A 60,948-nucleotide genomic window follows, 5' to 3' on the forward strand; every position below is an offset into this window, starting at 1 on the left:
TTCCTATTGCCATCATTATCTAGAAGGGATTTGCGACTGGAGGCCTGCAGAGATCTTCCCCAGGGTCTGGGTTAGGGGTAGAGGGGTTATAAATGGGCTTGGTGGAGCAGGGGTGCAGCCAGCCCAGGCTGGGTGGGAGGAGGGCAGAGAGGCCCCCTTGTGTGTTAGAGAAACCATAAACCCATGTGCTCTTGCTATAAAGCGGCAGTGTTGCTGAAAAACTATGTGTCTTGACTGGGTAATCGTCTTTCAAGAGATTGTGTTTTCAGGGCACCTGGGTGGCTCAGTCATTAAATGTCTGCCTTCAGCTCAGGTCATGATCCCAGGGTCCTGGGATCGAGCCCCACGTCGGGCTCCCTGCTGGGCGGGAAGCCCGCTTCTCCCTCTCCCTCTCCCACTCCCCCTGCTTGTGTTCCCTCTCTCACGTCACATAAATAAAATCTTTTAAAAAAAAGAGAGATTGTGTTTTCTAGCATTATTACAATCACTCCCAAATAGAGATTACTTCAAGGTATTGCAATTCCTAGAAAAGGTGAGCTACCAAAGATTTATTTATTTTCATTAGCCATGCTGATATATTTGTGCTATGACCTGTAAAGAGGGTCAGGCCAATTATCAAAATACCAGAGATGCCAGTCATGTTGTTCATGATTTCCAAAATACTTTCTCAGATGATTAAGTTCTGTATAATTATGAGAGATACCTATAGTGTCATGTAATACACAAAATCATGTCTGTCAAGTGGGAAAATGATCAGTGTATGTATCATCAGTTTGGAAAACGTAGCAGGATTAGGGGTCTAAACTACTAGAATGATCCAAAAGTGAATGTCTTTATATTAAAGTTAGTTTTGATGAGTTTCTAAGCCTTTCTTTTCAGAATAGATTGTGAAACACCCAGAAGTTTCGCTGAGAAAATCCGGATGTCTGTGCCAGCAGGTGGTGGGGACAGCTAAGAAAATACAGTTTAGGGCACCTGGGTGGCTCAGTTGGTTGGGCGACTGCCTTCGGCTCAGGTCATGATCCTCGAGTCCCGGGATCAAGTCCCACATCAGGCTCCCTGCTCAGCAGGGAGTCTGCTTCTCCCTCTGACCCTCTTACCTCTCGTGCTATCTCTCATTCTCTCTCACTCAAATAAATAAATAAATAATTTAAAAAAAAAAAGAAAGAAAATACAGTTTAGCATAATCTGGGCATCCCTCCGTAAGGTAGTCAACTCCACCAACCCAGGACATTACACCAGTGTTTCCCAAACTTGTGTGTGTATCACAGTTACCAGGAGAAGTTCTTAAAAATACAGATTCTTTAATACCATCCCTGAAAAGTCTAATTCGGTAGGTTTAAGGTACCTCCCAGAAATCCAAACTTTTGGGGTTTTTTTGGGTTTTTTTTAAAGATTTTATTTATTTATTTGAGAGAGAGAGAATGAGAGAGAGAGAGAGCACATGAGAGGGGGGAGGGTCAGAGGGAGAAGCAGGCTCCCCGCCGAGCAGGGAGCCCGATGCGGGACTCGATCCCGGGACTCCAGGATCATGACCTGAGCCGAAGGCAGTCGCCTAACCGACTGAGCCACCCAGGCGCCCGAAATCCAAACTTTTGTAATGTTCCTCAGGACTTGAAGCCTCTGGTTTATGCCTCTGTTATTTTCCCAAGTACCTTACTGGATAATCTACAGAAAACCATGTGTGGGCCGGATTTTTCCCTAACTCTTTGGAGAAATCAATCATAATACCCTCAAAAAGTAATCATCACCAGTAAAGTCCCAATAGCATCAAAGAGAAACTCCTCAACTCCTAGTCAGAGAGGACCGAGATTCCACCTTCAGTATATGAAGCCTATAAGAATAATGCATCCCCCAGTCACCAAAGATGCCCCCATCCTAATCCTCAGGACCTGTGAATATGTTATGTTAAATGGCAAAGGAGAATCAAGGTTGCAGATGGAATTAACATTGCTAATCAGATGACTTTAAAATAGGGAGATAATTCTGGATTATACAGGTTGGCCCAATGTAATCACCAGAGTCCTTAAAAGTGGAAAAGGAAGATAGAAGAGGAAGAACCAGAGAGATGATGTCATGAGAGGGACTTGGCTCCACGTGGCTAACTTTGAAGATGGAAGGAGGCCGCACACCAAGGAATGCGGGTGCCCTAGAAGCTAGAGAAGTTGAGGAAATAGATTCTTCCCTAGAATCTCCAGAAGGAACACAGCCCTGCCAACATCTTGATCTTTGGAATTTCAGAAGTGTAAGATAGTAAATTTGTATTGTGTTAAGAAACTGAATTTGTGGCAACAACAGTAAACTAAGACAAACCCTTTAGCCTTTAGTGCTGCAGTAAATAACCAGCTTAAGGCGGGATGGGCAACCACAAAGCAGATTGCTGCCTCTCTATGCACCCAACCCAGAACCCACATTGTTCATTCATTGCAATTCTCTTTCCATTGACCTTAAATGTGACTCCAGAATCTTCCTCCCCCCAGGGCTCCAGATAGTCACTACCAGCTGATTATAGCAGACACACAAATTAAAATCTATTGCTATCCTTGGCTTAATATCTCTTGTAACTATGATCTCTAAAGCAGTTTACATTGTCAGAGAAATGGATGTAAGTCATATGCGTCTCTCTCAATTTCCAAAAAAGTCTAGGGTAGATGCTGATAATGTTCACGAATGCACTAATACACAATGTTCTTGGAGTTAATGGCAGGAAGTTGATCAATTCGTTAATTCAGTAAGGACGTACAAAGTGTTAACCATGTACCAGGCCCTAGTGTAGATATTGGGGAGCTAAAGTTGAAAATATAGATATGATCCTTCTCTAATTCAATGTTTCTCAAAGTGTGGTCCATCAGATAGAACACAGATGGTGAATCAGTCAGCTAGTAGTGCATAAAAACTATCCCCAAATTCAGTGACTTAAAAGGCATTTATGATTGCTTCATGGGTCAACTGGACAGCTCTGGTGGTCTGGACCAGGTTTGGCAGCCCTTGCTTGGTCTCACACATGTGTCTGCCGTCAGTCGGCAGGTCAGCAGAGTGCTGGCTGGTTTAGGATGGCCTCATCTACTTTGGCTGTCTTCCACACTATCTCTCATCCCTCTGCAAGCTAGCCTGGCCTTATTGATCTGAGACTCTGATGGGTTCAAGGAAATGAATGAAAGCAAGGCCTCTTCAGGCCTAAACTCAGGGCTAAAAAACTGTCGTTTTTACCACTTCTATTGGCCAAAGCAATTCACAAGACCAGCCTAAATTCAAAGGTGGACAGACTCTACCTCTTGATGGAAGGAACTAAAAAGTCATGTTTCAAAAGTCTTGGATGGAATTAAGTATAGGACATCGGGACCATTTTTGTAATCGACCTAGGTGCCTTGTCAGTTTCAGTACAGAATGTAATAAAACGATTTGTTCACCTACCTTTGACAAATCTGAGGTGTAAAATCTGTTAGAATTCTGCAGAAATTCCTTTTTCCTTTTTCTTTAAAAGATTTTATTTATTTATTTAAGTGGTGCCTGGGTGGCTCAGTCAGTTAAGCAGCTGCCTTCAGCTCAGATCATGATCTCGGGGTCCTGGGATCAAGCCCCACATCCAGCTCCCTGCTCGTCAAGGAGTCTGCTTCTCCTCCCTCTGCCTGCCGCTCCCCCTGCTTGTGCTCTCTCTCTTTCTGTCAAATAAAAATATTTTATTTATTTGAGAGATTGAGTGCGAGTGAGCGTGGGCAGGGAAGGGGCAGAAGGAGAGAGAGAGAACCTCAAGCAGATTCCACACTGACTGCAGAGCTTGATGCAGGGCTCAATCCCATGACCCTGAGATCATGACCTGAGCAGAAATCAAGAGTCAGACGTTTAACCAACGAGCCACCCAGGTGCCCCTCCTTTCCCTTACTAATAACTGTGGCCAAATGTGGTACAGATGGCCCCTGTGTTTTGCCTCAGCACCATTTCCTTGCCAGAGAATAGTTCTTCTAGGTTAATGTGTTTTCACATCATTTGTGTTAAATTCTCTTTTTATTTCATTCCTATTCTGTTCAATTATATTCTCATTTTCACACACACACACACACACACACACCAAAAAAAGGATCAACAGCTCAAAAGTGGTTCATTGAAGTGAAAAGGCAGTGATGAGACGCAGGTACCATAGTTCAGAATAAACTCATAAAGCTAAATAGCAGACAAGACTCCGGTGAGAATCTCATACATGAATCTTGAGCTCTTGGAACAAATATGTGACAATGTGATGGTGCCATTGGGGTTTACAATGATGATCAAAACTTGGGTTGTACTAGATCAGCATTCATTTGTCCTGTACACCCTGACCTCCAGTCTGCAGCGGGGATTAGCGTGAATATTTTGCCCAAAGCAGAATTGATATTGTTGCTGTTTTCGTATTTTCAAATAATACATTGGCATGTTCAAATAAATAAACTCTTTTTCTCCCCAGAACAAGTAAAAAGTAATGCTTTCCAGGATGAAATCAATTAACTTTGCCACGAAAGGCAGACACCAACTCCAGGCTATTCAGGCATTATTTAAAATTGCATTTTTTGGTAGCAAAAGCTGTTTCTAATCACACGATTACAGAGGAGGCTGTAAAACCAACAAACAGCCACAATAGTAATGATACATGTAATTTTTGGAGAGAAAACAAAGAATGAGCTATCAGCCAAATCCCCTTATCAGAAGACATTGTTGGATGTTACGTAGTATCAGCAGCAAACTATGTGAAATTATTATTCTGAGCATGCTGGAGACATGTTTCACGTTACAGTTGGACAGCCTCCCTTGTGTGCAGAGCAAGAATTGGTTCCTGGCATGCGTGGCACAAGGAAGAGTGCTTTACACATTTTTTTGCCTAGTTTATCATTGAGTTTCCACATAGTGGTTATTTTGTTAAGTTGTAACACAGACCGAAAAAGATCCACTGGGGTAAGGAAGGACAGAATACCGCAGGGTTGATAGCAGGGGAGGGTGTGGTTCTCAAGCTGTCAAAGGTAGCACCTCCACTCCCAGCCCCACTTGGCTCACATGCAGTCTTCACCACCTTAGTTAATCCAACTCCAGCTTAGTTAATCCAACTCTAGCTGCTCAAGTCAAAATTTTGGAGTCATTCTTAATTCATTTCCATTTCCCATACTCCCATCCAAATCCTATCAGTTCTATCTTCTAAATATATCTTGAATCTGGGCAAGTCTCACTATTTAAATTGCTGATACGAGACGGTTCTGAGACCCAGACCTATGGGTCCTATTCATCACCAGTTCTATGGGACCCAGACCTATTCATCCCCAGGACCTATGACAGTAACTAGGAAGCATGCACCTGTATAGCAGGTATTCAGACAGTAACTGCCTAACTACTGAAAGATGCATGAATGAATTACCAGAATCAAAATATGGAGAGTATGTTAATTGACAGAATCATCTGGTTCACAGCCACGTTTCATAAGATTAAATTCAACAGTTTCTGAGCACTTACTATGGGCCAGGCATGTAAATTTTTTTGATGTTATTGAAGTATAATTTACATACAAGAAAATGCACCCATTTTGAGTATAGTTCAATTAGTTGTTTCAGTACCATTTGCTGAAAAGACTGTCTTTGCTCCATTGTATTTCCTTTTTCCTTTATCAAAGATCAGTTGACTATATTTTCGTGGGTCTATTTCTGGGCTCTCTATTCTGTTCCACTGATCTATTTGTATATTCTTTTGCCAAGATAACACTATCTTGATTATTGTAGCTTTGTAGTAAGTCTTGAAGTAGAGTAGTGTCAGTACTGCATCTTTGTTCTTCTCCCTCAATATTGTGTTGGCTATTCTGGGTCTTTTGCCTCTCTGTATATACTTTAGAATTGGTTTGTCAATATCCACAAGTTTCTGGAATTTTGACTGAGATTGAGTTGAATTAATAGATCACATTAGGAAGAACCAACAATACTGAGTCGCCCTATCCATGAGCATGGACTATATCCCTATTTATTTAGTTAGTTCTTTTTCGCTTTTGTCCATCAGAGCTTTGTAGTTTTCCTCATATAGATGTCTTTTGAAGAGCAGGTTTTTCATTTTCATGAGGTCCAGTTTATCTATTATTTTCTTTTTTTTTATTATGTTATGTTAAACACCATACATTACATCATTAGTTTTTGATGTAGAGTTCCATGATTCATTGTTTGTGCATAACACGCAGTGCTCCATGCAGAACGTGCCCTCCTTAATACCCATCACCAGGCTAACCCATCCCCCCATCCCCCTCCGCTCTAGAACCCTCAGTTTGTTCTTCAGAGTCCACAGTCTCTCATGGTTTGTCTCCCCCTCCAATTCCCCCCCTTCATTCTTCCCCTCCTGCTATCTTCTTCTTCTTTTTTTTTTTTAACATATAATGTATTATTTGTTTCAGAGGTACAGGTCTGTGATTCCACAGTCTTACACGATTCACAGCGCTCACCATAGCACATACCCTCCCCAATGTCTATCATCCAGCCACCCCATCCCTCCCACCCCCACCACTCCAGCAACCCTCAGTTTGTTTCCTGAGATTAAGAATTCCTCATATCAGTGAGGTCATATGATACATGTCTTTCTCTGATTGGCTTATTTCGCTCAGCATAATAGCCTCCAGTTCTATCCACGTCTTTGCAAATGGCAAGATCTCATTCCTTTTGATGGCTGCATAATATTCCATTGTGTATATCTATATATCTATATCTATATCTATATCTATCTATCTATATCTATATATATATATATACCACATCTTCTTTATCCATTCATCTGTCAATGGACATCTTGGCTCTTTCCACAGTTTGGCTATTGTGGACATTGCTGCTATAAACATCAGGGTGCATGTACCCTTTCGGATTCCTACATTTTTTTCTTTGTGGTAAATACCCAGTAGGGCAGTTGCTGGATCGTATGGTAGCTCTATTTTCAACTTTTTGAGGAACCTCCATACTGTTTATCTATTTTTTTAATAGATACTTCCTGGCTAAGACATCTTTACCTACCCCATGGTAGTAATGATTTTTTTCTTATGTTTTCTATCAAAGAGTTTTAATTCTAGCTTTTGCATTTAGGTCTGGCTCTCAGCACTTAATTTTGTTGTTGTTGTTGTTGTTGTTGTTGTTGCTTTTTATTTTTTTTTAAGTAATCTCTACAACTGATGTGGGGCTCGAATGCATGACCCCAAGATCCAAGAGTTGCATGCTCTATTGACTGAGCCAGTCAGGCACCCCTCTCAGCACTTTAAATAAGCCATTTCACTGCAGGGCTCGCTTGTTTCAGAGATAAGTCTGTAGTCATTCTTATCTTTATTTTCTCTATATATGATGTGTCTTTTTCCCCCCCTCTGCCTTTAAGATTTTTTTTTTATCATTGGGTTTCAGCAATTTTACTACAATGTGCCTTTGTGCGTTTTTCACTGATTTGTACTGTTTGGGATTATAGCTTCTTAGATATGTGGGCTCATTTTTTAAAACCAATATTGGAAATTTTCAGCCATTATTTCTTCAAATATTTTACTTAACACCTGCTCCAGGAATCCAGTTATTTGTACATTCTACTGCTTATTATTTTACTGAAGATCACTGAGGCTCTTCCTCTCTCTCTACTTCAGTTGGGATAGTTTCTATTGCTATGTCTTCAGTTTACTGATCTTTTCTTTGGCAGTGTATAATTGGATATTAAATTCATGCTTTAACTCATTGTGTCCGTTCTTTCCTTTGAATCTTAAATATATTAACTATACTAGCTATTTTAAAGTTCTTATCTGCTAATTTTGTCATCTCTATCAGTTCTGGAGCTCTTTTAATTAACTGATGAGTCATATTTTTCTGCTTCTTTGCATGTTAATAATTTGAGATTAGATGTCAGGCATTTGCAATTTTTACATTATTGAGTTCATTGTTGTCTTCTATTAAAGAGAATTGTAGGAGTTTATATTTATTTATTTATTTATTTATTTGTTTATTTATTTATTTATTTTTAGTTAAGGGGGCAGGCAGTTAACTTACTTGCAGATCAGCTTGATCTTTTTCAAGTTTGTTCTTAGTTTTGTTAAACTAGGTTAGGATTAGCTTTTATTCTTGGGCTAGGTTAGCCCTTCTCCTAAGGCATGGCTTTTGGGGGCTATCTGCTGAATGCCTGGATTGTTCAATGAAATCTCTTACTCCATTGGGCTGAGTGTCTCCCAATTGTGTGGGAACTCCAGGAGTTGTTCAGCTGATAAATTCTCTCAATGGTTGGTTGTTCCCCAGTAATGGTTATTTGATCAGCCTTATGGAATTGGACTCTTTACATTCACAGCTTAGCATTCATCCTAAGACTCAGGTGGACCCCATGCCCATTTCTGAAACTCTTCCTCTTCACAGCTTCCTCCTCTCCAGTACTCTGCTCTCTAAATTCTAACTGCTTTAGCCTCCCTGAACACTGATCTCTATTTCCTCAGCTCAGTGAGTCTTCCTCACTCTGCTTGGAATCTCCCTCCTTGTGCTGGGGTCCAGGAAATGCCTCTGGAAAATATATCTGGAGTGACTAGAGGTGTCACCTCATTTATTTCCCTTTTCTTCACTTATTGCGATCTTTTACTATTTATTGCCCAATCTATGAAAATCATTGCTTTATATGTTTGTCTAGTCTTTCAATTATTTATGATAAAAGGGCAGATCTGATTCCAGTTGCTCCATTATGGCTAGAAGTTAGAAGTCCCTCAGCTTACAATTTTTGAAATGGACCTTGCTACTTGTCTTACAAGATTGGTTATGAAATACACATGTGTATTTGTCTCTGGTTTTGCCTGCCTCTCTATGAGGATCCTCAAATCATTTCCAATAGTTAGTTTCATCTCCAAAATATGTTAGGTATAGAACAAAAAGTTTTTTGTTTTGTTTTTTTTTTTTGCTTTGGGGGTTTTTTGTTTGCTTGCTCTCTTTTTCCCCCTTTCATCACAGGTCCCAGTATCCAAGCTATGATCTCTGGGTCTGCTGAATTTTGCATTTCTATTTGCTCTTTTCCTGTTCGATGACATCTGGAAAATCATGCTATTCTATTCTAAGTGCCGTATAATTAGATCCCATTCAAAGTTCTTGAGAGTTTATATCGTGAAAGGAGTTTAGAGTAGCCGGAAAATGAGCCAAATGTGTATGCAATAAGGTTATAAATCTCGGAGAAGCTAACCAGATCTTTAAAGGCTTATTTATGATGTTAGGAGTAAATATGATCTAGAATTGTGTTATCCAATATGACAGGTACTAGCCACATGCCACATGTTGAAATGATAACATTTTAAGTATTTTAAACAAATTATTAAAATATATTTCATCCATTTTTTTAAGATTTTAGTTATTCATTTGAGAGAGAGAGAGAGCACAAGAAGTGGGAGAGGCAGAGGGAGAGGAAGAAGCAGACTCCCCACTGAGCTGGGAGTCCAACATGGGGCTTGATCCCGGCCCTGGAGATCATGACCTGAGCCGAAGGCAGATGCCTAACCATCTTGATGAAGTTTTAGAATATAAGTGAGGTCCGGAGCGGACAATCAAGAAAGAATTCTTGAGATGTCCCTGGTGCAAAAAGGTGATTTTATTAAAGCACAGGGACAGGACCCAGGGGCAGAAAGAGCTGCTGCTCTAGAGTTGTGAGGGGTGGCTGATTATATACTCAGGAGTTGGGGAGGTGAGAACAAAGTGGGTGTTCAGAAGGACTGTCATATGCTAAAGACTCTCAGGATACAGGAGGCCTGGTTATTGTCAAGCCAAGGCTGTTTTCCCCTCTAATGAGGCACTAACATGAAGACAGTTGGGAGCTTCCTGGAGGGATGTTACATTCCTCCTATCACACGTCCTTGTCAGTGGGCTTTAGGTTTAGAAGAAATTCAGTCTTACTTACATTTCCTTCCGGAAGCTATTGCTAAGGCTTTTGTAAGTAAACTGAGGGAGACTCCTGTCCTGCAAGACTGTGATCTCTATCAGTTAACCATTTGTTTTTCCTTTAGGGCAGCCCGGAGAGCCTGAGCAATGTCACACATACCACAATGGGGGGACAAGGTGTAGGGTACCAGCTTCTGCTTTGTCCTCAGCGAGCCTTCTGCTCCCTCAACAATCTGAGCGACCCAGGCACCCCCCCCTTTTTTTTTTTCACTTTTTAAAATGTGGCTTACAATATATTCCTACTGGGCAGTGCTGATCTAGAAAGCACAAAGTAGGGGAAGGGGAGTGGGGTTTTAAGAAGGACAATAGCTTGGCCAGTCTGCATCTGAAACATGACTATCAAGCAGTGTGTAGAAGAGAGACAAAAGATGGGACAGTCTGAGGGCAAAGAAAACAATTAAAAGACTGCTGTGATGACCCATGAAAGAATTGATTATCATATTCAATGTTACAAAAGTTGTATTTCTCTTTGATAAAGTTGCCGTTTACTGCATTAGTAGTGTGGAAGCAAAGTACAAATAAAATACATTATCCAAAATATATGTGAGTGACTTTGTTTTGGAAAGCAGATACCCAGTCTTACACGTGTTTATATACACACACATATTAACACCTCCTGCTGTATCCATTCCTGACCATTTTTTGGATCAACTCTAGACTAACACAGCCTGGGAGAATTCGGCCTTCTGTGGATTCACACAAACAAGTAATCTGGAGCTAGTAGAAATAGAAAGAATGTGGGTCTGCTTATTTAGGTCTGCTCACTTTGGTCTGCTAATTACCAATCGTGTGACCCTTTGCTTAAACTCTCTAGAGTGTCACTACTTTCATAAGAAAAATAGCTAAAGCTTCCACAGGTTCTATGGGAGATTAAAGGAAAAAACTTTAAAAGTATGTAAAACTAAATAATTAATGTTATAAAATTGTAGGTATGCTTGCTATTCTATGCCACAAAGTAAACCACCTTCATGCATATTGGAGGAGGATTGACTATAATTTCACTCCCTTGGTTCTGCGTGAACTAAGCCTCCTCGCACTTGGCAAGACGGTTGTTCTGGATGGCGTGAGACATTCTTCTTCTGCTCAGAGCAGTTTGGCGTCCTCAGGTGAGCATGTTCTCCTTTCCATTGACGGCTCTGGCAGTAGGCTGAACTGGATAAGGAAGGATAGGACAGGTTGTCTGAAGGTTAAGTAAATGAGACCCCGTTCAGCTAACATGCTGGCTATCTGGCCACACAGATGTCTCAGGGCTTTTCCTTCCCTCAGCTGAGTTGGATATCACAAGGTTTTCAGACTCAGAGCCTAAGCATATGTCAATATTTAACTCCTCTGCAAACATTACTACTGGATTAGAACCTTCCAAGTTTGATATTTTTATTTTTAAATGTCCAAGGTTTTAAAGTCAAAGGTGAATCAATGTTAGGTAATGCTCTGCTGAATTCAGGAGACATGAGATTATTTTTCTATGAGAGTCCACTTTCAATGCCATGGGATACCTGAGGGAGGAATGCCAAATCTCTATCATCCTTTACAGGGCCCACCTCCTAGCCCACAATCCTGAGACATGAGGGTAACAAAAGCTGATGGAAAGCAGAGTTTGGGTGATACCTCCAACCCACCCATCTGCAGCACTTGAGAATTTCCTATGTATTCAGCACACTGAACTGCTCCAACTACACTTCAGTTGTGTCTGGGAGCCCAGGCAATATTGAGTGAATTTTCATTAAACCTTGGGGTATTATGTGGCTTCAGATTGCTTGTAAAACAACGGTCACCATCAAGGACTAAATTGGAAAATGCCCATTAGAACTAAAATTCTACAAAAACAGAGTGAAGAATTTAGCAATTACTTTTTATAATTCAAGAACTAGCTGGAAAGGGGATTTTTTTTTTTTATGTGCTAGAAGCTTTACTGGGCTTTGATCTAGTTGTCCTGGGGAACCCTGATTTTATTTTATTTTCTTATTTTTTTTATTATGTCATGTTAGTCACCATACAGTACTTCATTAGTTTTTGATGTAGTGTTCCATGATTCAGTGTTTGTGTATAACACCCAGTGCTCATTGCAGTACATGCCCTCCTTAATACCCATCACTGGACTAGCCCATCCCCCACTCCCCTCCCCTCTAAAACCCTCAGTTTGTTTCCTGGAGTCCATAGTCTCTCATGGTTCGTATCCCCCTCTGACCCCCCCCCCATTTTTCCCTTCTTTCTCCTAATGTCCTCCATGCTATTCCTTGTTCCACATATAAGTGAAACCATATGATAATTGACTTTCTCTGCTTGACTTATTTCACTTAGCATAATCTCCTCCAGTTCCATCCATGTCGATGCAAATGGTGGGTGTTCATCCCTTCTGATGGCTGAGTAATATTCCATTGTATATATGGACCACATCTTCTTTATCCACTCGTCTGTTGAAGGGCATCTCGGCTCCTTCCACAGTTTGGCTACGGTGGACCTTGCTGCAGAAAGGGGATTTTTAAAACCAAAAATTAGAAAAAAATCTGTCAAAGTATTAATATTATGCATGTATACCAATCAAATCTCATGGTAAAAGGTACAGTCAAGGATTCAATGCTTCGTACTGAACTGTTCTTAAAAGTAGGAGAAATCATTGTACAACAAAATAATCTCCCTTGGTTAAGTTAATGCTAGTTGTTATAACCCTGAAATATCAGTGGCTTAAAACAATAGGAACTTATTTCTTGCTCATGTAATTTCAAAATGGATGTTTGTGGTTCGTGGGTGGCTTTCCTCTAAACGGGGGAACCAAATTCCTCCCATCCTGTGGCTCGCCAGCTTCTATGCATGTCCTTCAAAGTCACTGTATTTGTCTACTTCAAGCCATGGAAGGTAAGGTACATGGAGGATCATGTGTGGGTTTTGTGAACAGGACTGGAACTAGTGCATATCTGTGCATTCGTGTCTCATTGCCCAGAAGTTGCTTAGGAGGCCCATCTTCCTGCAAAGATTGGGTAATAGAGTCTAGTGCTATTCCCTGTAGGAAGAGGCCAGCAATCTCTGCCACATACTCTAGAAGTTCCTAGATCATGTGTTAGTGATCTCAAGGAAGCAATATGGTTCATAAAATTTTACAAACCAGCTCAAGAGTTTAGCCAGATTGAATTTAAATGAAGAGCTGGTATGATAGACTGGTGATTATATACAATGCCTTCACGGTTTGGGAAATTGAATCTTCCCCAAACACCCTAAAAAATTTCAACCTATTTCAGTTCGTAAAATAATTCCCCCATGAACTCTGTCTAGTCTCACTTTCAGAATTTGGTGATTGTTTGTCCTAACTCCATAACCTGTATTGAATAAAGGTGACCCAAATTATGGATTAAATTTTATACTATCTAAAATGCCAACCTGGAAATTTGGTGTGAATTATTTGGTAATTCACCAAGAATATAGTTTACTTCATAGTAAAACCCAGAGTTTGGCGCCCTCTTTTTTTTTTTTTTTCCAGTTTATTTGCTTGCTTGTTTTTAGTAAAAACAGGTTCAGAAAATTATAATTTTCTGTGTAGACAATTGTTCTGGAGCAATTATGCAAACTAAATTGCTTTTCGTATTCATTTCCTCAGTTTTTCATTCATCACATAGACATGTGTTAAGGACCTGCTTTGTACGAGATGGGCTCCACACTGAGGAGGGGCAACAATTCTCTTCCCAGAGGATTTCACCCTTCTCAAAGTTTGTGGCCAACAACTGATTGTGATGAGTGTCAAATGAAAGAAGTTCGAAAGAGAGGTGTTCTCAGAGGGGAGAAGGAAGCCAACTTAATCAGGGCTGGAGAAGAGTCCCTAAGGAAGGGATCAAATGCTGAGACAAGAAGGATTCGGTGGGGGTTTGGTTTGACTCCCACCCGTGGAATCCCTTCCTGGTGTCTTCTGTCCTGATTTTAACATCTCCTTGCCCAACTTTTTTGAACTTCCCTCATACACAAATAATTTCATTGCTTTTTTTCTGTACCTATAAACTTTGTCAGGGAACTGAATTCTTCTTTGACCATTTTTGACCTGCAAACATGGCAATTTCATAGGATTCAACTTATATCTGTGATGGTATCAGGCTGAATGGCTCCAATCTCCTAAAATTATGGTATCCCATTACAGTGTCTTTAAAATGTATTTTAAGCAATCTATCAAATGCCTCTCTTTCAGATTATTTTTCCCGGACGATTTTTTTTTCCAAGTTGAATTTTATTTTTCTCTCTTATTCCTAATTTTATTTGAGGGTGAGGTCACCAATTCTACCTCTTTGCTCTTAGAAGTACCCCCAACTCCTTTTGTCAGTTCATTTATTCTTTTCTCCCTGTTATTGTTGAGAAATACACTAGTTCCATAGACTATCAAAATAAAATATCAACAACTTTCCTAAAAAGAATGCACCCTTTTGAAGAATGGTTTCTAATTTTATGCCTTTGAGGGTAAGGCAAGGTTATACGAAAACTGCTCAAGCTGGTAAGGTTTTAGTATTTGTTTTCTTTTTTTTTTTTTTTAAAGATTTTATTTATTTATTTGAGAGAGAGAGAATGAGAGACAGAGAGTACGAGAGGGAAGAGGGCAGAGGGAGAAGCAGACCCCCTGCTGAGCAGGGAGCCCGATGTGGGACTCGATCCCGGGACTCCAGGATCATAACCTGAGCTGAAGGCAGTCGCTTAACCAACTGAGCCACCCAGGCGCCCTAGTATTTGTTTTCAAGACTGCTGTTACCAAATCCGTGAAAACAATTTAGTTTCACACATATCCACACAGCAGCACAGAGAATTGTAAACTAAAAAAAAGCGGGGCAGACTAGAATCCTTCACTACAATGAAATTATGGTGATTCTGAGCATGATGTAGTCTCATCAGAAGAGAATAGTCTGTATGAATCCTCTTTTCTTTAAAGATTTTATTTACTTATTTGACAGCGAGAGACAGCGAGAGAGGGAACACAAGCAGGGGGAGTGGGAGAGGGAGAAGCAGGCCTCCCGCTGAGCAGGGAGCCCGATGCGGGGCTCGATCCCAGGACCCCGGGATCATGACCCGAGCCGAAGGCAGACACTTAACGACTGAGCCACGCAGGTGCCCCTGTATGAACCCTTTTCTCATCTTCCCACAAGTACTGTGGGAAACTTGACCTACTCTATCAATCTGAGTTTATTTATGATTAAAATTAGAAATGCACACTTGGAACGTCCTCTCTTTTCATGCCACTTTTCCATGGAACTTCTCAAAGAGATAAGGTTTACTTATAAAAGGACCTGGAAGGGCACTATCTGGTTGTGTGTGGAACCTGACGGAACTGCCGCGGTGAGTCAGTAACATGTTTTCCAAGCCTAATTTACTAGAATTTATCAGTTTTCCCCCAGAGAAAGGTTTAACTGAGCTTGAGTTATGACAATTTTTTAAAAACATATTTAGTCAGACTCAACAATATTTTTTCCTTTGTTTAGATGCTGCTAATCTGGGCACTATCGCTGCTTCTGGGAGCAGTAGTAGGTAAGAAAAGATATTTATGAAGTGCTGAAAGAGATTTCCTGTTCAGAAAGTTCATGATGGCTGAATTCAAGCCACTATGGCATAAGGAGTAGAGCAAAAAAGATGCATGATGGAGAGCACAGGCACTTGGAGTAAGGTTGCTAGATAAAATCTAAGATACTCAGGGCCCCTGGGTGGCTCAGTCGGTTAAGCCTCTGCCTTCGGCTCAGGTCATGATCTCAGGGTCCTGGGATCGAGCCCCGCATCGGGCTCCCTGCTCCGCGGGAAGCCTGCTTCGCCCTCTCCCACTCCCCCTGCTTGTGTTCCCTCTCTCGTGCTGTCTCTCTCTGTCAAATAAATAAATAAATAAAATCTTTAAAAAAAAAAATAAGCTACTCAGTTTAATTTGAACTTCAGATAAACAAATATTTCAGATAATCAATGAATACGTGACAAAATTATACCAAAAAGTATTCATTGTGTATCTGAAACTCACATTTGACTTTTATTTTCGTTTGCTAATCTAGCAACCCTGGCTTGGAATCAAGTGTGGAAGTTGAACCTTGTTTCCACCAGCCACAGGTGTATTACCCTGAGCAAAATTCTTAACCTCTCTGTGCTTCACTATCTTCATCTGTGAAATGGGCGTATAATACCACCCTTAATACAGGATAACTGTGAGACTTACATAAGACAAGTCATGTAAATCGTCTTGTGTGGCCCCTGGCACATAATAACTTTTGAGAATGCCACCCCCACAACAGCTGCTACTCCCACTCCTACTATTAATCTAGACTTTATCCTCCTGGACATCCCTTGCTTTGTGTTGTTCTTTCATAGGTTAACATTCAAGCATAGGGTTGTGTCAAACCATGGATTTTCTGTTTGATTATTCATGAGCAGCTTCTTCATCACGGGAATCCAGAATGCTCCTCAAACATAGGTCAGGGACCCAAATACTCAGCGAGGTAGAGATGTAAAGTTTTGGCATTTGCATGAAACTTAAGCTCTCTACCCAAAGCCCAACACCAGAAGATGGCTGCAAAGAATTGAAAACCTCACGCCTCTCTATTGAGGCCTGGGGACAAAAGGCTGCTCTTTTCTTGGGTACCAGTGGCCCAAGGAAGCCATCCGCATTGAGAAGCCAAACTGGGTCCCAGCATGGGACTGGACAGAGACACGAGGGGAGTCAGATGGTCGTACTTTTAGAAATGAGGAGCAGGAGCCTGTCTTTAGCTGGGACGCTGAAGCTGTTTTGTGAGTGCATCTATAGGAAGATGTCTGGGGATGCAGAGGAAGTAAATATCCCATAAAATGTAATTTAACTCATATTTTGGCAGAGAGACTATTAAAAAAAGAGCATTCTGATTAAACTAACATCCTTGAAATGCTTCTGGGTGATTACAGGAAAAGAAATCTGCTTCCCAAGACTTGGCTGCTTTAGTGATGACTCCCCATGGGCAGGAATTGTGCAAAGACCCCTGAAAATACTGCCCTGGGTTCCAGAAGATGTCAATACCCGCTTCCTCCTATACACTAATGAGAACCCGGATAACTATCAAGTAAGAGAACTCATTGTTTTCAGAACTAAGTCCTATCCGTTTTATGTAATAAGAATACTAAATTTTTAAGTTTTCTGAAGAGAGCAAATTAGTGGAATTTTCATCTTTGTAGATTTTGGGGCAGTGAGGTTAAGTATTATTTTATGTAACTTGTTTATAGAAGGTCCATTAACTTGATATTATTCTCTTTTTGTTTTAATTTAGATTCACTTTATTTTCTATTGAAGAATGACATAAAATATCGTATTAGTTTCAGGTGTACAACATAGTGATTGAATATATAAAACCATTATGAAATGGTCACCACAATAAGTCTAGTTACCATGTCACCATACAAAGTTGTTACAATATTATTGGCTATATTCCCTATGCTGTACATTACATCTTCCTGTCTTATTTATCTTATAACTGGAAGATTGTACCTCTTAATCCCCTTCACTTATTTCATCCATACCCCCACCTCCATCCTCTCTGGCTACCATTTCAGTTTGCTCTCTGTATCTATAAGTCTCGTTTTGTTTTGTTTATTCATTTGTTTTGTTTTTTAGATTCACATATAAGTAAAATCATATGGTATTTGTCCTATCTGACTTATTTCACTTAGCATAATACTCTCTAAGTACACCCATGTTGTCATGAATGGCAAGCTTTCATTCTTTTTTACGGCTGAGTAATATATATATATATATTATGTATGTATTTTACACATCTTCTTTATTCATTCATCTATCAATGGACATTTAGGTTGCTTCCATATCTTGGCTATTTTAAATAATACTGCAATGAACATAGGGGTGCAAATTTCTATTAGCGTTTTCATTTTTTTCAGATAAATTCGCGTTTTCATTTTTTTCAGATAAAAACCTAGAAGTGGAATTGGTGGATCATATGGTAGTTCTATTTTTAATTTTTTGAGGAATATCCATTCCATTTTTTATTGGTGACTGCACCAATTTACATTCCCACCAACAGTGCATGAGGGTTCCCCTTTCTCCATATGCTCACCAACACTTGTTAATTCTTATTTTTGATAATAGCCATTCTGACAGGTGTGAGGTGATATCTCACTATGGTTTTGATTTGCATTTCCTGATGATGAGTGATGTTGAGCATCTTTTCATGTGCCTTCTGGCATTTGTATATCATTTTGGGAAAACGTCTAACAAGATCCTCCTCCCATTATTTTATCTGACTGTTTTTTTGATATTGAGTTTTATGTGTTCTTTATGTATTTTGGATGTTAACCTTTTATTAAATATATCATTGGCAAATATCTTCTGCCATTCGGTAGATTGCCTTTCATTTTTGTCAATGGTTTCCGTTGCTGTACAAAGGCTTTTTAGTTTTATGTAGTCCCATTTGTTTATTTTTGCTTTTGTTGTTCTTGTCTGAAAAACATTGCTAAGCAAAAAATATTGTTAAGACCAATGTCAAAGAATTTACAGCCTATGTTTTCTTCTAGAAGTTCTGTAGTTTCAGGCCTTACGTTTTGTCTTTACTGTTTTATTTTTGTATATGGTGTAAGAGAGTGTTCCAGTTTCATTCTTTTACTTGTGGCTGTCCAACACCATTTATTGAAAAGCCTGTCTTTGCCCCACTGTATATTCTTGCCTCCTTTATTGTAGATTAGTTAACCATATAAGTGTGGGTTTATTTCTGGGCTTTCTATTCTGTTCCATTGATCAATGTTTCTGTATTTGTGCCAGTGCCATATTGTTTTGATTACTATAGCTTTGTAGTATAGTTCAAAATTGAGAGCATGCTACTTACAGCTTTGTTCTTTTTTTTCTTCAATCTTCAATATTGTTTTGGCTACTCAGGATCTTTGGTGGTTCCATACAAATTTTAGGATTATTGTTCTAGTTCTATGAAAAGTATCATTGATGTTTTTATAGGGATTGCATTGAATTTGTGTAGCATTGAATTGCTTTGGGTAGCATGAACATTTTAATAATATTAATTCTTCTAATCAATGAGCAAGGTAATCTTTTCATTTATTTGTGTTGCCTTCAATTTCTTTCATCAGTGTCATAGTTTTCAGAAGATAGGTCTTTCACTTCCTTGGTTAAATTTATTCCTAGGTATTTTATTCTTTTTGATGCAATTACAAATGAGATTATTTTCTTAATGTCTCTTTCTGCTAGTTCATTATTACTGTATAGAAATGCAACAGATTTCTGTGTATTGATTTTGTATCCTGCAACTTACTGAATTCATTTTTTAGTTCTAACAGTTTTTTAGTGGAGGCTTTAGGGTTTTCAATATATAGTATCCTGTCAGCTGCAAATAGCAACAGTTTTGTTTCCTCTTTTCCAATTTGGATGACTTTTATTTCGTTTTTCTTGCCTAACTGCTGTGGCTAGGATTTCCAATACTATGTTGAATAAAAGTAGAAAGAGTGGGCATCCTTGTTTTGTTCCAGATCTTAGAAAAATAAAAGCCTTCAGTTTTCACTGTTGAGTATGCTTTGAACTGTGGGTTTGTCATATACATCTTTTATTATGTTGAGGTACATCTCCTCTATGCCAATTTATTGAGGTTTTATCATAAGTGGATGTTGAATTTTGTCAAATGCTTTTTCTGCATCCATTGAGATGATCATATGATTTTTATTCTTCGTTCTGTTGATGGGGTATATCACACTGATTGATATGTGGATATTGAGCCATCCTTGGATCCCTGGAATAAATCCCACCTGACCATGATACATGATCCTTTTAATGTATTGTTGAATTCAGTTTGCTGGTATTTGTTGAAGATTTTTACATCTATGTTTATCAGGAATATTGGTCTGTAATATTTTTTGTAGTGCTTGTCTAGTTTTAGTATTAGAATAATACTAACCTCATAGAATGAGTTCAGAAGCATTCTTTCCTCTTCAGGTTTTTGGAATAGTTTGAGAAAGATAGGTGTTAAGTTTTCTTTAAATGTTTGGTAGAATTCACCTGTGAATCTCTCTGGTCCTGGACTTTTGTTTGCTGGGAGTATAATTACTGATTCAATCTCCTTACTAATAATCGATCTGTTCAGATTTTGTATTTCTTTCTGATTTAGTCTTGAAAGATCATATATTTCTAGGAATTTGTTCATTTTTTCTAGGTTGTCCAACTTGTTGGCATATCACAGTTAGTAGTAGTCTCCTATGATCCTTTGTATTCTGTGGTATCAGCTGTAACTTCTTTTTCATTTCTCATTTTACTTATTGGCCCTCCCTGTTTTTTTCTTAATGAGTCTGGCCAAAGGTTTATCAATTTTATTTACCTTTCAGAGAAATAGTTCTTAGTTTTATTGATATTTTCTATTGTTTTTTTAAGTCTCTATTGCATCTATTTCCACTCTGATCTTTATTATTTCCTTCCTTCTACTAACTTTGGGCTTTATTTATTCTTCTTTTTCTAGTTCCTTTAAGTATGAGGTTAGATTGTTTATTTGAGCTTTTTCTTATTTCTTGATGTGGGCCTGTATCACTGTAAACTTCCCTCTTAGAACTGCTTTTGCTGTGTCCCATAGTTTTTTGAACATTGCATTTACATTTTTATTTATCTCAAGATATTGATTTAACTATATCTTTGATTTCTTCCTTGACCCATTGGTTGTTTAATAGCATATAGTTTACTGTCCACATGTTTGTGTTTTTTCCACTTTTCTTCTTGTAGTTGATTTTTAGTTTCATACCAGAGTGGTCAGAAAATGTGTTTGATATGATTTCAATCTTCTTAACTCTATCAAGGCTTGTTTTGTGGCCTAACATTTGACTTATTCTGGAGAATGTCCATGTGCACTTGAAAAGAATGTGTATTCTGCTGTTTGGGGATAGAATATTCTGTAAATATATGTTAGTCCATCTGTTCTAATGTGTCATTTAAAACCACTCTTTCCTTATTGATTTTCTATTGGGAGATCTATCCATTGATGTAAACAGGGTGTTAAAGCTCCCTGCTATTATTGTATTATTGTCAATTTCTCCCTTTGCATCTATTAATATTTTTTTTTAAGATTTTATTTATTTATTTGAGACAGAGAGAATGAGAGAGAGAGAGAGCACATGAGAGAGGGGAGGGTCAGAGGGAGAAGCAGACTCCCTGCCGAGCAGGGAGCCCGATGCGGGACTTGATCCAGGGACTCCAGGATCATGACCTGAGCCAAAGGCAGTCGCTTAACCAACTGAGCCACCCAGGCGCCCTGCATCTATTAATATTTGTTTTATATAACTAGGTGTTTCTATGTTGAGTGCATAAATATTTACAAGTGTTATATCTTGTTATTGGATAGATCCTTTATCTTTATGTAAAGTCCTTCTTTGTTTCTTATTATAGCCTTTGTGTTAGAGTCTATTTTGTCTGATATGAGTATTGCTACTCCAGCTTTCTTTTTGTTTCTATTTACTTAAAATATCTTCTTCCAGGGGCACCTGGGTGGCTTATTTGTTAAGCATCTGCCTTTGGCTCGGGTCATGATCCTAGGGTCCTGGGATCAAGCCCTGCATCGGGATCCCTGCTCCATGGGAAGCCTGTTTTTCCCTCTCCCACACCCTCTGCTTGTGTTCCCTCTCTTGCTGTCTCTCTCTCTGTCAAAAAATAAATAAAAAATCTTTAAAAAATAAATAAATAAAATAAAGTATCTTTTTCCATCCCTTCATTTTTACTCTACATGTGTCTTTAGATCTGAAATGATCTAAAATGATCCAGTAGACAGCATATAGATTGGTCTTGTTTTTTTAATCCATTCAGCTACCCACTGTCTTGATTGGAACTTAATATCATTTTTATCCTACCTCTATGTTGCCATTTAATAAACATTCTGAATATAGTTATATATAATATATGTATACATATATATAAACTCTCCCAATATTATATATAATCTCCCAACATTATATATGTGTGTATGTGTGTGTATACAATTTACATACACACACACACACACACAAAACCTTCCATTGTTTGGAGACAAGACCCCCTACATCAATATTATAGCAGAAATTTATCCTGAGTAGAGCAACTGCAGAAATGTTATGATGTCTGAAACTTGATGATCACAAATAGCTTGCCTGTAATAGGAGAATCCTTATTCACAAGGATCTCAAGTCTTGATGGTGTTCTCCTACCTGCCATCTCCCTCCATGTACAAATGGTTCTATTGGACATATGAGAAACTTGACATTAAACACTTTTCTTCCCAAAATAGGAACTTATTGCAGATCCGTCAACTATCACAAGCTCCAATTTCAGAACAGATAGAAAAACCCGCTTTATTATTCATGGATTCATAGACAAGGGAGAAGAAAACTGGTTGGCCAATATATGCAAGGTGAGACATGGTAATCAATTAAGGGAAGGTTGTTTCCAGAGTGATGATTAACGATGGGGAAGGCACAGGCTGCAACCAATCAGGACAAATGCCAGCCACCATGACACCGGAGGATCACCTGACTCTCCTGGGGTTTCACAGGGAGGTCCAAGAGGTGGTAGGGTGTGCAGGGGACCTGGGACAGTCAGGGCAGCAAGATTGGCAAGCATTTGGCGGCTCTAGGTAGTGGTTATTTAATAACTAATGCAGAGATATTTCAAAATTTTAATAACAGATGTTGCCATACTGATGCAGTATTAGTTGTGTTTTCAATAACATTTAATTTTTTCAATAGGTCTTAAGTTCTATGTGAAGAACTAAGATAACTTACTTTGCCCAAATTGTTTTCCTCTGATTTTCACTTGCTACTCTTTGATCTCCTATGGTAACAATATCTAGGGAAACTGTGTAGGTTTTCATTTTCGACTTCTCTTGTTTCAACCATAGTGATCCAATTTTCTTTAATTTGCCTTTGGCTATGTGCCCCATGGTAATGAAGAATTAAAAGACAGAAAATAGAACATATTTTCCTAGCAACTGCTAGTGCTTGAGAACATTATCCTTGATTCATCTATTCACCAAGCGTTAGTGGCCCGCATAGCACACAGATGCAGTCATTCCTTCAGAGGTCAAAAAAACAAGACACAAAGGTCCTCCTAAACACTTTTAATTTCAGACCTGTCTATGACTCAAGCCAAAGGCTGGATTGAATCGACTCTAGAGACTATCCACTGATTCTGAAGACAGCCAAAATAAATAGGCTTAACTTCACAAGTTTAAAAATAATTAGCAAAACCCTAACTTATCTTCTAAAATATTCTAAGCTGATGATTATTAGGGGGAGGGTAGGAATAGATTTTTATAGAACAAGGAAGGAAAAAGACAAAGTGGTTCTTAGGTCAAAGGGAATGTAAATTTTTAGATATGTGTACACAATTTATTTCTGAAATCCCCAAACCAGATTTGTTTTTCTTGCATGATTTGGCTTTGACAACATGGTTGCTTTATGACAGAGAAACAAATGGATTAACCTAGGTTAAAGGTCCTAGACTCTAGTACTGACTCTATCCTTAGCTAACCATGACATTAGCAAATCACTTTCCCTTTTTGGAGATTTCTATCTGTAAAGTAAAAGACTTGGAGATGATTTCTAAGATTGCTTCATTCTTCTAAAAGTTTTCTTGGAAAAAAGGTGAGGATATGCATAAACATACACACACCCAAACAAACAAAATTCCTGCCAGATCTAACATTCATGAATCTATCACTGACCTGCATCAAACAAAGCTTCCAGTACATATCTGGTAGGTTATGCTTTTATGTGAAGTAACTCATCAGTAATGTACAATAAAATATGTTCTTCCAAAAACATTGATTAGTCTTTCCATCATGGAAAAGCTTACCCGTTTACCTCCAGTATATTTATTTAAGGAAGTCCTAACATAGCCTTTCATTTATTCATTTATCCAATAAATATTTATTGAACACCTACTATGTGCCAAGAACACTTTGAGGCACTGTGGATACAGCAGTGAACAAAACAAACAAGGTCCTGGGGTGCACTCTAGTATGGGACAATGTAGGACATTGATTTTAATGATGCTTTAATGAGACAATCCACTGTACCCCATTTTATACATCTCTCCCTGCAACAAACGTCTATGCATCTGTTTCAGTAGGTATCTCAAGAATCCAGTTCCCATTATGGCCAAACCCTCAATTTGGAGCCAGAGTTAAACTTTAAAAGGAATTTCATATCCATAACAGACTAGAAGTTTTGTTCATTGTTGTAGGGTTAAAAATAAGCTTGATATTGTATAGGTCATGGAGGAAATTTATCCTCGTTCTCAAATGTGCTAATGATCAATTAATAAATATCCCGAATTCTTTACCTATTTATTGTGTCTGTTCCATCAGAACCTGTTTACAGTGGAAAGTGTGAACTGCATCTGTGTGGATTGGAAAGGGGGCTCCCGAACCGGTTACACACAAGCGTCACAGAACATCCGGATTGTCGGGGCAGAAGTGGCATATTTTGTTGAGGTTCTTCAGGTAACTACCTCTAGGTTGTATAAAAGTCCATGTCCATTGCTCTCTAGATTCTCTTTTAAAATAATTGCTGTAGGTATGATAATTGCTAAAGACATTCCTCTACTGAGATTTGGCTTTCCCTGTGGTTGAAAAGAAAAATGCAAAATCAATCAATCAATCAATCAATCTAGATTTGGGCTTCATCAATATGCTCTTTAAGTCAAAACACTAGTTTTTTTAAGTGATGTTACTCAAGCAACCAGGTAGGTTGTTTCTACTGAATTCCATCAGTATTCCTTTAATTTTGCCATCTATTACAACAAGTTGGTGTGATAATGTCAGCCTCAGGACGAAAACTACCCTGTTTTTGTTTTTGTTTTTAATTTTTTTAACAGAAGCACAATGACACCAAGCTAACCTGCTTTGGTAACTAAAACCTTAAAAAAATGTTAAACAGGAATGTGCTTACATAATTGCTTTCTTTTTTTTTTTTAAGATTTTATTTCTTTATTTGACAGAGAGAGAGACACAGTGAGAAAGGGAACACAAGCAGGGGGAGTGGGAGAGGGAGAAGCAGGCTTCCCGCGGAGCAGGGAGCCCGATGCGGGGCTCGATCCCAGGACCCTGGGATCATGACCTGAGCCGACGGCAGACGCTTAACGACTGAGCCACCCAGGCGCCCCTACATAATTTCTTTCATTATTATCTGCTAACCCATACATTTGCTTCACCACCTCTGGGTAACAATTCTTCATACACAGCAAGGGTTCCTCTACATAGTAAAACAACAAAAGAGGGCCCAGCTTCCACCAGCTTAAACATTAGACCATTGCCATTTTCTATGATAACTGAAAAAAAAAGTCATGAAAATCAGTTGCTTTGAAGGGACAGCATATCTTCTTAAAACTCACGTTTTGCGAGGATCTCCTTCTATGGCCATCTTGAAGTTCACAATGTTAGAAAACATTCTGAAGAACTTTTCTTTCCAACAGTCAGCATTTGAGTACTCACTTTCTGATGTCCACATCATTGGCCACAGCCTGGGCTCACATGCAGCTGGGGAGGCAGGAAGGAGGACCAATGGGACTGTTGGACGAATCACAGGTTGGTCAAAACAGTAAACACAGAAAATTTGGACTCAGTGTAGCCTAAATGGGGTCTAAAAGGATGGAAATTTGGCATTTTCTGAATTGGGCCACATGATCAGAAATCAGTATGTTCTGAGGTTTTACGAATTTTTTGCTGATATTGATCTTTGGCCTACAGAGCTCTGTTTAACATATATATATGTTAACATGTATATAAATATTGCATGTGACTAAAATTTTAATTAAGAACATCAGGAGGTCTATTTTCCTGTTGCCAGGCATTCACAAAGGACAAGTTTCATGAATAGAATAAATAGCATAAATAACAGAATAAATAATAAATAGAATTAAACCCAAGGAACTCAAAAATGCATAATTAATTATATTCTGCTTCAGTAGCAATTGATAATTAGCCCAATCCTCACTGACCACAAGCCAAGAGTTGCAGGGGACAGGTGGTCAGGCCAGGCTAACCAATTCTGCATGCTTTGGTTAGATTAAAAAAATAGCATTTCACAAATCTTAAGACTGGATGCATTTGGCCAATGGGGTCACATGCTGTACACTCAGGCCTTAAAACAACATTGCAACTTTACACGAAAGACTTTGCTACCCTGGATCTGAGAGGTGACTATTTTAGGGAGCAACCACATTCCTCTTCCATCATCCTACTCTGTCTCTGACCTTCTGATTCTCTTTTTGATACTTTGGATAAACTGGTCACATTTGGGTTGGTGGGGGCATCTGGATGTCTAGCATTAATTTGCTGGAGAGAACATTCTTTCTCATAATCCGTGAATGTTTACAAGGGCCTGCTCAGCCAGGCACTCTGCAAAGCTTTGGTCCTGGTGACTGTGAAAACCAAAGTCCTTGCCCTCACAGGATTTTACCGTAGAATGGGGACTCTTTTATCCCGACCAGCTTTTAGGAGTCTCCCAGAATCTGTCTCTTTCCTTATAACTGCTGTTAGTGGCCAGGATTGTCCCAGGGGCTACACATCCATACATAGAGCCAAATTCCATGGTTTGAGGAAAATTCACTACAATGCAAATAGAAAATTAGACACAGAAAATGTAAAAAAATGATAAGGTCTGGAAAAACTAGCTTATCTCTTTCTAGGCATAAGTCATGGTTCCCGCCAATGCTTGCACTTGGGTAGGTAATTAATGAAAAAGGTCAATGTGAATGTACAATGATATTAACATGACATTCTATTTACTTTAGGGTTGGATCCAGCTGAACCTTGCTTTGAGGGCACGCCCGAATTAGTCCGATTGGACCCCAGTGATGCCCAGTTTGTGGATGTAATTCACACAGACACTGCCCCTATAATTCCCAACTTGGGTGAGTTCTTCAATTCCTCTTCTGCGAGTATTTTTTGAGTCCATATATTAGAGTGTTTTAGAGTGTTTTGAGTCTATACATCAACATCAACTTTCTCATATTTTAATATTCCTCAGGGTTTGGATTGAGTCAAACTGTAGGCCACCTAGATTTCTTTCCAAATGGAGGAAAACAAATGCCGGGATGTCAGAAGAACATTCTCTCTCAGATTGTTGACATAGATGGGATCTGGGAAGGTAAAACCATTATGTACATGAAGAGATTTTCTTAGGGGAAAATTTGTGTTTCATTTTTTGCTAAACTTGCTGAATATTTGGGTACAGGTCTCACATTTTCTACAACAAAGGACTTTTAACCCAAAATATAGACTTTTCACTGGGGAAAGTAGGCCTGAGGAGACTGTAGAAAGAAAATGTATTTGTAGTCAACTTTCCAAGGATCTAATTTGGGGAATGGATTACTGAGTTGTACTTATATCCATATGGACCAATCTCTTCCTTCTAAAGTTATTTTTCCATTTAATTTAGCAATGGCATTACTATTAAAATCTTAAATGGTATTTCACTTGTAACTGCATCACAAATCATAAATACACTTCAGAGATGATTTTGTTCTGTGACCACCACGAGTTCACACTAATTAGAAAAATCTATTCAACAACCATGTTCTAATTATGACATTAACTTGGAAAAATAAAACCTGTTGCTGATGTGTACTGTCTGATTTCAAAGGGACTCGTGACTTTGTGGCCTGTAATCACTTAAGAAGCTACAAATATTACGCTGATAGCATCCTCAACCCTGATGGCTTTGCTGGATTCCCTTGTGCCTCTTACAATGCTTTCACTGCAGTAAGTAGACTCCACTTTGTACCTAAAGAATTTTGTGACCATCACTTCTCATGATGGGTGTAGTTCACTGTACATGACATGCATTCAGCAAAAGTCACTACATGATTGCCACATTACTTATACTTTTAATTATACATATTTTTATTTTTTAATTGAAGCATAGTTGACATACGTATTTATCGTAATAGTGATGAGGCATTGGAGAACTTTAGAGAAATGGGCTTGTATACTAAGATGTCCCATGTCTACCTTGTTCTCTATCACTTCAGTATGTATCGCGAATGTTCAAATTTGTTTTAGAAATAATGATAACTAAAAAAAAAAAGTCTATGAAATCTAAGCTATGGCTACAGGATGCTGATAAATATGGAAAACTTGTCTTAAATACTGAACCTATAAAACTATATCATCATGTGCATGTGGATATTTCTGTGCAATCTCATAATTGCCAAGTTTTTGTCTGTTTGCTTGCTTGGTTTTGAGTTTTCATCTTGTTTGGTATTCACTAGGTATCTGGGTTAGGATCCTTAAAGGTGATCTTGAAAATGATATATCTATTGCCTATTAATTTCTATTGCTCTTCCTTTCACTATAATTTTTTTCAAATAAAAATATACAACCTATGTCATTTAATAAATAAAATTTTAAGTAACATACCAGGTGAAGTCATAATTATCAAGAGGTATAACTTAGTGCTAAAGAGAATCTGAAACCTGATTTCACCATTAAATGGTTGAATGATTTGGACAAAATATTTAACCTCATTCTAAGGCAGTTTTTTCATTTCTAGATGTAAATAATAACGGTAGACTCCATTGGTTTGGCAGGAGGATTTAATGAGATGATATGTTTTAGTTCCTTAGCTCAGAATCTAAATGTAATAAGTAGCATTCAACAACTGTTGGCTATATGTGTGGGCAGGGGGGATGCATAGTTTATTCACAGTACAGCTTGTGTACAAACAAGATCACCATCCCTTTTCTTTGGTTTAACTTTATTTTTATTGTGCTTCCAAATCCCCAATCTCTAGGTAATGGGGAAAATAAGCGAAGAAGCTTTAGGTTTCATTCAGTTAAAATTTAGTCTGATTCAGTAATATAAACAGTCCTTTTAGGTGATGCTCAGACACTTTGATAAGAACAAGTTCTCAGTTTTGCATATTTCTCAGCCTTTGGACCCCTTCATCCTCTTCTCTCCAAGCTGGTATTGGACACAGTGATCATGAGGTGGTGGTCAGTGTGTGCGTAGGGCAGAGGGGAGGACTTGAGGGTCTGCGTTATTGATGGATGTGCTGCTGGTGTCTGCAGATAATGTCTAGGCACATCTACTCTTCTGGCTTGGCCAACTTCCCCATATAGCTCTGGCCATTTCTCTCTGACTGGCTCAGTCTCTCCTTAGCTTTTGCTGGATGCAGACCCTGAGACTTGGCCCAGTCCCCCTCTGGTTCATTGATCCAAAAGTCTGCCCCTTGCCTCTAATATGGAGCAGGATTGCCCCACTCTGTTTCTCCCTCTTCCTCTCTTCTTCCCATAATTCCTCCCCAGAAGGAGGACATTTTCCTAAGTGATATATATATATATATATATATATTCTCCACACCAACCACACAGCTAAGACTTAAGGACCACTTGGGGCATTATCTGTTCACATTGGGAGAATTCTGAGATCTGACTCCTTCAGACCTTAATATGCTAAAGTGGGAGCTAAAAAATTTGAGAAAAACCTGACTCTTAATGGGTCCTATTTTGCATATCAGAGCTGATTATCACCCCTTGCTCTTTCTTTTGCAATCTTTCTAAAAAAAAAAAAAAAAAATTCTAACCACCTGTAGGCAAATGAATGTCTTGAGTAACTTAAGAGGCAAAATAGACAAGATGAAAATATATGTGTAAATATATATTTAAATTCTCTTTTTGTGTGATTTTTATATTTTTGTTCATATTGTGTTTTTTCACAGTCAAATTTATCATCGTAACTAATGAAAGGCATTTTTCACCTTTCCTGAAACATTATGAAAGTCGTCTTTTGCCATCATGACAGAATTGGCTTTAGAATATTTGAACTGCTGCAACAGGTGGAAAAAGATGACGTGCTATTAAGAGTGTCCTCATTCATCATTTGTTAATTTCCCCTAGAACAAGTGCTTCCCCTGCCCAAGCGAAGGCTGCCCACAGATGGGTCATTACGCTGACAGATTTCCTGGAAAAACAAATGCAGTGAACCAGATATTTTATCTAAACACTGGTGATGTCAGCAATTTTGCCCGTAAGTCTCTATTATATTTGCCTTAAATTCATAATGCTATGTATTTTATCATGTTCAGTGAAAATGTGTGAAATTGCTCTTCTGTACAAAAGTTGTAAATACTCCTTCCCAACATGGAAAATTTTTCAAAAGCCATCGTGCTCAATGTAACTCTGGCTAATTGGAGTAACAGAGCAGAATTTGGGGGTCTGAACTGACAATGATAGAAAAATTAATCTCTCCGGAATTCAGGAGGTTTCTTCTGCTCTAGACTCTTCCAATTCAGTCAGAAGTTTCACTAAAGCAAAATTCTGAGGTTTTGTACAAGCAGAAAAGTAATCCAGGAGAGAGATGTCAGAGGTTGTGGGAATGGTAGGGAGTTGACAGATTTAAGAGCTGTTTAGGGCGGTAGACTCCATGGGTGATAAGAATTAGAGGGTGCAGGGATGATGAGGCATGTTCCATCCTGGGTCAGAGGAAGAAAACTATTTAGACTGGAGTGATAGTGGGGTCAGTGGGGTTGGTCGCATTGTAAAAACTAAAGCCAGGTTTTATTCCCTCCTCAGTTTGGCCCAGGCTAGCTCTAAATGGCATAAACTGCTAGTTAACTATTGATTAGTACCACAAAGTGGTTACCATAACTTAATACATTCCAAAGGCAAGGTAAAGCTGAATTATAGAATTTTTTTTTTGAAGATTTTTTTTTATTTATTTATTTGAGACAGAGAGAATGAGAGAGACAAAGAGCACATGAGAGGGGGGAGGGTCAGAGGGAGAAGCAGGCTCCCTGCCAAGCAGGGAGCCCGATGCGGGACTCGATCCTGGGACTCCAGGATCATGACCTGAGCCGAAGGCAGTTGCTTAAACAACTGAGCCACCCAGGCGCCCCAGAATTTTTTTAAATAAATGTAGACAGTTTAGACAAAAAGACAACAGGACTCTAAAATGTGATGACCTATGAAAATAGTAAATTGAGGGTATACGCTTGGGTGGCTGAGTCAGTTAAGCATTTGACTTCGGTCATGATCTCGGGGTCCTGGGATCAAGCCCTACCTCAGGCTCCCTGCTCAGCAGGGAGTCTGCTTGTCCCTCTGTCCCTTCCCCCACTTATGCTCTTTCTCTCTCTAAATTAAATAAATAAAATCTTTTAAAAAAGAAAATAGTAAATTGATGAAAATGTCATACTCTACCCTTTTCTTTTTTTTTTTTTTTTTAGATTTTATTTATTTATTTCATTTTAGAGAGAGAGAGTGCACAAGCCCAGGAGGGGCAGAGGCAGAGGGAGAGAATCCCTAAGCAGACTCCACACTGAGCACAGAGCCAGACACAGGGCTTGATCTCACGACCATGAGATCATGACCTGGGCCAAAACCAAGAGTTGAAGGCTTAACCAACTAGGCCACCCTGGTGCCCCTTTCCTACTTTCTTTTAAGATAAAGTTCTTATAATATTCAAAAATAAATTGTTGGGTTAAAGAAATTGAAAGCAAAATATATGACTTATATATATGACTTGACATCTATTGACTTTGGAAAGATTCTCTGCTCGTCCCCTGGCCCCACGCCTATCTTCTGAACATTTAGATAAAGTAGACTATTTGATTAGAAGAACAACAATCCTATATATAAATTACTCAAAATTCAGCAGCAGTGGCATCCAATTTAGCCTGTTTTTAGCAAGTCTTCTCTACAAGTTGACAGTTTGCAAATCTCTTCCCCCTGTGCAGGTTGGAGGTATAAGGTAGCTGTCACACTGTCTGGGAAGAAGGTTACAGGACACGTGCTAGTTTCTTTGTTTGGAAATAAAGGAAATTCTAAACAGTATGAAATTTTCAGGTGAGCAAAATACTACCCTACACTTCTTAAATGTTGGAATCCTTTGCATATATAATGCATGTTATGGACATAAGCGTTTATTCATAACTATATGGGAGTACAATACCATCACATGTCATTCCAAGGAAGAGATCGTTTTATCTTGCACCTTAGTACATTTCAGAATTCTGTTCCTGAATTTTTTCTCTGCTATTTCCTGAGAAAACCACTGATGTTTGTTTTGATGCATGGCATCTGATTTCTAATCAGTAAATAATCATTTTGCCCAGAAAACAACAGGGAAAAGATGATATGATGATGTCATCATTTATTAAGTTGTGGGAGGCTTATGACTAAAACATATTTCAAGTTTTATTAAAGTAAGGATGACTTTAAAGTCATATGAGTTCTTGTTGGCAAATGACCTGCCACTGAGTTGGCACACATGTCTGCATTTATTTAATACATTAATTATTTAATACATTAGAATGGCAAATGTACTGTCAATCATCTTACTAGAGGTGCATCGTAAGCTCGTTTTAGAAACATATATGTATATATTTTTGTATGTTCACGTATATTTTCATTAACTTCTCAACTCCCAAGGGGCACTCTCCGTCCAGGCAGCACTCATTCCAATGAATTTGACTCTAATGTGGATGTTGGAGATTTGCAGAGGGTCAAATTTATTTGGTACAACCATGTGATCAACCCAACTCGACCCAGAGTGGGAGCATCCGAGATCATGGTGGAAAGAAACGATGGAAAAGTGTAAGTAATAAAAATCCAAAGAGATTTGCAATACTGAATCACCCATGCTATTCCCACTGCAAGTCTACTTCAGGTTCAACTCTCTGACAGTGGTTCTCCTAAGCCATGGTCACGATGGCTTCCTAGTACCTTCTGTTTCTTTAAAAAAGAGCAGAACTTTCAGGGAATAACTTTGAGAGATCTGTAGATGAGTATGGGTCATTTGATGAAAGTAAAGTGTTAATTGAGAATCTGGCTTCGTGACCCTAAGGTGAAAAGAGTGATTTCATTCAGCAGCTGGGCCTTGTGTCGTCTGTCTGACCGCAGGTCACTGGTTGCCTGGAGGGAGGGGAGATGGGAAAGGTCAAGAAGGAGAGATTACGAAGGAACAGGAGAGTAATTTGGGGTGATGGGTATGTTTACTCTCTTGACGGTGGTGGTGGGATGGAGGTACTATTCTTGTCTCCATTAGAGATAATTAAATGAAAGCTTGGTGCTATAATTCATAGGTAAGAAACTGGACTCCAGCAAGTTCTTAACTACTACAAAACAAATTAATTCACCTTCATTCATATATAGATCATGTGTGCCCTTCATTTCTTGTGTCCTTTATCAGTAGTAGTGTTTAACGTTTAATGTTCTATTTGCGCATCTGCCAGCCATCAGACCACAGGGAGGGAAATGAAGATGAAAAGAAAAGAGCACCTTCTGAGCACCTTTTATGTGCCAGGCACTTTGCATATGCTTATATATGTTATTAAAGAAAATTAGCTCCCAAGCAAACTAAGTTTTGTTCAGTCTTAATGAGTAATGCTAGTCATTTCAATTCCATTATTGAATTAAGTAAGAGTGCCTAATGAATGAACCACCAGGACCTCAGAAATTTCCCTCGGGCTGGTTTTTTATCATGCTGCTGACCCTACTCTTCCTCAGTTGCATTGATTGACAATGCGCCAAGTGCTTAGTAGGTGCTTTAGGATATGACAAATGAACGCTCCCTGTCCTTAGAGGCGTCCAGTGACACTTCCTCAATCAGCTATTGCAAAGCTATGAAAGAACAATGGAAAGGAGAATGCAGTCCTTTATACAGAAGAGGTTTGTGTTCCCTTGACCAACGTCTGGTCTCGGGCACAGGGAGTGGTTCTCACTCAGACTGGGGAGAAGAGAGGCTGTTTTTATGCTCAAAGCACCAGCAGTGCACGAGGAAAAGCTGACTTTCTGTTGTTTTCTCTCTGCAGGTTCAACTTCTGTAATCAAGAAACTGTAAGGGAAGATATTCTGCTCACTCTTACTCCATGTTAGGAGTCACTGACATGTGACCACTGCATATCTTACTGCTAATAAAATCTAGTAGTGAAGCAATCCATTCCTTGGTTATCAAGTCCTTTTTCTCCATGGCTCTTTTGGATAACGTGGTTAAAATCCAAAATTTGGAGTTGGTCTGAAGAACCACAAATGATTGATGAAGTTTGCTACATATTACGTGGCATTTGAGGTTGAGAAAATTGTTTCCTTGGCACTGACATTATGCCCATTGCTAATCTTACTGGTGTCCTCCAGATCAGTTAAGGCAGACTTCCAGATCCAAGATGACCTGCTCCTGGGGTGCACACATGGCAAGTGCGAACCTTTGCCACTTTCCCATACTCTTTACGGTCTGTGTCTCCTCCTAATCAGACATCTCAGGAAAGAGGACACATAAGGAGACAAGGACAGAGCAGATCCAATGCTTCCTGACCTGTCTCCCTGCTCCCAGTAGGGTCCCCTCGAGCCTCTCTCCTCTCTGCAGCCTTTTTAATCTTTCTAAAGCCCAAATCCAAGATCCTCCCCACGGTCCCCAGGAAAGAATCCACATCCTTCAGTGAGCCTTTCAAGGCCCTCTTACCTAATTTTGAACTGAGGACTCTAGCATCATCTCTCACCACATTCCGTCTAAAAATCTACATGCTAGCACTGCCCCCAAAAGGGCCCTGACCTCAGATATTGCTAGAACTTTGCACAAACTCTTCCACTCCCTAGGATGTTCTTTCTCTTGTCTTCCTGCCTGTTGAACTCCTCCTGGTTCTTAAATCTGTGTGTAGACATCATTTCTTGCAGGAAGCTGTTCTTCACCTCCATTTCCACAGCCCCTAAGACTGGATGAAAGGCGCCTCCACTGCATTACTGCTGCACCCAGAACTTCCTCCATCTCAGAACTTCTTTCTGTAGGTCGGAATTGCTTGTTTACTTGTCTGGATATCTCTCCTTAAGGGGTTTACGAGTTGTATCTGGCTGGCAAATGCCTGGCATGTAGCAGGAGACCAAATAAATATCTTTTCAACGACCATCTCACTAATGGAAAGAATGCATGACTTCACTAGAGTCAGGTCTTTAAAATTAGGTCATGTCCCATCACTAATATCCTAAAAGAGAAAGAGCCATCTGTGCTAGGTCTTGAAAGGTGGGTGGAGATTTGCCAAGAGGACATGGCAGGAAGGGCACTCCAGAAAGAGGGAACAGCACAGGCAAAGCCACAGAGATGCGAAAATGTTTTTCATTCCGCGTTTCACCAAAGTATATTCAAGTTGATCAGTGCATGAAGATGTTCTGAGCACCATTAATCTGTATTAATCAGGATGCTTCCACATAAACCGAAAGCTCTAATTCAAACTGGCTTAAACAACAAGGGATGTACTGGTTCACATGATTAGAAGGTCCAGAAGTGGGGAAGCTTCAGGTTTTGTTGATTCAACAACTTGATGACCTCTTCAAGAGCCACTCTTTTCCTGCTTCCATACTTTCTTGTCTATGGTGTTTAATGGTTTTATACCAAGGCTGGCTCCTCTCCCAATTAAAGAAGGGCTATCTACCACAATTAAGACTATCCAGACCTTCTCTTTCACATTCAGTAAGAGACAAAAGGTGTATTTCCCTCCCCATCTTCCCAAACAAAACCCATGAGACTCACTCTGATTGGCCTGTGGCCTGAGAAATGGAATGTGCCCATTGGCTTACCCCAGTCAGGGTACCCTCCTAGACAAGGTATGAAGCATCTGCAATACATATGGACCCTGTGTGTGGAGGAGGAATGAATATTTGAATGAAAGGGAGGACTTCTGGGGCTTTGGCTGGAACAACTAGAAGGATGGAGATACCAATGACTGAGATGGGGACTGGATTGGGAGGAACAGATTTGAGGAGGGAGGTCCGGTTTAGGCGTGTCAAATTTGAGATGCTCATCAGACATCCAACTGCCATGTCAAGTGAGAAGTTAAATACACGAGCACAGAGCTGAGGGTAGAGGTCTGGGTTACACGTGTCAACTTTGGTGTCTTCAGTGTATACATGACATTTTTTGAAACCCCGAATTTCCCTGTAAAGAGATTAGCACAATGCTTAATACATGTTGAGTGCTTAATAAATGTTTTTAATTATAATTATTATGAATTCCTCTTGGAACTTTTCTATAACACACTAATAATGATGAATAGCGAATAGTGAAACAAATGAATAAAAAGATTGCAAATTTACTCAAGTAACAAGGTGGAACCAAGGGTCTCAAAAGAATTTAATCTTTAAAAATGCATCTGTGAAAAACCCTTTTGTTAGGAAGGATACAATTTTCATCATAATGGAGCCGTTTGTAAGTTGCTCTAATTGTTTTAAATGAATTGTTTACTCAGATCATTTACCTATTTCTGATCTCAGTAAATTTTTAGGAAATATTCTTATTTCTAGAGACCCAACTCAGATTTTCTCTTCCCTTTAGGCAGGAGTTCTAGATCCATTTAAAAGGATGAGCCAGTCCATGTATAAGTGATTCACTTTGAGCATGTGGTTTTTAACCTGTTTCTTGCTGGACTTTATTTCTCTTTTTTTTCAAGGTTGGATGTTAAGAGCTGGTTTCAGCAACTCTGCTGTTCAGCCTGCTACTCTGACAGGGTCCTTCAGAAGGCAATTGACTGCCCCTCTATTTTGTTTTTGTTTTTCCTAACATATGCATTATACTTACAGTGCACCAGGCACGATTCTAAGTGCTTTATGCATATTACTCATTTCATTCTGACAACACACTCTAAAGTAGGTGCTCTTATTATCCCCATTTTCAGGGGAAGCAGCTGAAGCACAAAGAGGTTATTATACAACTTTCCCCAGGTCATGGGCTATTTCCTAGTGGATCCAGGTTTTCCCAAGGGCATCGTGATGGAAAATTTTTCATGTGACCCTCTTGGTCTGCTGCATGACTCAGTGGCCTTTGGCCAGTCTTGCCATTCCTGCCCCAGGATGCTAGGATTCATCACTGTGTTGTGTAACAGCTGCTGAGGTTCAAGACTCTGCAAAGGTATTTCTTCTTCTCCCAAATCCCCCTAGGACTTTTGTGCACATATGCATGTGTGTGCCCACACACATGAGCACACACACACACACGTTATAATCATGTATGGGAAAGGTGGGAGAAATATCAAAAGTGGACCCCTCACATGCTAGCAAGTAAAAAATTAAGTGTTTTTGCCTACTACTTAAGCATCTACTGCCTTGAACTTCCAAAACACCCATATGGTACCATGATAAGGGTTTATACGAACATTCAGTGCAGATAATAGGGTGAATGCTTGCCTAAATGGAGACAGACTAGGGGAGGGTGTTGCATGGTGATAAATTACCTGGTACTTCCAGAACAGGTGAAGTCACCCAAATAAAAATCTATCTCCTACCCCTTGGGCAGACCCAACTCGCACCATTGGACACAGCAGTGCTACCTCAAGAGCTCTGAGAATTTCCAGAGTTTCTGACCTCATGGCAACTGCAGGTTTGACCTACTGCTCCTCCAGGACCCTCACTGTGGCTCATCTCCTAGGGCTGTCACATTGTCTCTGCTCTCACCTTGATTCTCCTCTCCCTAATTTATATAAGCCACTTATGTGGTGGTAAGTTCTGGAAGGTTTGGGGAGCTGTAGGGGTGTTACTTTTGAAGCAACACAAGCAACCTGCCCCTGGAAACCCCTCCTGGGTCACTTTTCTGCAGGCTCCACATCCGCCATGCTGCCTAAAAATGGCCTCTCAAATTCTCTAATCCCCTCTTTGATTTTTACCCCACTCCCAAACTCCTGATCCTGCCTTGTGCAGAGAGACTTAGCGATGCCTTCGTTTTCTAGTATTAGAGACCACATCTTTGGTGTCTCATCTCCTCCAGCCAAAGTGGATCTCCATGGAATGTTTTCCTAAATAAAGGCAGTCCTGCCCTAAAAGGAACTCTGACTCCAACTGTTAAGATAATTATTTCCTGCCTCTACTATTTAGATATCATTTAAATCCAAACTGATTCATGGTCCCTCCTCAAAAGACTCAAAATGATTCTTTTTAGCCTGAGACACAGAGATAACAGCCACAAAAATTAGCAGAGAAGAGGGGAATCCACTCTGTGGTATGAATTACATAAATTTACACCCAACGAACAGTTCACTTCAGCACACATGCACACACACACACACACACACACACCCCACATACACACCCTCTAAGTAATAAATCATATTCAGGTCTAGTGTAGGTTACATGTAAGGTTGACTAAAGTACACATGAGACTTTAACCAGGGGTGGCTGAACACTGTCTCTAGTTCCAGCCTGAACTTTTCTCTCAACTGCTTGTCCTTGTCTGTTTCTATGCCTGTGTCTTCTGAGAAGCAGACCCCACAATGGGATCAGGCACACAAAGAATTTATTCAGGGAAATGTCTGTGAGGAGAAAGCAAGAGTAGATAGGGAGAACCATCAGACTGCAATGCAGGTCTAACACCGTGAGAGGAGAAAGGGAAGGAAAGATTGGGTTGAAATAGTCTCAGACCTCAGCAAAGTTCTGAGAAAGTCTTGGCCAAGTTCATGGAGAGTCCCCAGGTGAAGGTGGCCCTTTGCAGCAATCCTACTTCAGGCAGGAGTGGATGGCCTCTGGTCCTTTTGCCATGCTCAGTTACTGGCTGGGGGCAGCTGGTGGAAGTGTGGTCTCTGCATGAGTGCCATGGTGGGTCCAATGGGTGGCGTCTGGGCTGTCTGTCACCTCTGCTCCAACAGCAGATTCTCTTAAAGGGATCTGAGTGGCACATCTCTGAGGCCACCACAGGGTCCCACCTTGTTCCTCTCCAGTTTTCTCCGGAAGTGATGCAAATTTGGTCCCTTCCTCATTAGAACTGAAATTAAGTATATTACTTAATTTAACAAACATTCATGGAATCTCCATGACCATATTCCAGACATTGCTCTTGGCACTAAGGATGTGAAATAAATAATACATTCCTCACTCTCCCAGGAACTTATAGTGTGGTGAGGGAACTGGACAGGGAAAGGGTTATGAAGCAGTCTCAGAAGTATAAGGTACTTTGAGAAGACTGAGAAGTTGGCCTTTACTTTGGGGAGAGAGGTTGAGGGAAGGGGTAAGACAGGGAAAGGCTTCATAAAGTAGGTAACACAGGGGGTCTGGACTTTGGGGCCTAATGCTCCCCAGGTGGCACCAGGGTCTGTGTGGCCTCAGACTTTTCCTTGTTAACCAGTCCACATGAACTGACAGGCTCTACCAGTGGCTTTGGGAAGGACTCAGGAAGTCTGGGCTACACTCAACAGCTGAGTTTACCTCCCACGGACAGGTCATTTCTGATAGAAAAAAAAGAAAAAGTCCAGAGTTGACTGATGGTAAGGCAAAGTCATACACCCACTTCCATTACAACACCACACAGGGACAAATCCTTCCAGTACAAGGAATATTTAGAAACGTGGCTCCGTTGAATGTGTGTGTGTCCAGCCTATGGGAAAGACTTAGAAAACAGCTTTCTCAGGACAACAACCTCTTTGGACTTAAAAGGCTCTGAAAACCAAGTTTATACCAATCCCACTCTTCCCCCCAAATTCAGAAGATTGTTCTCTTACAAGATGACAGGTGTCTGTATATTCTGAACTTGACCTTGAAGGAGAAAACAAGGACTGAGCTGACTGGCTGGAGGAAAGCAGCTATTTGGCTCTATCTGGACAAGTGGATGTGGCAGGTGACAGCTCGCAACTTCAATCTCTACTTTGTGAGCCTCCAGGAGCCACACACAATGGAGACAGGAATGCTGTCTAGTAGAAATGAAGTCATAGTTTCCAAAGAGATCCATACATTTGTGTGCATATTCATATGCCTAATTCCCTGAAGCTGACTGAGATAGAAGTTCCCTTAGTATGTTTCTGTTGTCACTGGTGTTTAAAGAAATCTTTCTATCTGCTGCAGAATGAATTAATTAGTCTAAAAGACTTTAAAGTCTTAGCTCCATCTTGCGAGGGGATTAGTCCAGTTTAATCCCCCAGGACATTTACTGGGAGCCAGTGCCTTAGAGCACAGGGTCTATTGACAGATGGGGCAGTTTCCTTGCTGTCTTAAAAGAATACACCCTCAGGTGATTCCGTGTGCCCAAGAACGGCACCAGTGAGCTCCACGAGAACTGTTCTCTCCGAATCCCTGGTCTGGCTGAGCTGGGTTCCTGAACTGCTTAGCTACTGCTGCCTAACACACCATCACCAAACTTGATGGCTTTAAACAGTAGGCATGTATTGGTGCTCGCAAATCTCCAGGTTAGCTGGGTGCTTCTTCTGTTCTTGGCTGGATTTGCTCACGTGCCTTTGATCAGAGTGGGTTGAGTCATCAGTGCTGCTAAGCTTGGCTGGGTCTCTGGGTTGAATGTCTTTGAGCGGATCCAAGATGTTGCTGCCATCACGTTGAATGACAAATCCAGTCACACATCTGGCCCAGTGACAAGTATGGGGAAATAGACTCCAGTTGTTGATGGGCAGAGCTGCAAGATTACCTGCGAAGGGCATGGATGTGGGACAGGGAGGGGGTGAAGACCTGGGGTCATTTTCACCATCCATCTCACCATCCCCAACTTCTTTGTCTGCCCCACAGAAGTCTGGGGGCGGGTCAAGAGTCAGAAGGGTTTTCTAAGCAATGGGTCAGGTTGACCTTGTCTCTGAAAGTCTCATACTGCCTTGACCTCACTGCTGGTGTCAGAAGTCCTTTTTGGTTCACTCACTTTTGACTTTTGCAGAAAGCAGAGTGGTCCAGTACCGTTCGCTTCGTTTTGAACAACCGATGCCGATGAACACAGGGCTGCGTCTTCTTATCTTAAAACAACACAATGGTCCTGATCAGGTTTTCTGATCAGGAAATCCAGGCTCCACAGTAATCATTCACTCTTGATAATTCATAAGGATTATGACTGTAAGGCGTGACAAGCACAAACAATACTTTTAAAGAAATCTCCCATCGACTGTCACCCAGCCACCAACTGCGCTTTTGTACAAAATGAGAGTCAGCTGATTTAAGATTGTTATTTTATTATTAGGATTGTTATTTTATTACTGCAGATTGTTACTTTATTTTATTACTTACAGTGTTTGCCCATCTCACTATTTCACCTCCATGTCTGGATGCACAGGGATGAGTCCCTTCAGGCAGGCACACCCAACAGGATCCATATCCCATTGCTAATTAATCAAGGGACAGACAGCTTCTGACCTAACCAAGCCAATTGTCTGGTAAATAAAAATTCTGGGCTGAGATGCACATAGCCTGCAGCAGTATCAGGTCCAAGGCAGAGGGGATCTAAGGACAACCTGCTGAGGTCTCTAGGGTGGTCCCATTTGGGAGGTTTCCCTACATCTCATTGTTTAACAACTTCATGGATTCCAGGAGATGCTGCAATGTTCTTCCAATGAATATCTCCTTTAAAGAAAATTTAGCTAGTCAGAATTGATTTCTGTTGCTTACAACCAAAAGAACTATCACTAGCATACTTCTAAAAGTTGACTGTTGAAATAGCTCATGGTCTCCACTTCACTATTATTTCAACAGTCGGGTGGAGAGAGTAGCCAACATACACAGGGATTTCGGATAATGAAACCTGGGGCAGCAACCTCTATCAACATGTTAAATGTACATATCTTTTAACCCTTGTTAAAGGGTTCTACTTGTAGGAATTTATCCCACAGATACAACGTCCTTCCAGCTGACAAATGTGTAAGAATATTCACTAAAGCATTGTTTTTAATAGTAAAAGATTGAAAACAATCAAATGTTCATCAGAAGAAGATTGACAAATATCCAAATATCAGAATACTGTGCAGCTGGAAAAAACACTGGCGCAGATCTAAAGGCACTGATAAGGAATTATTTTCAGGACCATAGTTAATTTTTCAGAATCAGGTTGCAAAATAGTGCGTAATATATACTAACCATTCATATTTTTATTTATTTATTTTTATTTTTAAAGATTTAGTTATTTATTTGAGAGAGGGAGAGAGAGCACTTGCGCATGGGTGGGGGTGGAGGGGGGTGGTGTGTGCTGGGGCACAGGGAGAGGGAGAGAATCCGAAACAGACTCCATGCTGAGCGCAGAACCCACTGCGGCGCATGATCTCAAGACCCTGAGATCGTGACTGAGCTGAAACTGAGAGTTGGATACTTAACTGACTGAGCACCCCCAGGCCCCCCAACCATTTATATTTTTAAGTAAAATATAGTATATATATACATATCTCTGGAAGGACACACAAAGAGCTGGTAAAGGAACCATTTTAACTTTGTACCATAACAGATGTATAGGAGCATGCATTCATTACCCATTTACAAACATGAGTGAAATACAGTTTTTTTAAGAAAGAAAACTACTCTCTGAATGCCCGTGTCCCTATCTTCCAGGGTCAGGAGCCCACACGCACTGTCACCACCAGAACCCCATGGCTGCTGCAGATTAAACCCTCCTGTCCTGCTTGGAGGATTTCTCCATCAGCTCTGATCACCCTGAGGCAGTTTCCACCATCGTAACACCTGAGGCAGGGCCTTTCCCTTGGGGTAAGCATGGAGCCCATAGATGAACTGGCAGTGAGGTGAGCTGAGGGGGAGCAGGCTTGCGGGCCTGACCCCCCAGGAAAATCATGGCAGATCATGTGATGACTGTTGTCCCTAAATCTAATCAGATGCTTCCATTCTGCCTATTCATCAGAAGGCCAACATCTCTTTCTTTCCCCTCCTTTAAACAGTGTCCTATCTCCCTTCCCCAGCCCTGAAATGCACTCTCAAAATAAGGGTAAAATGGGTACATTCATCCTTTCATTAATTCAGAACCACTTTAGTGCCAGGCATGGTTCTAGAGCCTGGAGGTATAGCAGCGACCCAAACAGATGAGGTCTCTGTCCCTCTGTCCTTAGGGAATTGCATTCCAAGGGGAGAAAAGTGTGATTGCAAAAAAAATAAACAGATAAACAAGATAGATAATTATAACCCGTGACAAGTGATCTGAAGGAAACACATAAGGTGTTAGGGAACTGGGGTCTGGGGCCAGGTAGGGGGCTGGCAGTGAATGGGTTTCAGGGGTGCTTAGCAGTGGCCTCACTAAAAAGAGGTGACATGTAAACTAACTGTTGAATGACAAGAAGGAGCCAGCCCGGTGAAAGTCTAGGAAGGAGAGTTTTAGGATATGGGGACAGTAAGTGCAAAGGCCCTGAAGCGGTAAAGGATTTGGCATGTTTGATGGTGGCCAATGAGGCCAATGTGGAGGGTAAAGAGAAGAGGTCCAAGAGGCAGACAAGGTCATCTGACATCACCTACCAACCACTTTACCTACTCATCCACCATTAGATTATCATGAATCTCTTCACCGCAATGTCAAAAAAAAGCATAAATGCCTTTGACTTCACCACAGTCTATAAATTGCTCCAGCACCTTCCTAGACCATATGAACAGATTTCCAAAGTTTCAATATCTCATCACTTAGGTCACCCATACGACTCAAGTCTGCCACTGCAGGGGAAATTTATTTTCTGTTTCAACTGTTCTCTGTCAGTTTCTCCCCTCTCCTCTGTGGTTGACCCTCAACAACTCTGATAGACAACTTGCTCAGATTAGCTGAATGTTGGCAAGTCCTTACTTCACTCTGTTTGGTCTGAATGCAAATCCCATCTTGTCACTCATTTCCTGGGTGACTTTATCAGCATGAAGCAAATTACTTGTCTCTCTGTGCCTCAGTTTCCACACCCATAAAGGGGGGCAAATAATGGTACTCACTTCAGGGGGTTGTTGAAGACGTAAATTAGGTAATACGTGCCCAGTGACTGCACCCAGGAAGCCTCAGTGACTATTGGCTGTGATTCTTTATGACCCCAGGGGAAGTCTTTTGCATTTCAATAGGAAGGCTGTCTTCCAGAATTTTGGTTATTCAGGAAGTGTGTGAACTTTGACGTTCAGGTGTATCTAATTTGGGGGAGTGCAATAGGGCACTGGTGGTGTTTGCCATGTGAAGGCTTATCTGCCTGTGGTGTGAACTGGCCAGGCTACTCACAGATGCATGGATCAGTGGGTCCTTCATGAGGGCCTCGCAGGGGCCTGATCTCATAGGACAGGTGTGCAACCTTCAGAAAGTCTGGGGAAATTCCACAGACATGACGTGGCCTGATGATACGGGCTTTTAGAGGCTCCTTAGCTTAGCTCTTCAAAATTTTAGTAGGATAATAGAATAACTGCTCTTGTTTTAAACCATTATGTTTTGTGCTGATTCATTACCTGACAATTGATCGCTGGAACAGGGAGTTAATGGAGGATTATGTTTTAGGCTATTGTGGGGTTTGCTGAGTCTCCTCCAAAGCTCATGTGCTCAGGTATTAGACTGCTAGAGAGACAGAGAGCATTAGAGAGACAGACAGACAGACAGACAGACAGACTGAGAGAGGAGATTTTCTTGATCAGAACTTTCAGCTATTTGGGGGACATTTCCATCTATTCCAGGTGAAAAATACTACCCTCCATTATTAGAGTTTGCTGCTGTGTCCTTACTGGGGTGTGTGAACTACTCGGTGATAAAATAGAAAACGAGAAAGTGGGGCCCCCATGGCTCCTAATTACATGCACAGGTACATAGGTACAAAGGTAGGGACCTTTCACCCCCTTTGAATGAAGCATTCTTTCATCTTCCCAGACTTGTGGGAAGATTTGACTGCTATAATTAGCCTTGTTTTGTGTGTTTGTGCAGATTACAATATTAAGTGCACACAGCATGTGCCTTCATCAGCTGCTGTTCCCTTGAAGCAGGATCCAAATGATAAGGCTCCAGGATAAAAAGAAGGCTTGGGCCCTTGCCTGAGAGGTGGGGAAGGCCTGGAACATCCCACAGGGTAAGTGCCCTTTGCCATCCTCCCAGCAGGGGTCGAAGCATAGAGCCTGGAATTCCCGAGAGTCTGTGCTCATTGCTCTGGTAACGTTTGGTGAGGCTGAGAATGTCCGAATTTATTGTAGATGGTGAGCATCTGGACAATCGCGATTTTTCTGCTGGGAGCCGTCGAAGGTAGGAAACATCACCTGCCCCCAGGGAAGGGCATAAATGCAGCATCTCAGCACTGGCCAGAGGAAGCCCAACCATGGCAGGGCAGGCTTTCAGCGGCTCCAGACAACCCTGAGGTCCCAGAGCGGGGCGGGGCAGTGGGGGGGCGGGGAGGCTGACCTGCTGCCTGAGAGAGCAGGCACTTCGAGCGGGACCCACGTCAGAGCATCACTGCACTGGCCGGTCTTCATGTCCAGGTGCTCTAGGCTAGACTTTTCTAGGTAAAGCATTAAACACCCACCTGGGCTAACATACTGACTTATCAGTGTGCATTATCCCATTAGTCAAATAAATAGATCTGGAGAGCTGGGGATGGGAGCTTCTAAGTTCTGATGGTGGCTCCAAGCGGCCGCACAGCTGGGGTCTCTGTGGAATTCAGTGGCACTGGTCCCAGATCAGAAGGTGGCACTGGGGAGAGGCAGGGTGTCTCCATTGTCTTCAGAGCGTCCCCAGACAGGAGAGTGAGGACCGGAGCAGCTGTGACCTCCCAGAGCCTGGGCGCTGAGCCGTGAGCAGATTCATCCTTTCCCTACAGCAAAGGAAGCTTGCTATGAACAAATCGGGTGCTTTTCTGACTCGAAGCCCTGGGCGGGGACTGCAATCAGGCCCCTGAAAATTCTCCCCTGGAGCCCCGAGAAAATCGGCACCCGCTTCCTGCTCTACACCAACAAGAACCCAAACAACTTTCAAGTGAGACCTCTGTCATTTTAGCGTCATTGTGACTGGGGGAGGGGTTGTGCTCACCCATCAGACTAGAAGTTCCTTGTCTCCCTGTACCCTCCTCCCCCACCGTGCTCTGTCGCACCTTATCCCTCCAGCCGCTCCCCAGGCCTAGCCAGACCTGGACAGAGTAGGTTGTCTGTAAAATGTTGGCTCGAATGAATGAATTGTTCACATTTGCCAGAACCTCTAACTGGTTATGGGATTCTGGTTTGGGGCCAAGAGCTTGCCATCTACCAAGAACCCTATGAAAGGTAAGACTGTGAGCTGTAATCCTGCCCCACTGGAGGTAGTAATTCCTGACTGGGTGTGGGTGGGTTGGGGGCAGGGGCAGGCAGGAAAAGGAGAGTCAGGGCGGGCTTCCTGTAGGGGGTGGCTTTTGTGCTAAGCTTGGAAAGGTCATGGCATTGAGACAGGTGAGATGGGGAAGAAGAAGCTGGCCCGAGTGACTGGGCTGCAAAATAATGCAAAATTCTGCTTTTGTCACAGACTCTCCTTCCCTCTGACCCATCGACGATTGAGGCGTCAAATTTTCAAACAGACAAGAAGACCCGGTTCATCATCCATGGCTTCATAGACAAGGGAGAAGAGAACTGGCTGCTGGACATGTGCCAGGTAGGGGCTGGCTCCCAGCCCAGCAGTCTGCCTCCCCTGCCCGCTAAAGCTCCCCCCTTTCAGCGAGCGCAGCAGATCAGCTTGAAAACACGAAATCCCTACATATCCCTACATAAGAGGTTATCTTTACACAGTTAGAACGCCTCTCCTTGCAAAAATAAGAACTGACTTCCACAGTTCCGGACCACATCCGTGGCCTGAAGCGGTAGCATTTGCTGGGCAGGCACACATGTCCACGATCTTACTTCTGGCAAAATCAAGGCCAAAGATCTGCTTTCTTTTCGAGTGAGGGCATCTGGTTTGCCTGTAACTGAAGGATTATGTTCTTTTTGTTCATCCCTGAGATGATGCGTTGCTACAACCATTTATTTGACAAATGGAGAACTTACGATGGACCAGGAGACCAAATGGCAGAATAGGAAGTGTCAAAACTATATGTAAGACTGCGTCTACCAGTTAGAAGGACAGACAACGGAAGAACACACACACACACGTGCACACACTCTTGCACAGGCACCCACACGAATACGTAACATGCCATCATCCTTTCCTCTGATGCATACACTGATGCAATCTATCTCTCTGACACCTAAGAATGTACCCTAGCAACCTGCCTTCCCCACACATGTTAATAATTCCCGCCTATAATGCCAACAGGGAAAGTTACAAACCTAGAAAATGAAAGTCATTCTGCAGTTGGCCTTGATTTACCAGGCGTTTAGCTCTTGCCATCTCATCTTTCCCATCATTAATAAGTATCTTTTTTTTAAAGATTTTATTTATTTATTGGGGGGGGAAGGGGCAGAAGGAGAGAATCCCAAGCCGACTCCGCATTGAGCACGGAGCCCCACGTGGGGCTCGATCTCACGACCCTGAGATCATGACCTGAGCCGAAACCAAGAGTCGGTTGCTCAACTGACTGAGCCACGACCACCCAGGGGCCCCTCATGAATACGTATCTTAGTGGATAAGTCATAAGATATCGTTTACACCCCAAATTCCTCCGGTTGGTAAGAGAATCCTCAGGGTTGCTTTAAAAATAAAGGTCCTGAGAAACATCTCTTGGTCTCTGTGTGTATGTGATCACACTTATTAGGATCACATATGTGAAAAATTCTATTTTTCTGATCTAACTAAAATGTAGATTTTAAGTTCATAGTACCATTTTATTTTATTTTTTTTTTAAAGATTTTATTTGAGACAGAGAGAATGAGAGACAGAGAGCATGAGAGGGAGGAGGGTCAGAGGGAGAAGCAGACTCCCTGCCGAGCGGGGAGCCTGATGCGGGACTCGATCCCAGGACTCCAGGATCATGACCTGAGCCGAAGGCAGTCGCTTAACCAACTGAGCCACCCAGGCGCCCCATAGTACCATTTTAAACTCAAGCTGGTCGCATGCACTACCTGGCAAGAAGGTCTAAGGTTATTATCAGTTTCTTTGACATCCTGGAAGAAGTTTTCCATTCAGAATTCTTCAATCTCTTTTAAGTCAGTGCAGTTTTGTTTTTCAAATATCTGCTATATGTGTTTCCTCCATGAAATACTGTGCTATCTTGACTGTAAAAACTTAGTAAATGCCCAGCAGCCTGGGGTGAAGGCAAGGCCAGTTACTGGCAGCATTGCCACTAGGCTAAGAGGATGGCTAGAGGTCAAATCCACAAGGTCATTTAGACCTTTGCCACCAGGGAGTGCACTTGACACCTTTCCTCTTCAAAATAGGGCTCTTCTAATGATGCCACTGCTTCCCCACGACCTAATCAGCTTTACTGAATTTGGTCAAAGAAAACCAGGGAATGGCCAGCTTTTAATTAATCTACAAGCTAGAGAGGGAATGGATTTGCCTTTCCTGTAGCGAGCACTCCGAGGGCTAATTCCCAACTGACAGGATTCCTAACAAAGCCTAGAGTGTCTCAGTGGCCAACAAGGAAAAGACCCAACGACCAATAATAACTCTTAGCGACCATTTCAGAGCCCTGGTTGGATGTGGTTTCACGTGCCCCTATGATAACATCCTGGCGTCTCTTCAACACCAGAACATGTTCAAAGTCGAGGAGGTGAACTGCATCTGCGTGGACTGGAAGAAAGGTTCCCAAACCACGTACACACAGGCCGCCAACAACGTGCGGGTGGTGGGCGCGCAGGTGGCCCAGTTGCTCAGCATGCTCTCGGTGAGTCCGCTGGCTGGGCTGCTGCCGAGGCAGGCAGCGCCCACTGGTCTCTGTTGGCTGAAGAGGCAGCTGGGAGTTAGATATTTAAAAAAGAAATAGAAAGAATTGGTATTTGTCTCAGAATCTTACTTCTAACACTGAAATTTGCCTTAATAATGACACGGCAGTGGAAGAAAAGTCCGTAATAGGTAACACTTAAGAGGTGGGGACTTTTATTATCATCTTCCATTGACAGATATGAAAACTAAGGCCCAAAAAGATCAAAGGATTTGCCCCCCAAAGCATAGCACGGGGGGCAAGAGCTGCCTAGCGCCCGGGTGCCCCCCACTACACCAGGCCCTCTCTCCGTGGGACAAATACGACATCGCCAGGGAGAGTCACGTGGAACCAAAGGGGAAGCATTTGCCCTTTTGATGATCCTATTGGTGTCCGAGAACTTCGTTTGTCACAATCAATTCAGCTGTTTTTATCTACCCTGCTCTTCCATTTTGGCTACTTCTTTAAGTCTTTAATCCTTTCAGTGAAGTCACTAACTCTTCATGACTCTGTTCTATACCAAATAAAGGCCCCAGCCATTTCTGTCTTAGAGTTAAGTGGTCTACAGAAGATCCGGTTGTTTCTAACTACTTCTGCACCCCTGCAAAAATTAAAACCAATGGTGTTTGTTCTGGAGGCACTGAAGATCAACGAATGAGTACAAATGGGTGAACACCTCTGAGCCCCACATGTGCAAGCACTCGTAGCTTTATGTCGTTTGTTTGTTCTCCAGTATTGGGGGAGGGCGGAGGGCACAGCGTCAGGAGCTCTGCTAAGAGGTCAAAAGGATACATCCCAGCCCTGAAGAAGCTCATGGTGAAGACTTACAATGACAACAGAGTATGGTCAGCGTTCTAATGGGGGCACTACAGGGCTTAATGGGAGCTCATGAGGGGGCAGCTAATTCAGGCGGGGGGAAGGGAGCTAGGGGAGTGATTAAGGATGTCTCCCAGGGAGAGACTTTCACGTAGAGAGCTGATGTGTAGGCTGTTTTGACATGAGCTGGGCAAGTGGTTGCGGAGTGGATGGCAAGACCCAAAGATGAGAGAATATGATGTATCTGAGGCCTGAAAGTTCCACATAGGGTTTGGCTAGAATCTAGAAAAATGAATGTTGAGTCAGGAAAGTTCTGAGGGCCTTGTAATGACTTTGGGCTTGATCCCGAGGACGGTGGGAGCCATAGAAGGTTTTCAGCAGAGGAGTCCCATTAGGTTTGCATGTTACAAAAACCACGGCACAAAAATGTTCTGAAAATACAATCTTCCCTCTCCAGGAAAACTACAGCTACTCACCTTCCCAAGTCCACCTCATCGGCCACAGCCTGGGAGCCCACGTGGCTGGAGAGGCAGGGAACAGGACTCCAGGCCTGGGCAGGATTACAGGTAAGGCCTGAGGGGCAGGGCCCCAGGTTTTGTCCCCAGTATCCCCAGAACGTGGTATAAGCCTACAGTCCAGCTAGAAGCTGGCCCAAAGTAGTCTGTCCCCTCAGCCGTGGTAGAGCTGGTGAGAGCCCACACAGGACATTTCAGGAAGCCCCCAGGAGGCCCATCTTTGTGGAAGGAGAAGTAGTGCTTTTGTTTCCCCTTGTTTCCCTTTGCTTCTTCCACTTCTGTCCCCACCCATCCTCTCTAGATCCATGTTTCCTGGCAGTGTGGGTCATTCAGCAGGACTAAGCACCCAGGAAAATGGAGAAGAAAGCTAGTGTGAACCTGAGCAAACACAATTAAGAGTCCACGTTGTTAGTCCCTGCCCCCTTCTCTTTGAAATCAAGGGCAGAATGGCACATGAAAGTCACACACTTCCTGGTAGAGGAAACCCAGCCACCAGTCCTGCAGATCGTTCTTTTAACCCAAGCAAAGCCTCTAATGTATAACAACAGCAACAAAATATATCTATATAATACCATTATAATAATATAATGCTATTATCATTATTATAGTAAGCATAGATGAAGTGCCTACTTGTTCCAAATGCTATGCCAAGTGCTTTACATTTCCTCACTTAATTCTCAGAACTGAAGAAACAAGCTCAGGAAATTGGATAACCGGCCCCAAATCATGCAATGAATCAGGGGCGGAACTGAGATTCAAACCCGGTTCTGCTGTCATGTGGCTCAAGCAAGCCTCTACTTTATAGGAGCTCTCCCTTTTATTTTCAGTAGACAATTATGTTTATGCCTTTTCAGTTGCTCTGGCCAGACTGCCAAAGAGCTATTGACAAATTCAGGAGCCCTGCCAAGGAGGAAATAACAATAATCAATATTTTACTTATATGCCCATGATGATATGCCAGGCACTGTGCTAAAACCTATATATCTTATCTCATTTAATCTTAGTATAACCACATTATTACCTGGATTTTATAAATGGGGAAACCGAGGCACACAAAAAAAGGTTGCATGATTTGCCCAAGGTCATGCCGCTTGCCCAAGAAACAGCTGAGTAGGGATTTAGAGCCACGTTGCCTAGTTCCAGAATCTGTGTTCTTAATTATGATACCATACTACTTTTTTCTTCAAATTTGTGAAGAGGAAAAGAATGTTAAAGGAGAAAGATCTGCAAGTATGGGAGAAAATAATGTGGGGGAAAGAAATCCTTGGTCAGACAAATTTAAATCTCTTGGCTCACCTGCCCTTCTTTTTTTTTTTTTTTATTAACATACAATGTATTATTTGTTTCAGGGGTACAGGTCTGTGATTCATCAGTTTTACACAATTCACAGTGCTCACCATAGCACATACCTTCCCCAATGTCCATCACCCAGCCACCCCATCCCTCCCACTCCCCTCCACTCCAGCAACCTGCCCTTCTTTATCCATGCACTGGAGCCCTCTACTGAGGAGCAACATTGAAACTCTCTGTCCCTATATTCAGTACACAGGGCCATGGCACTGCATGACTTCAGAGTATGGCATCCCTTGGGTTGAGCAATGCATAGCCTGAGCAACTGTACACCGTGGTCCTGCTGGTACCTATGGCCAGGTCTTTTGGTCTGCATCACTGATCATCTCTTTTAGGGTTGGATCCTGTAGAAGCAAGTTTTCAGGGTACACCTGAAGAGGTTCGACTCGATCCCACCGATGCTGACTTTGTTGATGTGATTCATACAGATGCAGCTCCCCTCATCCCATTCCTGGGTGAGCCCAATGATGCTTTAGCTGCAAGCATGTGCCATTGTGTTTGAACCAAGGGAGCCCTCTATGGTGAAAAGCTCATTGCTGTCCCAAACATTTCAGGTTTTGGAACAAGCCAACTGTTGGGTCACCTTGACTTCTTCCCCAATGGAGGAGAGGAAATGCCAGGATGCGCGAAGAACCCCCTGTCCCAGATCGTGGACCTAGATGGCATTTGGGAAGGTAACGCCAGAGCAGTGCGTCACATCCCAGCTGTACAAGTGACAAAGAATGACAAAACAGTTGCTTAAAGCAATTAATTGGTAGCTACCTAATGAAGAAAAGAAATACCATGAAAGCAAACATCCTGGCTCTAAGAGAATTTTTCTGCCAATTCTCCCTTGGGAGTCAGTGATATTGTTCAAGCGCATGTAACTGGCTTCAATTCTGTAGCCAAAATAGAATATTCCCCAATCGTTTCAAAGGCAAAGTCATTTGCACAATGGGAGTCACTACTCCTTTATGTTGGGTCAGGATGAGAAACGATCACCGGTAGGGAAGGCTACGCTGAGCCTGTGCTGTTCCAGGTGGTTATTCTTTATTGCTGGTGGAGCGCACCTGGGGTAGAGGTCCTCCTCCAGATACAGATTCTATATCTGATGAGGTCAAAAGGACAATGGATAAGTGAACTTTTCAGCCCAAGTCATCACTTGGCACCACACAGGTTTAAACTTTTAGTGGTCTGACCGCATCTAAGGAGTATAGATTTTTATTGAATTTGATCAAAATAACTCAGCACGTATGGATGCCATCAAAGCAGGTATTAAGAATGCAGATTTATATGTTTGTCTCTTACAACCTTCTGAGGGTTTACATGGATAGGGTTGCTCAAGCTCTCCATGAGTAATGATCAAGCAAGTTCAGGTCATGTCTAGCAGGTGCGCTGTGACCTCTGTCCCTTGACAGGAGATATGGGGGCCAAAGAAGGTTATCAGGAAAGGCAAGAGGCTATGCAAGAGAGAAAAGAGCCACCTAAAGTTACTCGACTCTCCTTTTTATTCACCTAAACACAGCATGGAACTCTCCTAAATGTCCTTGCCCTGGTTTTGTCATGTCTGAGAGGTCACGTCACATCTGGCTGTGTCTTCAAGGACCTCCAGCCTGGTGCCTGGGACACAGGATGGCACAATAGTTAGAGGCAAGGGCTCAAGCACCATATGGGCTTGGGTTTAATCCCCAGTTCTGCCCCTTCCTCGCTATAATCTGTACATCTGAGGCTGGAATTTGTATATCAGTCTGTACTTAGGAATGGTATGGTACCCATGCCCTAGAAAGGCGAGGATTATAGGAACAATGCATGTGGAGTACTCAGAACATTACATGGCACACAGAAATCTGCCTCTTTAAGTTAACTGTCATTTCTTTTGGACTTACCTTAAATTTACCTTACCTTAAATTTCTGAAAATGTGGTCCCACTTTGGAACCTGTCCACTTGGAGAGAGAGACATTGTTGGCCCCTGACCTGACCACCTATGCAGACTTCCTCCTTTCTTTCCCCAGGAACTCGGGACTTTGTGGCTTGCAATCACCTGAGAAGTTACAAGTATTACTCAGAGAGCATCCTCAACCCTGCTGGGTTTGCTTCATACCCCTGCGCTAACTACAGGGCCTTTGAGTCTGTAAGCGATCATCCCTCCTTGATGGTGGTTGTCCTGCTGTGTTGGAAATTTGCAGTTTCTGACCATCCCTTACTTGTTTTGGATTACCCCTCAGAGTTTATGATCCTGGGAAGCAGAGGGGAAAAAATTTTAGGCAGGCGGTGCCTAAAATTCTAGATAAGTCATGTGGGTGAGGAAGATGCTGGGAAATCAGAAGACCCATCATTTCAATGATCTAGAAAGGTTTCCTGCAAAAGGCAGTGTTTGAATCTGGCTTGGAAAATCATAGATTTTAGGAGGAAGATAAGGGGTGCACATTTCTGCCAAGGGCAGAGCCAGGACAGAGCAAGGACAGAAGAACGTATGAGAGAAGAATTCATACGCCAGAGAGAAGGAAAGGTGGATGCTCGGGTTCTAGATACCAGGCTGGGGATTGGGCCTCTGAAATTGACTGCAGCATATTTACACCACGGAAATTGCCAAATGCTACGCTCTCGCTCTTGGGGCTTTTTGTCCCAGAGTTGGCTGTTGATCATTCACCAGCACATCACGTGATGGGATGTGTCATCGATCTAACCTGGGGCCCAGGCATCAGTATATCCTGATGGGATGTACATCAGTCTTGGGAGGTCCTGTCCTGGGTGAAGGTCAGTTAGAAATCAATCTCCCTCCTGTTACAGGTGAGGGAAGTCAGGCTGTAGGAGAATTGCTCCCCGAGATGTGTGGGTCAGAAAAAGACCGGTTCACACCTTACAGCTAGATCTCTCTCTTCTTCTTAGAACAAGTGCTTCCCCTGCCCAGATCAAGGGTGCCCCCAGATGGGCCACTACGCTGATAAATTTGCCAGCAAGACAAGTGGCGAGCCGCAGAAATTCTTCCTGAACACAGGAGACTCCAGCAATTTTGCTCGTAAGTTGTATTTTGCCCCTGCTCACCCACGTCAAGGAAGTTGAGCTTCTGTTAGACAAGAGGGGCTTGGCTCTAACCTGAACTACTTGGGAGCACCTTCTATCATAGTGAAAGGACACATCTGCCCAAACGATCCCATTTAAGACTCGGCCTAAGGATTTGGAAAGAGTCTGCTTTTCTTCCATTTTGTGACAATAACATGAAATGAATAGAAGCATAAATGATGGGATAATAGCCACTTGCCCATCTCTGTGGCAATTTTTATACCCCTGCATTTTTACCATTCCACAGTCCATTGTTCTTTTCATTCTGAAGACTGTGTCATGCACACCCGTTCTTCTATTCATTCATCAAACGTTTATTCGGGACCAGCTCTTCGCTGGGCTGAGCCCCTTAAGAGGCCCAGTTCCTAATGCCCCATTTTCCCCTCTCTGTCCCTCTGTCCCCGATGCCCCTGGCAGGGGTCCCTCTCTGGTGAAGGGTGGGTGGGAATCAGGAAGGGGTGATTTCTCCCAAAAATCTGCTGAATCGTCTAGGACATAGGGTAGAGACAAGACATTGTTGGGCCACCTTGTGCCAACCTGTCTTGTGACAGTTCCCTAAGAAGTTGCCCTGTAAAAAAGACAGTGTTTAGGGGCGCCTGGGTGGCTCAGTTGGTTGAGCGACTGCCTTCAGCTCAGGTCATGATCCTGGAGTCCCTGGATCGAGTCCCACATCGGGCTCCCTGCTCGGCAGGGAGTCTGCTTCTCCCTCTGACCCTCCCCCCTCTCATGTGCTCCCTCTCTCATTCTCTCTCTCTCTCAAATAAATAAATAAAATCTTTAAAAAAAAAAAGACAGTGTTTATATAAAGACATAAATATAACATCTGTCTTATCTAGGTTTTGAAGTCAGGTTTATTGAGGTACAATTTATATACAGCAAAATTCACTACCCTCTGTGGAATAGAGTTCTTTGAGTTTTGATAGATGAAGAGCCATGTAACCATCTCTGCAATCAAGATGTAGAACACTTCCATCACTCTACATATTTTTAAAAAGGACACTGGTTAATCAATCCTTCTACTGTTGTAGGGATGCATGAAATGCTGGCCCATATTTCAAAACAACAAATTAAACATGCAAAAGCCACATATTCATTCATCAACCAACACTTATTTATGAGCCACAGACTACGCTAGACACTGGGGATGCAGGGATGAGAGAGACAGTCTATGCGTGCAAGGTACATCCCGGCAGAGAAAGCGGGACTGAGCACGCAGCTACGCTCGGCCTGGGTGCGGCAGGTCGCTGCTGTGGAACCGTGGAACCGAGGACCTGACCCTGAAAGGGACGGGGACAATCTCTCTGAGGATGTGAAAGCCGAGTAGGAGTGAGGCAAGCGATGTGTGCTGTTTATGTACATATGTGTGCACGTGTGCGGGTGTGTGTACTCAGTGTAGTTATATGTGTGTAGGTTGTGTGCATGCGTGCTCATGGGCACTGAGACAGCTCTGCAGGTATAGATCTGGGTAACTGAGCCCTGCTCTCTGCTGGACACCACTTGGGCCACTGGGGCTGCATAGATGTGACACAGACCTGTTGTCACAGGACAGCACTCTTGAGCCACCTTTCCAAACATGGGAACAAGCCCGTGTCCCTTCTCTTTTCATCTCATCTCCTAGTGCGGTCCCTCTAGAGCAGAGCTGTCCAACAGAACTTTCTGCCATGATGGAAATGTTCTCTGTTGTCCAATACAGTAAGGGGTAGCCGCATGTGGTAATTTAGCACTTGCCATGTGGCTAGTAAGACTGAGCAATTAATTTTTGATCTTATTTAATTTGCATTTAAATTTAAGCAGCCACATGTGGGTAGTGGCCCCTTTCTTGGGCAGTGCGGGTCTAGAGGGGATGCTGCTAGAGATGTCCTTCTCCTTATGGCCTGGTTTGAGTTGTACCTTAACAGGTAGGATTTCTTATATTTTGATGTCTTAGTGTAAGGGGGTGGGGGACAGGATCTGAAATTTGGGTCAACTGTTTTATGCATGAATAAATTGAACTCTTTTCTATCCCCTGTGCAGGCTGGAGATACGGGGTTTCCCTAACACTGTCTGGAAGAACAGCCACTGGTCAGGTCAAAGTTGCTTTGTTTGGAAGTAAGGGAAATACTCATCAGTTTGATGTCTTCAGGTGAGTTTCCTTTTTTAGCATCATATCTCACTGGCTGATATACAGGGCCTTCAAATCCATGTACCGAAATGCTTATCATCTTTTTATCAATTGATTTTAAATTATTTACTTTATGTGGTAAAGTCAATTTCAGACTTCTGCTGACAATTTTCTTTTCTCAATTATAAAACCAGGCATTTAGTTTTTTCTCTTTCAGTAGATGCATTTTTAAAAGAATATATCTAATATTACCCGCCCCCCGATGTCATGTTTCCTGATTAGCATAGAAACACACGCTTGTTGGGTTAAATGAAGTGGATAACTTATTACTATACAAATAGTTCTTCCAGAAAAAAAAAATAATAGGAAGGAATTATATAGTTTTCTATAAGAACATTTTGAGTAGAAATTAACTTGAGTTTGAGAAAACAATATTCAAATAATAGTATGAGGCTGCTGGCGTATAACGGGCTCCTCCATTTCTTCATCCATTATTTGAGAATTAATTTTTAAGAACTGATCTCAGCAATCTCGAGTAGAAAAAAGTGTTTTGGCCTTATCTGTCACTAGAGCTTGTTTCTATCTCTTTATTTCAAGGGGGATTCTCAAACCAGGCTCTACCCATTCCAATGAATTTGATGCAAAGGTTGATGTTGGAACAATTGAAAAAGTCAAGTTCCTCTGGAATAACAACGTGGTAAACCCAACCTTCCCCAAAGTGGGCGCAGCCAAGATCACCGTGCAAAAGGGAGATGAGAAAACAGTGTATGTATATCTTCACTGGCTTGTGCCTAAGGATGTTGGTAGAGATTGGTGCTTGTAATGGAAACTCGCCCCAGAGAGTTAGTCATGGTTCAGCCAGCAAAGCCAAGACAATCTACCCATCTGGTGCCCTTTCTTTGCGGGCAAGCAATTGACAGACGGCATAAAGCTTTTCTGTCGGGTGTTCTCAGCCCTATCTGAGAAGGATACAGATGGTATCACCGTGCCTTCAAGGAAAGATAAGGAGGAAAAATGAGAAAGAGAAGAAAGAAATAATTTTTGATGATATAAGCTTATAAATATGAGCTAGAGAGTAGCTACCTTTTAAAGAGGGGAAGATCATGAAATTTCAGGATAATTTAAAAAAGCAATTTTAGCAAAATATATAAAATCTGAGATAGGACAAGGGAGAGCTGAGGTAACAATCCTTGCAGAATCTTTATCCTGACTTTCAGTGTCCTTTACTGTAGAGCAGCTGGAGGGATGTGGGCATAGTGACCTGAGGGGGGCAAAGCGATTGTCCCCCAAGGCTGGGACCACAACTGTGGTCAGTAGAACACTCCTGGGGTGGCTTTGTGGAGGGGATCCTGGGAACATGATCACTGATGGTCTTGAGGTTTGGGAAGTTAGGTGAGGTTGCTCGACTCGGACCTCAGAGAATGTGACTCCCCCAGGCAGGGAGGGTGGGTTGGCAGACTTCACAGTCACATCTCAGGCTGAATGACCCCTGTGGAGTCCTCCCTATCCCTGTGAGTCAGGGAGGACAGAGGGACTGGTCCAGCCAGGTGGTAATGCAAAAGGATCTCTCAGCTAGAGCAGAGCACTAAGGAAGCTGGTGGAGAGCCCTCTGAAGGCTCCAGGTGCACCCAGGACCTCCCTGCCCACCCCCATCGGAGGACAATGAGCCTCTAAAATGAGTTCCCAGAGCCCCATTAGGAAATGGACCGTAGCCTGGATCCTGGGACTGTGTAGTTAAAAAGGTGTCAGAAGAAGATGGTATCATTAGAACCTTAAAAATGCAGAGTGTTTCCAGGAGATGACTTGCTCACAGGCAGATCTGAAGAAGGAAACAGATACAAGACCAAATCAGTAAGGGTATTGTACCTTCCAGGTTTTCTGAGGAAAGGCTGTGACTTCCTGCACTTTCTAGAAATGGAACAGAATGTAGTCAAGGCCAGCCCTGAGGCCCTGAGGCCATCAGTTCCCACCTGAACCCTCCAGTGGCCTGAATCCCTGAGTCCCTTCTTCCCCTGCCTATCAACCGCAGAGGAAATCTACCTTAAGAGAAGCTAATGTTGGACATCAGATTTTTAAAATATAGTTAGATCAAAACAGCATCAAACATCACAAACTAGTTTGGGGGGGGGTAAAAAAAGCTGAATTTGTCAAATTACTCAAATTTTTTGATGTTAGGAAAACAGCCAGTAAGTAACATTTTAAAAAATCAACATCATCATGGGGAGGCTATGGAAAAATCAAGATTTTAGTCCAAGTGCTTCTTGGACACCCTTCGAATTCTTCTCATTGCCCCATTAGGATTGCAAGTCCTACTAAGGAGCCTGCTGACTAGAATTCCTCCCCAATGACGTGGCTTCGAAGGAAAAATGCAGTTCTCCCTCTCTTGGTTTCTCCCCCACCCCCAACATCTTCTTCCCACCTTCCTCTGACTTTATTAAGTACCTACTGTATGCCTGGCAAATGGTAGGGGATGCAAAGGCAGAGCCTGCTCTTGAAGAGTTTGCGTGTTAGCTGTTGAGCACCATTGGACCTAAGGTTCACATGAAAGGTCAAATGACAGAAGAAAGAACTCACCAGAGAGGCCCAAAGAGCGTGGCTAGAGAGGAGGGCAGAGAGCCAGGGGGCCAGGGCAGGCCATGATGGAGGGGAAAGGGGGCCACGAGGATCTCCCGGGCTGAGGGATTTCCACTGGGAAGGACGTGAGTGGGGGCGATGGGCTTGGGGTATAAGGGGCAGGGAGCCCCGAACACAGGCGGCAGGGCTCAAGGTGCTGGCAGAACCGGAAGTAGGATCGGAGATACGGCAATAAGGAAAGACAAGTGAAATGCAAAGGGACCGTGGTGAAGATGAGGGAGAAAACCCAGCAAAGCTTCAGAGATCAAAGGCGGGGAGGCCCAAGAAGCTCATGGTTCTTGGAATAACGGGCATGATAGCCACTTACATCCGCATTGGGTTTTGTTTTTTTTTTTTTAATCTTTTATACATTTTTACATTGACTGTCATGACATTTTGCATTATTAACATGGGATTCTCGGCAATCGTGGGAGGGAACGGTGCCTTCTTCTACAAATGGAGACACTGATGTTCAGAGTAACCAGCCCCGTGTCACCCCTGGAAGGCAGGGAGTGGGGAGCCCAAAGGGAAAGAACCACCGACTCCAGGTGTGGAAGGCAAGGTCAAGGGAGGTTTAAAGCATCAGACCTGCCTTTGCACCTTGGTTCCTCCACTCACTGAGAGCCCTCCGCACCTCAGCTTCCTCTCCTGTTACGTGCGACTCATAGTAACACCTCCTCACACATGGCTTGTGAGGATGAAGTCTGCCCAGGTGAGTCAGCGCCATCGCCTGTAGTGAGTAGGAGCTCTATTTACTGTCACTTTTAGAAGGTTGAATCCCGTCTCCAGAGGGGCTCGGTCCAGAGAGAGCCCATCTGCCAACCAGTCTGCTGTGTTGAAGGAGGGCGCATGGGTACTTGTGGAGAAGGAGGCCAGCGAGAGGTCCAGCCGCTGCCTCAAGCCCTGACGGTCCTGTCAGACTGAGGTGGCAGAGACCAGGGCCACTGGGAGCAACACCCACAGGCCACCTTGTCGCAGACACCAGCCACCTGTCTCAGGAAGCTCCAAGCTCCAGTCGGTTTTCCAGTGACTCGTTGAAGCTACAACCCTAGTGTTCCCCTCATTCCTTGTGAATTGGAAATTAGCCATGACCAGTTCTTAACAGCCCAAAACCCCACGTAAAGCTGCCCAACACTGACAAAGCTCTCACTGCTGTCTGCAGGTACAGCTTTTGCAGCGAAAGCTCCGTGAAGGAGGACGTTCTGCTCACCCTCATGCCCTGTTAATGTCCAGGCGCCATCCGGCCACGGTGTTAACAGCAATAAAAACCACTGATGCATCGATCCACTCACAACGTCTGTCACTGATGTCAGCTGCCCCTGTGGGGACATTGGGAGTAGCTCATTTAAATAAGTCCTGAGTGTTTCCAGACATTTGGGTTTCTTACCACTGACTTCTGACCATGCACCCCCTTCTTCCCAACTTCCGTGGGCCTTGCGTTCACTGTCTGCTCCTCACCTCAGGGGTGTGGCATAGAACAACTGGAGGATGGGTGTTGGGGGCCTCAGCAGAGCCTTTGGCCCTGTCCCTCATCTTATAAGTGAGGAGGACATGGAGGCCCAGAGAGGGGGAGGTAGCTGTTCAAGCACAGAGTGAATTGGGGTCCCTTGGGGGCTGCAGGTCCGTGCCCCTGACTCTGATCAGTCACCTTGAGGGATTATGGAAAGGCCATGCTGCGACATGGCCTCCTGGTGGTGATGGAGCTACTCGGCAGCCCCGCCTCTTGGTGAGGTCTAAGATGCCCCAGCATCCAGAGATGGCATATTTGCTGAGCACCGACAGGCTTCCAGCCCCCACTCTTCCTGGGCCCCAGCAGGGGCCATCTCAGGGCAGGGCTCAGCACGGAGGAGGGATGGCTTCTGAGAGGAGTGCCTGGGGCACGCCCCCGCTGAGGAGGGACTTCTCGGTCATCCAATCAGCTGGGCCACTGGGGAGCTCTCAGCCAATCAGACCTTGCCATGAGCCCCACCCACATAGGAGAAGGTATCCTTCAAAGTGGCCCAGCCTATCCCATAATCATTCCCTGGAGCTTTTGCAGGACCAGGAAGGTCACCACCTCCCCTGAGTGACTCCCTTTTTGGTCACCAGACCTCACAACCCATCACGACAGTTTCGGTGCCTTGGCCTCTGTTCCTCACCATTGGTGGTACATCAAGCTCTGACTGAGCTTCAAAC

At 42.3% G+C, this 60,948-nt stretch overlaps 2 protein-coding genes across 2 annotated transcripts; both read left to right on the forward strand.

Moving 5' to 3' along the window:
* The first annotated feature begins 12,766 nt into the window (after nucleotides 1–12,766).
* PNLIP (pancreatic lipase) lies at nucleotides 12,767–33,723 on the forward strand. The gene is made up of 12 exons (XM_064595545.1): nucleotides 12,767–12,773; nucleotides 16,797–16,951; nucleotides 22,139–22,261; nucleotides 24,218–24,352; nucleotides 25,324–25,435; nucleotides 26,644–26,763; nucleotides 26,880–26,999; nucleotides 27,495–27,613; nucleotides 29,749–29,878; nucleotides 31,584–31,692; nucleotides 32,278–32,442; nucleotides 33,660–33,723. The coding sequence occupies exons 1-12, from the start codon at nucleotides 12,767–12,769 to the stop codon at nucleotides 33,721–33,723; spliced, it is 1,359 nt and encodes a 452-aa protein (XP_064451615.1).
* Nucleotides 33,724–42,954: 9,231 nt separating this feature from the next.
* On the forward strand, nucleotides 42,955–60,194 carry PNLIPRP1 (pancreatic lipase related protein 1). Its single transcript, XM_054508511.2, has 12 exons — nucleotides 42,955–42,982; nucleotides 45,333–45,487; nucleotides 46,007–46,132; nucleotides 48,165–48,299; nucleotides 49,609–49,717; nucleotides 51,352–51,471; nucleotides 51,571–51,690; nucleotides 53,009–53,127; nucleotides 53,886–54,015; nucleotides 56,073–56,181; nucleotides 56,758–56,925; nucleotides 59,936–60,194. The coding sequence occupies exons 1-12, from the start codon at nucleotides 42,955–42,957 to the stop codon at nucleotides 59,997–59,999; spliced, it is 1,383 nt and encodes a 460-aa protein (XP_054364486.1). The 3' UTR covers nucleotides 60,000–60,194.
* The last annotated feature ends 754 nt before the right edge of the window (nucleotides 60,195–60,948 follow it).

This window comes from Mirounga angustirostris, unplaced genomic scaffold (assembly GCF_029215605.1).
Source record: "Mirounga angustirostris isolate CCGP_5_RB_7025 unplaced genomic scaffold, mMirAng1.0.hap1 SCAF_6, whole genome shotgun sequence".
Taxonomy (NCBI): Eukaryota; Metazoa; Chordata; class Mammalia; order Carnivora; family Phocidae; genus Mirounga; species Mirounga angustirostris.

Coding starts and splice junctions, on each gene's coding strand:
- PNLIP (XM_064595545.1), top strand. Junction 22,262..24,217: donor GGTTGGCCAATATATGCAAG/GTGAGACATGGT, acceptor CTGTTCCATCAG/AACCTGTTTACAGTGGAAAG. Junction 27,614..29,748: donor CTTACAATGCTTTCACTGCA/GTAAGTAGACTC, acceptor AATTTCCCCTAG/AACAAGTGCTTCCCCTGCCC.
- PNLIPRP1 (XM_054508511.2), top strand. CDS start 42,955: ATGGTGGCCAATGAGGCCAATGTGGAGG. Junction 42,983..45,332: donor CAATGAGGCCAATGTGGAGG/GTAAAGAGAAGA, acceptor CTTTCCCTACAG/CAAAGGAAGCTTGCTATGAA. Junction 54,016..56,072: donor AGACTCCAGCAATTTTGCTC/GTAAGTTGTATT, acceptor TCCCCTGTGCAG/GCTGGAGATACGGGGTTTCC.